The sequence below is a fragment of the Pungitius pungitius genome, chromosome 5 (genome assembly GCF_949316345.1).
Source record: "Pungitius pungitius chromosome 5, fPunPun2.1, whole genome shotgun sequence".
Taxonomy (NCBI): Eukaryota; Metazoa; Chordata; class Actinopteri; order Perciformes; family Gasterosteidae; genus Pungitius; species Pungitius pungitius.
Genome location: NC_084904.1, coordinates 4,845,555 through 4,906,502, shown reverse-complemented (window position 1 = coordinate 4,906,502; position 60,948 = coordinate 4,845,555). Strand labels below are relative to the sequence as shown.

Genomic DNA, 60,948 nt, shown 5'->3' with positions numbered 1-60,948 from the left:
AAGGTACAAGTCATTTAAACTCTGTGTCAGACTAAATACGCAGGGGGAAACAATGAGGACCCGCCTTGCAATCACAGTTGTGTCCGTCTTCTCTCCCGCCACCGTGAAGACGCCTGATGCCTCTGCTGCAGAGCTCAACTGGGCCGGGCCCCCAGGAGCCCCTCCGGTCCCCTTCACGCTGCAGCGTGTTTCCTCTCCCTGCCCTGCCGGCCACTGTCACACCCACTCACCTCCACCTCCACCTCCAGCCAGCCTACTTCCCCCTGCTGAAATTAGCATTAGCATCCTGATTGGACCAAGGAGCAATCAAGCAATTAATACACTTCAGGATAATTGGTGACTCTTTCAAATTACAGGAGCTTTAACTTAGTAAGCATTGTCTGACATAAAAAAAAAACCATTAGTGTGACAGTTCATGACATCATCCCCATCGACACCAGGTCACCATCGTTATGATGAAGAGTAACCACTGGGGATACAACGATTTCCTGATGTCTGCATGTTGTCTAGTATCTATTGTGTGTACTGTGACTGATGTTCTGTAACCATCTTGTGAAGGCCGATTTAAAAGTTTAAAGTACAAATTGCATCAGGGGGATGCTGAGGGGAATACGGTTCTGAAACATTTAATTCATCCCAAGAAAAGCAAAGACGGCAAAAAAAAAAACCCTGTGAAAACAATGTACTCAGCAGAGAGGTGTTGCAGACCAGCGGGTGGACGAGTTCAACTGATTTTTCTTCTCTTACTTTCTCAATTTGTCCCCCTCTAGGCAGTGTGCTATGGATGCAGCTTTCTCAGCACACAGGTGGAGCGCTGACGCTGCTGAAACAGTCCAGCTGAGAGAACAACACGGTTGTTGTAATGCTTGTTTCTGATAAAAAAAAAAAAAAACTTTTGGCAGTAAAAGACTTGAATGTCCAATGAGCCCGTTTTTAAAGGGTTTATAAATTGTACCAATCATTTAAAGAAATGTAGTTACTAAGTCAAAACTAAATCAGGCCTTGATGTTTAGTATTTAACGACTTTCAGCCTAGATTTTGTTAGTGTTCAAACCCTGATAGCGACTTTATCTCCAAAATGTAAGCACTGACACATTTAACAATGTAGTTAGAGCATCGGGGAATAAGCTATAAATACACATATATTATATTGCAATTAACTCCCAAGCAGAGTAATCACAGTTGGCTGCCCTCCTTTTAACGGCATCTTTTTGAACTTGGTGTCAACCAGTGATACTTTCTCTAGATTGAAACCATTCAGCGTGAGAAAGTGGTTTCCCACAGAATCCCATGCTGTTAACAAATCAAAATCAATTATCATATTTTACTGATGTAGCACTGTTGATTTTTTAACATCTATTTTTTAACAGCTTATTTGTGTGAAAGCATTAGCTGCTTAGTACGCAGGTATTGTGTAAACTGATCTCTCTTTGGTGCCTTTCCTCAAACCATCAATTTTTTACCTGCCGAAATATTTGTGAGTTGAGCAGAAAGAGAAGCGTTTGTACGTTCAACTGACGCTCTGTTTACCGACCAATAGATGGTTCGCTGAGTTGAAGGTCCCCAGTTACTAGGAAGGACTGAAGGTCTTCATCAATTCCTTTCAAGGAAAATAAATGTGAATATTGCCATCCGAAAATACCGTTGATCTGAATAATAATCATGTCACATACATAGAAAAGCATGGAACTGTACATATTTCTTCCTGTGCAGGAAGTTGACTAGCAGCAGAGCAGGTGCAGTGACCATTCATAGAAGCAGATCTAATTGAAGGTTACGTAAGCAGCGCATCATACACTCACGTTTATGGTGTTTTTATTACACTCTGCAAAGATAAACAGCACGGGGAAAGTGATATATCGGGCCGAAGAGGAAAGCAATATTCTTCCCTCACTCTGCACTCAAATAACCACAGAGGTTGTTTTTTGTGTTGCTCACCAGCATTCATCAGCATCCCTCACAGTGCAGCACCCACCGAGGGCACTTCTGCAGGCTGGACCTGGCTTCTGAAGCATTTTGACCAGGTCTTCTTCCTGGTCAAATCAGGTCTTCTTCCTACTCCTATTTACAGGCCGGATGTGGCATGATGGTCTAATCCTCCACGCAGACTCGGAGTAGAACACCACCAAAAAACATGATGGATTAAAGTCAGTGAAGCTTTGATATCCTATAATGTTTACAGAAATATCTGGTGTGCTTTTCAAATAGTTACCCCGCTGTTAGCCCCCAGCAATACTCACATCTCTGAACACATTTTGTTCTCACGGAGAAAGACATCGTTTTTTAAGTGGACCAAACAACAAAAGGTATGCATCATAAATCAGAAGATATGTATCTGATAAGCTCAGGCTCTGGTCAGCAATCTAAGCTCAGGCTCTGGTCAGCTATGAAGGAGAGGTTTGCTTTGCTGTGCCGGTGACCCAACGGTGAAACTTATCCCGCGGCCGATGGCAAAGCCTGATGTCAGTCGTCGCAGATGAGCGTCACTGTGAGCCGAAAGCAGCCGTGAACGATGGTGGAGTCAATATCAACCTAGTGTGGGAACACTGGAACTCTATCCACACACACACGTACATCCACACACACACACACAGATCCAATGATGCAAAAGCCTTCTGATTGATGTTAACTGTATGATCTATAGCTGAGGCTCAACCCAATTAACCTTACGACAAAGTCAGAGGTGGAGCCGGAGGAGAGCTGCAGGGAGATGGATGGCTGGCCGTCAGAGAGCGGACAGCAGAAGCTCTGAGGGAGGATAACACACAAGCCAAAGGTCAGCATTCACAGTTCTTCTCCTTTTTTTCTTATGCAGACCAGTTTCAAACTGAAACAAGGAGGAACAGTTCCATGTTTCAATCTGGATCTAATCTTTTTCCCTATGAATAACATAGATATAAAGCGAGGTGCCTCTGTGCGTCTCCCTGTCTTTGTGTTCCTCATTTATCTCGAGCATTGCTCACACTGTCTACTCCACGCTTGGCGGGTGTATTGCTGGGGACTGTTTGGACCCGTGACATATTCAATAACAGTAAACTCTGAACAAACAAGCACAAAATAAAAGTGTACACAGCGCTCATGGCAGCAGCGGGGGCGGAGCTGGAAAACGTTTGGGCCATCGCTCATAGAATCCATGCTACGCTCTGTACCCGCTAACAAGCTATGATACTCCAATTTGTAAATTACTGCAAATCTGTTTTTGTTTACTTTACAATCTTTCCTTAACTCGCTGGAAGAATCAAAGTACAAGTAAGTGTGTAAATACGTAATAAACACGTAAAAGGATACATTTAGGTTTGGCATGTTGTGCATCGAAATGCCTGATTCAAGTTTAAATAGTCATTAGCATGTGTAATAGTAAACACTGCAACACAGGTTTGTATCATTTTACTTTGTATGCTTATGTACATGACATTAATATCTTAACATCTCTGTGCAGGTGCAGCATTAGATTACTCTGGATACATATTGAATAAATACATGTGGTTGTCACATTTCAAACAAACAGCTAAGTATGGTTATTTGCTCTACGCTAAATGAAAGAAGTTTAAATTGCTTTTGAAAGTGCAAACATGTTTCGTTGAAGTGCCAGACTTTCATCACCGAGAAAACAGTGACACTTACTGTTAGATTAAAATGGATGTAGCTAGCATACAAGAATCTGACAACCTACCATAAACTGTATATGAGAAGTGGGCGTAGTAATTGTAATGCCATTTTCTAATGTAATGCCATCGTTAAGCCTCAAGTCGTATAATTTCGCCATCGCCATATTGGATTAAGGCCGTCGCCATTTTTTGTTGCAATGAAGGGAAGCAGCTACCTGTCAATCACAGTGAGCATACTATTTGACTCTAAATGTACATCACAATTAGGTGAAGAAGACTTGAAACTAGAGTTTTAGAAAATAAACTTTTGTTGGAAATGTTAAATGAGGCAATAAATTGAGTGAGAATTCATTTTCATAGACGTGTGTGTGTCATTACTGGGAGATAAATATCATGCTGCGCCTCACTGGCAACAAGAGCAGACCTACATCCTAACATTTATATTCATAAAGGTAAGATAAATTAACTTGACTTGTACAGTTATTTTCAAGTCTTAAGAGAAAATCCAGATGACATGTCTGGGCCACATTGACATGGACAAGCAGAGTCGGGGATTCGTCATGTTAAAAGGACCTGGCAGACACTTATAATTATACATCATTTCAAATGTGTCAAAAGTCTTAATGTCCTGTCGTACTTTTATGGCACAGGCAATTCTTCCATTCACACTGACTACAGTGAACCTTTATTATTCATTTATAGAAGGCTTCTTTTAGAAAAGGCGTTGATAAATAGTCAAGGAACACTGCTCAGGAACTCAGGAAAGAACAAGAACAACTTTTTCTCAGGTTTTCTGTATCACCCGATGAATCATGTCGGCTCCCGTGGTGATGCAATCAGTTTGCCTGGCTATTTTTGTACGATTTTGTTACAAACATGGTTGAACAACTTTGTATTTGTAAGGTTTTTTCCTAGGCTGAGAATCTGTATTTCCCATAGAACATATTGCCGTCTTAACAGGTGCAGTCCATTGTAATAGAAAATGCATTTCCTGCTGAAAATGCGTTGGAATGCTGAAAGCTGAAATTAATTTCAGAAAATTGCTGAAAATACATAAAGGAAAAAAGCTGAAATTAAAATTCAGAAATAAGAAACGCTGAAAGGAATGTTAAGCAATTGCCAATAAATACAGAAATACATTTTAAAACATTGTTGAAAATACAGACATCAGAAAAGCTGAAATGAAATACAAACAATTGTCACGGTTTGGGTTCTTGTTTTGTAGTTTCATGTCTGTTGTGTTCCTGCGTAACTTCACATCCTGTCTTGTCCTGTCTGCCCCTGTGATTGTCTGCCGTGCCTGATTGTTTCCAGCTGTCTCCAATCACCTGCACCTCCCTTGTGTATTTAAGCCTTGTGAGTCTTTTGTCTCTGGTCGCATCACTGTTGTCTACTGTCGTCTACAGGTCTCGTCATTTTCATGCCATGTGAGTTTTTGTCATTGTTGGCACATTCAGTCCACGTCCCCGTCTTTGTTTTTTCCCTCCTTCCCCTTTTTATTGGTTGGAGTGATTTTGAGTTTTGTTTTTCACTATTAAAGTCCTTTAATTTTTTGAACACTTCACGTCAGAGTCCTCCCTCCTTTCCCACGACCCGCTCTTGCTGACAACAAAAAAACTAGAAGTAATACTATTAGTAGTAGTACTAGTGTTATCAGCTGTAGTACTAATACTGTTAGTCATAGTAGTATTTGTAGTAACATCAGTAGTTGTAGTATTAATAGAAGTACAAATACTCATATTGATAATTATAGTAGTTTCATTGGTAGTAACGCTGTTAATATTAGTAATGAAGTATTAAGCAGTATAAAAACTCATAGTACTTTATACAGTAGTAATATATATATATATATATATATATATATATATATATATATATAGTTGCAGTGTCACTACTACTGGTAGTACTTTTACTTTTACTACTAGTAGTATTACTAGTAAGAGTGTTTTTTGTATTAATGTCTGGCAAAAGTGCCATATTATTTTAACCAGATTCTGACGCTGCTGCACATAATATACACTCGGACTGAAAAACGAATAAAACATAATCAGTAGTAAAGTACAATAGATATCAACAAGCTGTTTTTTTGAAAATAAAATCGTTTTGACTTTTGTCATTTTGACATATTAAAGTTTAAATGATGTCTACAGCTGAAAGATTGGCAAAGCAGAAAAAAAAGGTAGAAGAAGATTGAGAGGATTTGAAAATCAACTCCATTTTATTTTATGGTTTTAATTTGTATAAATTCAATTATAAGAGCTAGAAAACTGAAAAGTCATAACACCCTTCTGAACGAGCTGAACATTTTAATATTTTAACAGTTTTAATAGAAACGCGGCACAGACGAAATAGAATAAGATGAATAAAAATCCGAAGAACAAGACTAAATGCTTTAACGCATACAGTTGTGCATTATACAGAAAAAAGTGTGTGTGCAGTGGGCCTGCATATGGAAACGTTTTGGAGAAGGCCGAACACAGAGTCAGGATTTGCTCCAATGTTTCCTGTGCTCTTGATTCCTTTCCTGCTCCCTTCCTCCCCCGTGGGTCGAGAATTAACTTTGATCCTGGTGTGGGCCTCTCTTTAACTACTTATCCCATGCTGGCTCCGCTAAGGTTTCTGTGGTCTACTGTGGTCTTGTATTTTTCTGTGTGTGTGTGTGTGTGTGTTGTAGTAATGTCTACAGCCATGTAGTCAGTGCAGCTTCTAGAATTTTACAGTCATGTGTTTTTGTTCGGTCTGTACCTGTGCCTTTTCAATACAGCAGCAGTGAATTTCAGCGGGACTTTAGAAAACCCTCCTTCAGGACATTTTCCCAACAATGGGTTTATGTTGCTTCTGCACATATGTTACATCCATCTGTTTGGATTATAATTAGATTGGTTTCTCACAGTCGGGGTACAACTTGTAAGCACATTTTCATCTTATCCATACAATTCCAAACTAATCGCTCTGTTGAAGGATCTCAATTTTGCATTAACTAATCAAGTTTAATTTAATGTAATCCGCTGCTTGAATGGTCAGGGTGATGATTAATGAATTGGATATTTTATTGCCTCTCATCCGAAGCACATAACAAACCTTTCTGGTGTGTTCATGACATGTTCATTCAATAACAGATGGAAACATGTTGTGTAGAGCTCATGTTTAATGAGAGAAATGCATTAAAACCAAATCTTTTGACCAATATTGTTCAATACAACAACATTTCTTTGTTAGTAGTTCAGACACAAATAGTTTGGATAAAAGTTCCATCTATAATGTCTATTCTAAGGAAGAACCCAAATGCTCAGAAAAGCTACCCAGATATATTCATAACCCTTTCTAGTATCAAAATCACCAGATACAAAGTTGATTGCTATTATACCTTTCATGGATGATCCAACCTTTTTTTTTACTCGACCGCCTCGTGTTAAGTCCAAGGAAGCTATTACACAATGTAGCACTCAGTTAGATCACAGAGGAGTTAAAGTGAAACAGACGCAACATCAACACATTATTTTTCTCCTCCTCCCGAAATACAATCTGAGCCCGACTGGAGGTGACAGGGCAATCAAAAGCGGCATCCATCCATCATCTTCATCAAAGTCAATCAAGCTCCCAACTAAGCGCTGGCATTTTCCACCGGAACAACCGTGCTTACAAACAATTTGAACTTGGAAGAGGGGGGGGGGGGGGGGGGTGTCTGCTCCTCGCAACATGACACAGAACTTCATTTGGAAAATAACAGGGGAGGGTAAGCGTTCTAAAATCAATCTGTGGTGCAATCATGCTCTCAGGAAATCAAATGGTGTGTTGCTCCGGTGTGACTGTCCTTGTATGACTGTCTGCTCGACTCATTTCATTTGACAAAACAACATTAGGTTACTTCTCCTGCTCTCTCCAAAGCTCACAATGGATGTACACTCAGTATTCTTTCATTTTAACAATGACGAACCCGCAAATTGGTTGCGTTGCCAAAAATACTGCTAATGCTGGTAATGTTCACCTGATGTAGGAGAAATATCAACTGAACCAGTACCAGAGTGGGTCAGAACAAGTCACCAGAGAAGACATTTACATTGTACATTTATGCAAACTACAGATACAGTTTATATTGAATGTTGACATTTACGAAACAAAGTCATTTTTCAAGTTATGCAACAAAACTTACTCAGATCTGATCTAAAAACATAGTGGGGAAACTGGGAATAAGTGAAAACTGACTTAGCAGACTGTTAAGTTTTGGTTAACAGAACAGCAGTCTCCTGAGTGTGTCCTACTTGCAGCATGTAATCTGCAGCGCTCCTGGATGTACGAGGAGATCAGGCGCTCAATCATTTCCTTTAACCCCGCCTCCCAGCCCGGGAACCACCCTGGATTTGTGCATTCTACAATTGTGAGGACCTAATGATTTTCAATCAGGGAACCTTGATGTTACACATGCACGGTCTTGTCACATCAAAGATTGACTTCAAAGCTGGGCTCCCTTTCTAGAGGTGTTCTATTTCAGGTTGGTTAGCTCGCAATTACAGAAGTATTAGAAACTGCCGAAGCCTCGGGTGTACTGCGATTCTTTAATGTCTCCCGTTAATGCAGCCTCAGCGCTTAGCTCCACCAGTGTAAGAGGTGTTTCTATTGTGATCCGAAAATCATTAGAAATCTATTCAGCCTGTGTCCATTTTTAGGGAAATGAGCAGCAGGATTAATTATATTGATTGGAGATGCGGTTACAACAATTGAGCGGGCGTGTGATCAGGGTTTAATAAAACTCACAGCAGAGGAGAAAGCAGAGGAGTCCAAAATGAGTCCAGAGCAGCATCCTACTTTGTTTCTGTCCATCATCCACAGGGCAAATCAATAGGTTTTACAGACCACACGTAGAACAATATCACCTTCTTCTTATACAGAATACATGTCTAAATGATCACACGGTAATATTCACACACAGTATATTGCTACTGAAGAAAGGTTCTGAGAGTAGTTTATGTTTAAACAAGTACACATCAGCATGAATGTACAACAATTACAAGCTGAGATCCTGCTGCACCTTTAAGCAAGGAACAAAACATAAGTTACACCATTTAACACTCATGGACGTTTCATTACTAAGGGGTTGGTATAAAAATACCATGAACGAGCGAGATTACAATAACAGCCATTATGTCCTTGGACGGAATTGCTTAGAAAAAAACGTAACATATACAATAAAATACAGAATTCTAATAATCGCTGTACCATTTTTGTTTGTGTGACTGGCACAAACAAAAATGGTGTTTGCCTGTACTAGTTCACATGATAAAATATATTTATCTTCCCAGCATAATTCCATCATATACTTGCTTCTACATGGTCCTTTAACCTGCAGATGTTGCAAATAAAAAATCTATTTTAACACATTTGAATTATCATCAGAGCAAAGAGCATCAACATACACTTTTTTGCTAAAATGTGATAAATTCTAGTTGGCTGTAAACAAAGGGCTAACTTTCTTTATAGCACAAACCAGGAGGAAGGTGCGATTAAACATGTACTGCTAATAGGGCCTAGAAGAATGTCAAATAAAGTATATTCTCACTATTTGTGTACCACTATTGTCCTAGTTGTTAACAGTAATTACATATAATGATCTCAGTTAATTTGACAGTGATGTAGTGATGCAAGATACTTTGTAACAAGATGAGTCAACTGCACTGCGAAAACACTATCAGAGACCTAAATCATAATTTACAGTGACACACTCATTTGCAGAAGAAAAAACACGTGCTCTTCAAACAATGATAGTAAGATAATTAAAAAACGTAGAGTGCTCCAGTCCAAAAACCTTTTCAGTCATCTTAGATAAAACAGTTTAACATTTCACTTCAAAATGTTCCACAGCAGGGATGATTTCCCGTTGTGTAAAACAGTTGCACTATGAAGTGAAGTTCTTAAGATGGTTACTAGAGCTGCACCGGCAATATTAATAAAGATTTCATTTGCAGGACGCTTCACATCCTCACCGGTAACAAGGAAACGGACAAAATACTTCAACGGTCCCAATTCTGGACCTAAAGCTCTCCTTATACATTATGATAAACAGTGTTTATGAATGCCTCAGTCCTCGAGCACTCCGATGCACTAAACGATTCCTCCAGCTCGACTCGCATGGTTCAGGAAGCAACAACAACAACAACAACAAGACACGGAGCAGTGAAAGCGCTCAGCCATCCGTGGTCGTGACGCACACAGTCACAGTGTGCAGGGGGATAAAGTTAGGAGGCATATGTGCATGAATGATACATATTGTATAACTATGCAAGAAATCTCACATGGACACACACACAAGTGACTTTCACCGTCTATGTACAAAGCTTGAGATGGAGCAATGTAAACGTCACTCATGCTATGTCCTATGATACCAGCAAGTGCACTCTCCAAAATGTGACGCGAGCCCCAAAAATGTTTTCACAGGTAGTTATATATCATTAGTTTGAATAGAAAAATACAAATACCTCCTTTCTAATACTGGCTTTTGTTTAAAAATGGGGGACATTGGTCCCTGTCTAATGGGATGGAGGATCAGCTTGGTGTAGTTTGAAAACGGCACTCTACCAAATTATTTTAGTTCAGATAAAGATCGACATGAAAAAGTGAGAAAAGTCCCCTGATGATGTCCAAGTGTCTGTTGAAGTCATCTAAGTTTTTAAAAGCCTGCACAATAAATATTAGGGTTTAGAATGTGAAAGAAATATTTACCAGGCTGGGAGGGTAACACAAATGTACTATCCAGTTGCATTATGGGATGTGAAGATGACTATCCAAGTGAGAGTGTATCCTTCCATCTTTAAAAAGGCTAAAATGCACAAACTGCACGTCATTTTAACTCTAGCAAAAATATCCTGATACGTTAAAATGGATACTAGAGAAGAACTCTTCACTGAAACACCACGGCACGGGTTTAATTAGTATATCGGTGAGGAAAAGAAAAAATAGGAAAAGTATCACCTATACTAGTCCTTTGCTACTTTGAGTGATTCAAGTCTTCAATAAGAAAATCACCGTGAGGAAATCAAGTGTTGAAACAAACGAGTGTGTTATTGTATCTACTAAAGAGACACCGCCAAGGTATAAAGAGCCTGCGACCTCCACCACGCCGTGGACACGCACACGCAACACAAACACGCCAAAAGAGCATCAGCGTGCCAAAAGGTTCTCAGGAAAGAGCAGCTCCAGCTGTCTCAGGTGTAATGCTGAGAATGGCACAACAACACGCGCAGATGCATCGCTCAGTTCGGCTACAGTTGGCTCAAAAGAATATAGAAAAAAAACGTTTCTCTTCTCACACACACACACACACACACACACCCACACACAGGTTAAAGAAGACACCCCTGACGGTCCGCTGAGGATGACTCTGTGTGGCTAAGAAGGCCTTGGATTCTGCTCTACAGTATGTTGCCATCGGCGAGTATAATTCTTAGTATCAAACAAGGGATTCAACCTGAGTTAATACAACAGTCTGTACAAAACACTAGTACGTGTATTTGTTTGAGAAAAAAAAGTCAGCGTTAAATAGACAACTCTAAATTAGTCTCGATTTTCACACGATAGCATGGAGAGAGATGCTAGATATCTATTCTCTAAGGCTCCAAGTAAGCACTTGTTTATTTACATATAAGCTCTAATCCCCTTGTGAATAATTTCTACGCCTGACAAGATAAAATCATTTCATCCTCGTCTACGCCTCCATCTGAAAAGAGCAGGTGGGTAGGCCAAAAAAGTCTTTTCTGTTCTGAGACATTACATCTTTGTGTAACATCCTCCCTGAACCCTAGTTAGCATCTCCTGACACATTCAGGACAGGACGACAAGTCTCTCGCGTCCCGTCTCCCTCCTCGTGTCCCCGCCGAGCCTCTTTTCTCCAGGAGACAGGCAGAAAGTGAAAATGGAGATTGGAGAACGGGAACACGTTCGTCTGAATCTACTGGGGGGGGGGGGGGGCCCTGTCGCCTCAGAGTGGGGAGGAGGAGGAGGAGGAGGAGGAGGTGGGGGGGCAAAAAGACCCAAACTGCGCTCGCTAACAGCTCCGACTCCTGCCTGCGGAGCCTCGTGTAGGAGACTCCCGGGACAGGCCCCTTCAACCAAATCGCCCCGTCGCCGGACAGCAAGGCTCGGACGTGAGATAACCGCTTCAAAAGCCAAAGGAACGCGCGTCGAGTCACAGGAGGTCGTCGTAGTCCAGCAGCTTGGAGTGCTGCCGGCTCTTCCACAGGCGGAACAGGCGGAAGTCGAAGTACATCTCGATCATCTCTTTGCCTGCGTACGGGGGGGGGGGGGGACAACAACAGAGGAGAGATTCAAGGGTACTACATCTGCTGGGAGACCCTGAGCTCACCATAGTCATAGCATTCTGGGATTATTATTTCCCTGGAAAGCCTACTGTCTATTAGTGGTTTGGTTCTTTAAAGCAGTATATCAGTGTTTTCGCACTGGTCGTTAGAGAAGAGGCTCCTCCTCTGCTGGAGCCTTTCCAAGTACACATGTAGTAGATCTTTGATGATCATTAGGACACTTTAGTCTGACCAAGCTCCAGCGATAACACCCTAAGCTAAACAATACAACCAAAATATTTACTATACAGAAAAATTTTGCTATAGTATACCCCTTATTGTTTGGCAGGGATGCAACAGCATGTTTATGTTGAAAAAGCTTGCTGGACGACTTTATAAATCGAGCCTCTTATTTCTAGGCTACTATAAATGACCAAAAAATAGCGACTACAATGTTTGCCATAACTGGGAGCCCCAAACAAAAACAATTCTGACATTGTTTTCCTTTCCGTTGGGCTGATATTGCCGTTAGCTTGCTACCGGCGTTAGCTTAGCTAGCTACTATCTGCATAGGGCCGGTGTGCATACCAGCTGCTTAACGTTACAGTAAGATATCGTGATATTAGGGTCGTCACCATGGCGTTATTGCTGAAGGCTGAGCTGCTTGATACAATGTCTTAAATATACACTAGTTAGACATCTTTATCAACGACTAAAAAAAAAAGTAAAACAAACTGCACAATAAAATGCTGAGGTATGTGTCCTGCATATCTTCGAGTTGTTGTATGATGTTAAAGTAGGTCTTACTTTCTGTTTAGGTTTCGAAGGTGATGATTGATGTGGTATCAATGCAAAAGGTACTCAGTGACCGTGACTGTATGGATGCAATCTACGTGTCATCAATTCAGCTGCCAATAATGTGATCGTGGCTGCAGCGAGATCTAGCCTGGGGAAGATTTTCTGTCATGGCGTCATCGGTCATTGCAAATAAAGGACATGCTTGGTGATTTTTGGAGGTTATCTATTTGTCTATGAAACTTAATATTGACTTTGTCTTATCAGAAAAGACAACACACCTGGAACAGTGAATGTTTGGAACGATAATGATAATAATCTATGATGGTGTCCATTTTGTATCCAAATGAATATTTATACATTATATTATCTATTTATTTAACACATGCAAATGGCGTGACTATAAGAACTGCCAAATGGTCCAGACTGACTTATTTCCACTTCACGAATGGATAGTCGGACATTCATGGTTCCCAGATGATGAATCTTACTGGATTTATTGAGGTCAAATGTCTACTGATCCAATGACTCATTCTTGCTAATGCTGCTAGTTGTATTGTGTGTAATGTGTTTAATTTCCTGTTTGCAATGCTATGCATGTCTCACTTCTACATGTTGCGAACTGCTGGTTTTATTTAATGTGCTTAGAGGCTTTGTGACATTGATATTGAGCAATAATAAACTTGATAATAACCAGGACAGTGATATTAATGAAAAACATTACGCGCTGATTACTTCTCTAGAGGTTGCATGATGCAGAGGATAAGGAAGACCTGTGGCCCAATAAAGGATGGGAAAACACACGGAGGGTAATAACAACATTTTAATGGGAAAATAATTAGCACCGCATCGACGGATGTCGAGGAATTGAGTGATGAGGGGATGCCGAGTCTACGCCTGTACGTTTGCTCGTGTTGTCTAAGGCGCTTTCTCAGCGGCTCGCGGCCATTGACAAATGGAAGCAATTAACGTTCAGCGAGCGCACAGGTGAGGCTGAATGGGCGTTTTATGTGCTCGTGAATGTGTGTGTTTGCAACCCCTTTGTGAGATTAAGGGCAAAAATCTTAAGACAGCAAGAAATGTGCCACCACTTGTGAGCATTGTGCCCTCACCCTCTGCAGACAGCTCTAGTGGGGACTTGAAGTCGACAGAGGAGGGTCCCAGCAGCCTCTTCAGAGTCTGAATCAGCTGTGGGCGGAGGGAGAGACAGAGAGAAAGGGTTACAAAGAGGGACCATGTTGCTGTGGAGATATACCATGTGAAGATGGGTTACACAGTGTCAGTAAAAGGCTCTCGTGGAAAGGTTCGGTGGGAGGGCTCCGGGTGAGGGCCTCTGTATGGGCCCCTGCAGAGCAGCTTTTCATACAGGCCGGTCGACTCCCCTTTAAAACCTGATACATTTATGGTCTCAATCAATGACATCATCGCTTTCTCCACAAAATATTGGTAGAGGCTCGTTAAAGGTCTTTTTTACAGAATAGCTAAGAAAGCCTTTATGTTTAAAGCTCTCTCTGATTGGAATAGTTTACCTATAAATATGCCATAAATATCATCGTTCCCCCGTTCAACCGTTCTTATTAAATTATAAATTATATTATATTATTATTATAATTATATTATATTTCTATGTCTGTATGTCTTATAACATCATTCCCTAATGCTACCACGGATATTATTGTTTAAATTAACCAATGAAAGAATATCCCATTATCACACTCTGTTTGAGTGTTTGAATGTCTTTGTATTTCATATTGATTATTTGCTCATATTTGGATCAATTAAAAACTTTATAGTGTTGTTTGTATAATTATTGTTTGAGGACCCCCCTTGAAAAATGAAAAATGGACATACATCTGGACATACATCTAAATGGGTCATTACTTAAATAGTTTTTCATGTCATTTATGACTCCAATCTTTAAACGGCAAAAAGTATTTTTAATAAATCCCCCCCCCCCTCCGCTGGTTGCATTCCTCCTCTATGCAGACAAATGGCAGTTGATATCCAGTCAGTCCAAAATGTCATCATGTGGTTATTTCGTCCTGTGATATATGTACTGTATGTCATAATTAGCATATTCCTTATTAAGTGTCCTGCGAGGTCGTCCTTGAGTCCTGGTGGACGAGTGGCAAGGACAAAAAATCCCCTCATGGCTTTTCTTGACTTTTACGACAATAAGACGGACGCCAGGTCGCGCGGACCTCCCCCTTCAACCCTGCAATCGATTCAGTTCCTCCTGGAGTCATTCGTAAAATTGCACGCAACATTCCTTCCTTCTGACGGGGCCGAGTCGGCATAAAGAGACGTGTGATGGAGTTTGTGTCAGTGTGTGTCTGTGTGTGTGCACAGTGAAAACACACAGCTATTAATGCCAGAGCAGCAGTGTGTTCTTCAAACACCTGCACACAACGCATTCTGTATTTAAGCCCAGATCGGTTCCAAATCTATCAGCAGGATTCTTTTTTTGGTGGTAGCTACTCGTTGTGTATTCATTGATCTTCTGAATGTGAAATCAGCAATCAACCCAGCCCAGAATATGATTGTGGGGTCTTTAGAACACTGGATAATAGTGATTGTGCTGGGTAGGTACGGTAGGATTGTGCTGAAGGTTTTTGGGGAAAACTGAAATGATGTAACGCAAAATAGCTCCCAGTAACTTTAGTAGTGTCCATAATAAAAGTCATTGGCGGAAACAAAAAACGAATCTTTCTAATAGATGAAGTAAGTGGATTGTGGTCCTTTTGATGTAAATGTCAAATCTTTCTGAGCAGATGATGAATCGGAAACAAATCAAATGTACAGTATATATTGGGTTTAATCTGTGGTCTCGCTCCTTAGAGGAGAAATCAAAGCTTTGCGATGGCCTTCTATGAGCCGGACCACAGCGATAATTCCCCCGGGCCGGAGCCGTTGCTGGGACGTAGGGGTAAAAATGAAAAAATATGGCGCTCTGCTTTTTCTTCTCACATTCATGTTGATGTTGCTTTGTTGGGGATGTAGAGATTAAAAGTGCCTCGCTGTTTTTATTTCACCAGATGCCAAATCAGCAATCCAAAAGCTTTTGAGATTGTGCAGCAAATCTAGTAGTATAAATATCCAGAGCCGCCTGTTAGATAAACTAGTAAATTAACACAAAAAAAGATGGCGGACGTAATTCCACCGCTCACATGTGTTTTCACTTGTCATTTGTTTTTTGAGACTTCCATTATGTGTTTATTGAGAGGCCTGATGACCCCTCCTCCTCCTCCTCCTCCTCCTCCTCCTCCTCCTCGTCCCTCTTGTCCGACCTTATTGTCCCAGTCCCTCCTCTCGCTCCCTGGGCTCCAGTTCACTGCCAGCTTTACTGCCATCACACATGGAGCCAAAGGGCCAAACGCCATTTGTAGGTTTTTGTCAGCAGAAGGCTTGCATTGTTTTATTTTTCTTCCTCTTGTTTTTTTGTTTTTTATTTCTCAGGGTTTTAGGATCAAAATGTCCACATTTATTCAAAAGAAGGGAAAGGAGCATGGATTTAGATGAAGAGGCATTTGCAACCGAAAAGTAGGAACTTTCATAATTCTTAATCTCACCGCATTAAGGATGAACTCTAAACTCAAAAGGAAACATTGCCTCAAAAGTAAGATCATATATTTTCGTACATAACAGAAACTGGAGGATAAGATATGCCATGTTTTGCATAGATGCATGTATCTTTTGACATTTAGGTTATTCTTTGAGAGGTGCTGTGGGTACATTTTGTGATATATCTAAGACCTACTTTCTTTTAATACTTGGATCCTTTTCAGTTGCAGGGAAATGCACGCTCAAATGGAGTCTCAGTTATTCTTATTGTTGTACAGTACGGTCCTTTTCTTTCACGGGTTGGTTCTCCTTGTGATGACATCACTATGTCACTCTTGTGTCTAAAGTTGGAAGTATCAGGGTCTCTGAATGTATGAAACATGCTGGTCTTGAAATGGGAAGAAGGGAAATATTAGAAATGTATAGAGCCCATTGAAGGTCTGGTCTGGTTGTCCTATCACCCCAGAGCCAGAGCCCACCTGGTGACGTTTGTTAGAAGATAAATATATGTTATTAAGTCAAAGCAGAAAGGAATCCCAAATGTCACCAGATGGGATCTTAATGTTCCTTTGTAGGGCCTCACAGAGTTTAACAACATTGCACAAGGGTTAAGAAGAGCCGATTCGCTGCTATCAGGATGTTTTTACAAGCCACCTGCCTCTTTGCGTTAGCATCTAGGCCGTTGCCCCCCTTTTGAATGAGCTCCAGTTCTGCTCTTCCTCTCATGAGCCTGGTCCACCTTCAGAGCTGTAATATCATCAGCTCACTTACAGTAAGACGGACGATCCACTCTTCGTCTCTAACAAATTATTATTTTTTATGGTTTAAACATATTCCCTCCTCCTTATGTTATGGGATATCCAATCATACATATATGCTGGTTGCCTGGCAACCTCACCGTGATGAAACGAGAAGTCAAGGGACACAACCCCCATGTAGAAGTACCACGGGTGAAATGAACACAACAAATAGGCGCTTGAAGGCAGATCTGTTACCGTTCGTTAGGGGTTAGCTGGCTCTCTTTTTAGTGCTAAGCTAACCTTTATTAGCGTCATTGTGAAGCTCCAGAACAGGACAATGAACAACTCTTTTTGTCAAACGTAGCCAGAAGAAGTGAAGTAATAGCCCAATCTGATCATAATTTTAGCACACTAATTCACTCCAGGAAACAAGTTTAGACGTTTATCATCATTCTATGGAGAGATCTCTCTCTCCATAGAAGATGAAGAGAATATAATATAGTGCAGCACATTACATCACCCTGAAGGAAGTTATTATAAGGCAGTTCAGTTGTATCCATTTTTTAAAATGCTTCTATTATACATTTTAATACCAGTATTGAATGTTAAATAGAGTTGTTATTTAATTTGAGTAGGGAATTTATTATTTAAAATGTTCTCAGCTCAATTTCTACAAATACTGTTCAGATATTATTCATTTCCACTTTATTGATTTAATTAGAATGTTATCTACATATATATTTTGGTTCAACTGCTAAGCTACTTCAATGTATATTGGATTAAATCAAAACGTCAGGTAACCATCATTGTAGGGAACCTTTTTATCCGTAAAACTGAATAAACCGTAACTGAATGTGTGTGTGTGGTTCCAGAGCATTTCCAATAGGAGCAGCCACCAGTCTGCAGACAAGCTGTATAAACGGCAGTCAACAGCAGTGTGACATTTGTGAAGAGAAAACTCAACATACTTTATTTGTTTTGCCCTTTCATACAGAGGCTAAAGGGAACATGGGTACCAGACACTGAAGCCAATTGAGCAAGCAGCGCTTCTTCGGGTAGAAAAGGAAGCCAATAGCAGCTTGATTGACGATTCGGACTACACTCTGCAGAGTTCTTCTGATTTCTTTTAGGAAGAAGACAGAGTCTTACATGGACGTGTATGCAGTTGCAATACGAGCTGGCTGGAAGAGCTGCGAGGACGGATGCAGGGTGGAGCATCGTCTAAAGGTAGCTCAGCCCAACTCTATTAATAGTGACTCTCCAGCTGAGCTTGCAGCAGCCTCCCAGCTCGTCCCCCTTGCACTGAATCGCTGTGGAGAAGATGCCAAATGTCACGCAGCTCTGCTGGGACTTCTTAACAGCACACCAGCAAACCAGGGCTGTTGGAAATGTGCGACCATGTATCGAGGGATACAAGTTTCTTTGCTGTAAAAAAATGCACTTGGTTGTGTGCAGGCAAGTAAAAAAAAAAACTTATCTGACCTTCGCGCAGGACGAACACACAACATGTGTCACCTTTACCAGGCCTTCTGATTCATTTTCTCCCTTTTTTGTTCTCTGGTAGTGTCTTGATGCCCCCCTCGCAGCTTAACAATACATAAAACGCTTTGTCTCCAAGCCTCCAGGTCAAGAGGGACCAAAGCGTAAGTTATGCTTCTCTGAATTTGCACGCTTTTGTAACGTTAACAAAAGAAGCTCAACTCTTTGACCGTGTCGAGTGCAGCGCTACATGCCCTTACAGAAGGTATGAATATTTCAGTATGTGTGGGCAGGTTACCTGTATGTGAGCGTGGCTACATAAAGCGAGAGCGTTTCAGCGTCTGAGCGGGGGAGAGAGGGCGGGTTATGGGTGAGTTTGGGTGGTGGAGGGTGTCGTGGCAGGGCCAAGTGTGTTTTTAAATGTGTGAGTGTGTCACTGCGGCGAGAGCGAGTGGGTTTTAGCTTAATTTGTTCTCCCTGTCATTCCAAAGTACTGTGTGTGTGTGTGTGTGTGTGTGTGTGTGTGTGTGTGTGTGTGTATGTGTGTGTGTGTGTGCCCTCAGAGGGCGCGATGTGAAGGCATAGCTTATACGCCCGTTCCAATGATTAGTGTGAGAAAAACTTTCTTCACATTATTTTATCTTTTGCGTGCACAAACAAGCGCTCCCTCTGTTCTATTTATCTATAATAACTTTGTATTTGTAAAAAGGGCCGTGGGTTTTTACCCTCAGAGCCAACCGATTGTCTAAATGATTTATCTGCATGGTGCTGTACAGAGTATATGCCTCTATGTGTGTGTGTGTGTGTGTGTGTGCATAGTTCAGATATCGTGCTTCATGTAGACATTTCAGGTGAACTCTTGCACCGACTACAGGAGTGTGGGAGTCTCTGTTTGTTCTCTCGGCTCGTCGGGACCACGAAAAGGACGACTACCTTCTCTCCGTTAGCGCTCCCCAGCACATAGCAGCCCATGATGTGAATGAGGTTGGGCTTTGGGTTCAGCTTGCTCATCAGCCTGCCGAGCCGCCGCCAGAACCTGAGCAGAGGGGGGGGGGCAGAACGAGATGTTAAGGGGGGAAAGGATGACAGGCAGGCGGGTTGGTAGAAGGGTTAAGGGTCGGAACGGAACCATTCGACGAGAGTGAGAGCACAGCGGTCACACTTCTTGACACATTTTGGCATATTGTTATTGCAATTATTTAAATGTAAAACCCAAGGTGTGAAAGGGTGAAAATGATGGAGCTGTAAAAAAAAAAAAAACAGTAGATTTCTGGTTACAGCCATCAGAATGAAGTCTTACTGGATCATGTCGTCTTCCTTCTCCACCTTCGCAAATGTGGCCACTTTGTTCTTCAGCAGGTACAGATGTCCGGGTCCTCCCTGGGGAAAGGTGCTTGTGTTATCATGGATTCTGTTAAGGGTAAAAGTCACCTCGCACCTTCATTTTCTGTAGGATTTTTACATTTTCGGTCAAAATTGTTTGGAGTCCCCCGAGCCCTTTAGATAAGACACAAGCATGAAAAATGTCAGTAAATGTGGAAAGGTGCTCTTTAATATTCACTCCAGCTAGGTTTCAGAAAGCTTCAGATGCACACAGTCAGAAAAGAGAAAACGTATACGGATTCCTGTTTTTCTCATAATGTCCGTCTGAATATAGCATAGACTTTATATAAAGATGTGCGACATTACAGCTCGCCAAAAAGTGAAGATGAAACCTCTCCATCGCCCCGTGGTCGCTGGCTGCACTAGAGGTAGTTATATATGTCATAAAGACAGCAGGAGATGTGTTACTTTAAACTGCCAAATATCTTTAGCTCAAAAGGATTTTTTTTATATCTTGAGCAGTTATTTAGTTAGAAATAACTCTTCTGACGTGTTGCAAGCCCTCTCTAAGCGTCTCTCTTGTCACCCACCTGACAGAAAATGAGCATGTTCCAGATCTTACAGCCTTTCCTGTAGGCCGTCAGCTTCTTCTCGATCTCCTCTGGATGCAGAATGAGAGGGAGAGAGAGAGAAAGGGAGAGAGGTGTCACTTTTCCCACTCAGCTGTAATGGTGAGACATAAATTGGCTTTCTCTTGAGACGTATGCACGCACACACACACACACACACACAATGAGTCATCTCTGCCCTCCAGCAAGCTGAAACTTAGTCGGCCCTCAACTTTTCCACTTGGAGAGTAATTTTCACTTCAGAGCTAATAATAAAAAAACACACAGATGTCACACTCACCGAGGATGTCGTCAAACGTGGCATGTTCATGGTCCTTTGAATGGGAGATTAAAGCAGAATTTGTGTTTATTTAGAAGCGCCACCAACCTTCAAATCAATCAAATCATATGAAATGGATCATTTACAGCCAGTGGTCAGATTGGATTCACACATTCATTTAAGATTCACTCATTCACAATTGCAGTACATCAACTTTTTGAATAAGCTGCTTCACAAGGTATGCGAGTTGAAACCAACACCTATACTACCCGTCAGTAGGTCAACAGGACCAACACTCCCTCTACCCACTTCCACTCCATCTGCTCGGTCTCATGGAGGGTTCGCCATATAAAGTGTCATCCCAAACCATGAAAGGAGTGAGAGTGAGTGTGACCTAGATATTGTTTAGCACATTGAATACTTTATATGAAGGCTGCTTAACTTACCTTAAGTATAGCATGTGTTCATTTGAAAAGTATTCATATACAACATATTTGGTATTTGATCACAAACCAAAGTATTGGACGAATTGAAAAGGTTGACCTGCAATTGGAGCAGGTAGAGGATGATCAAAATGATTACAATGCATCCTGAGTGGAACATGAACGTCCCAGCCAAATTCCACGGCGATCAAACCAGTATCTGTGGAAACTTAACCTTCTTTAAAAAAAGGCTTATCCTTGGGATTCATCATCCAAGACATTACATTACCATCTTTAGTTTTGAATAACTGCCAAAGATTGTTATAATTAGATTAGATTATAATAATATAATAATCCTATTATGAATTTGGCAACACTCGTGAGGATTTTTCTTCTCAACTAAAATGTCAAGTTCTGTGTCCTCTTTCGTGAACAGAAAATACCAGCAACCGACTGGCCTTAATTCCATCTGAGCAAAGAACCAGGTGCCACTTAGGAGATGATTAAAGCCGAGTCCGCATATCTCTTTGGAGAAACACCCTCTAACAAGAGAGACCGAACAGTGCCCTTTTTCACTGAGACGAAGATAAACCCTGCCTACTGCACTGAATGACTCCATCACAGGTTGCTTAAGATCTTCAAAGTGGCAAAACCACTTGCAGTGGTTCATGATTGCAGTGGTTTATGGTTGCAGTGGTTTATGATTGCAGTAGTTCATGGTTGCAGTGTTTTATGGTTGCTGTGGTTCATGATTGCAGTGGTTTGTGGTTACAATGGTTAGTGATTGCAGTAGTTCATGGTTGCAGTGGTTTATGGTTGCAGTGGTTTATGATTGCAGTAGTTCATGGTTGCAGTGGTTTATGGTTGCTGTGGTTCATGATTGCAGTGGTTTGTGGTTACAATGGTTAGTGATTGCAGTAGTTCATGGTTGCAGCGGTTCATTGTTGCAGTAGTTTATGATTGCAGTAGTTCATGGTTGCAGTGGTTTATGGTTGCTGAGATTCATGATTGCAGTGGTTCGTGGTTGCAGTGGTTCATGGTTGCAGTGGTTCGTGGTTGCAGTGGTTCATGGTTGCAGTGATCCCTGGTTGCATGGTTTTATGATTGCAGGGGCAAAGCCTGCATGAATTTCAGTCTGTTAGACAGTAGATTTGTGTCCTTGGGATCAAATCTATTTATTTATTTTAGCCAATGTGTTTAACCCTCGTTAATTTAACCCTCTTTAATTGATTGACAGTTTGATTGAGTTGTTGACATCGATGCACCTAGCTGCACCTATTGAGGTGTTCTGGACTCTAACTCTAACTAGATCTCATTAAATTGTAAGTGAATAGCCCTGCTCTACAGGGTGTGTCTATAAATCAACCTGTTCCCTGGCATCACTATGAATCTGGTACCTCATGGTTACTGGTGTAAGAATATCATGTTGTATCTTACTTTGCAACCAATGAAAGACTAAATCAATACAGGAGAAGGGCTGCTACTCACATAAAGAATGGGGATGATGGAGGGGTCGTCCCTACGAATGATGTTTGGGACATATTCAGCCTTTGGAACCTTGGAGGAAACCAGCTGTGGAAAATAAGACACGGACGCAGAAAACCGTGACGGGTGCATTTCGGTCGACTTCCAAATCAAATGAGTAGATTGATTGGCGAGATGCGCACCATGATTTTAGGTGGGATGAAGTCCTCTGCTTCACAAGCGACCCTCTCCATTTCCCTCTCATCATCCCAGTCGGCATCCTCATCAGGCCCTTCATCTAGAGTCCCTGAGGAGCTCTGAAGCTCACCACCTGGCACGCACACACACACACACACACACAGGAACAAAGGGCGAGATGAAAGCATTACACACAAACAAGATTAGAAAGCAGCATGCTCCATTTTAAAAGAGCTGCACCTGTTTTTTAAAAACATTTTTTCAGCACAGAGCGGGAGGAAGAGGGGAGGACGCACTGCTGATGCATCCAGACGACCACAACACACGGCAACAGGCAGATGGACAACCAGGTTGAGAGATCAGGATGGCTGAGTGGATGGATGGCGAAACGATAAGAGTGGAGACAGTCAGATGAAGTGTAGCCACAGAACCACAGAATCAGTGCGGCCGAGGTGGAATCGTCCTGTTTGGAACGATGGGTCCAAACCGACTGAGATGTATTTTACGTGTCAGCCATAATAAGAGCTAGTCAAATGCTGGGAAATGCCAAGGAGAGGCGCTTGGAAAGGTACTTCCTTCCTTATTTTCTTTAAGAGTATCCTCTACCAAAGGAAAGGGGACAACGGCATCCCACAATTCCTTGTGTCAGCAACGTTTAAAGCGAAGCAACAATGGTACAGCATTGTGATTGTCCCTGTACTTCATTTCAACAGGTGAAATGAAGTAAGTGGTTTAAGTTCTATCATGTACGGTATTTTATTGTTGGTGTGTGGGCGAGTGATCGAGAGCGTGCCACTCACTGTCTCTGGAGTCATGCATTGAGTCGGGCTTGACGGGTGTCGGGTCACTCCACGAGCGGCTGAAACTCTTGGCCCGGCGGTCGGCATAGGCTGATGGAGTCGGTAGGAGGGGGTGGGGGTGGGGGGGTTGGGAGGGGGAAATGCGTCACTCTACAGCACACTCACACACTCACACTCTCTAAATGGTCATCAACCCCAGAAATCACAGGTTTCTTCTTGTTGTCCCATTGTGTGTAGCAGCCCATTGCTAACTGGTCTAGTGCTTTATGTTTGTATTGCGGTAATTAAATATTACTATTATTAATAGTACTTTTCATTGTATCAAATGTATTGAGCTAATACGGCAATAATGTCGCTGTTATTTAGAGGTGAACAGCAGGCAGTGCCGGTACATGGTGTCATCACTGATGGGTATGGTTACAGGTGCATCGGAATAAACACCTGACTACCCAATCCTTTGGTGTAAAGATAGCTTATCCTTTACCAACAAACTTATGACTTATGATTACATTTCCTTTTGAAGTTTGAATAGAGATGCAGCCAGAGATTTGGACAGCAAACAAATATGCAGATGGTCGCTTGAACTTTCCTGCGCAAACTCAATGTCATAAAAACAAAACAATTTATTATTTAGTTAATTGTAGCAGACACAAGACATACACACAACAATCAAACACTTCAGTAAAGACTGACCAAATCACCTTTAAGGGGGATTTTAAGGAATGAGGTTTCGTTGACATGCACTGCTGCCCAAAGTCATCGTTCACACTGATGTATGGAAATGCTCTGGCATCAGCACGCTGTAAATACAGTACATGCACACTGACGGACAGGAATACTTACTCTGGACCTTCATCCTGCGGCTGCCCACCATCCTGAGGTGCTTACGGAAATTTCTACCAAATTTAAGAAAAAGAAGAAGAAAACAAAGAAATCAAGAATGAGGAATAGAACTCTTTATGATTTACTGAACTTGAACCAGCTCCTAGTCTCCAGTACCACATGGTAATGTATTAGAAGGCATTATGCTAAAACATACCTCAAAGATCCTCTTGCAGTAAAAAGTATATCTATTTTTTCAACGAACATAAAATACATTGCAGTACCCTAATAATCTCCATAAACAAAACATATTTAATTTGCTGTGAATTAAAGTTGTATTATTTCTTTATATCTTGTATAAACATTTCTATTTGTTGATTCAAACAATTATATATATATTTATTATATATATTTATTTTATATTTTATATAATTTTAATAACAAAGTTGTTACCGTATATTTGTCTATTTAATGTATATTTTTACAGAAAAATAACACATTCATGTTTTGCTTTTACCATACAAAACAAGCAATGACATTTCCAGCTACCTGGGTAAGAAAACAAGATGCAACTTGAGAAACAGATGAAACATTATTTTGAATGATCAGGCAGGTGGAATAAAATGTTTCATCCAGATGGGCTTGAATGTTACACCCAAAGACTAATGACAAGAAACAGTTTTACATGATTTCTTATTTCTAGGGAAGCATATGCAAAGCAGATGATTTGGGACCCAAGACAGAACCTTGAGGCACACCACAGGAAAGAGCAGCAGTTTTAGTCATGTGACACAAAATAACTACAATCACAGGAAGTCTCCCCAGGCCTTTGCCTTTCCGGAAGGCCGCTCTGATCTTACAGTATCAAAGGCTGCACTAAGATCCAACAGCACCAAAACACAGCATTCACCCACAGAAGAAAAGATGATGTCTTTGGAGACTGAGAACGGCAGTTACAACCTAAGTCTTCTAGCGGAAACCCGATTGTAATTGATCTAAAATGTTTTGTGCAGTCGTGACAGGGGGCAGCTGCTTGGCAACAACCGTCTCCCAACGGTTGAGATTAGATGCAGCTTAGATAGGTATATCCCAGTTTAAAATCACGTGGATGTTTTTATTCAGAGACAACAGATACCCAAATTCTACTTGAGGTTTGTGTGAAAATGCCAACATGAGCCGATGATTCCTTGATTCATATCCAAGTCTTTGACCAGCTCAGTTCAGTTCATTTCATCCAGATGGACAGTTAGCCAAGTTCACGAGAATGGACAAGAAGACAGAAGGGCAACTAGAAGAAATGATGCCAGCTTGTTTATGGACAGAGAAAGAAACAATGACCTACAAATGCCAATCAATTTGAGCTGCTTCTCTAACGCTGCAAAAGGCCTTTCTTCTTGTCACAAAGATGCCATCGGACCCAATCAGACAGGAGTTGATGAGTTTGAAGGCTAGATGTACTTAAGATGATGAACTTTAAAAAAATAGGATTGTGAAAAACAGCTGTGAGAAACTGAGGTCCACCCACAAACCTCACAGCTCATTATTTTTAATTGCCCCCACCTGTAGTCAGTGATAACATGCTTTGCCCATAAAGTCAACGTAGATTGTGCCACTTAAAAGGAACACATCACAAAGTCTCGTCGCCAAATAGCTGATACCAAACTGACGCCAGTGGTGGAATCCACGGCAGCAAGGTCCATCAAAGTGTCACAGAAGAAAACGCAACCTCACACACCCTCCCATGTACGTGTTTGTGGCAGCTATTTTGAATCTTTAGTTTGCGAGAATTTTGTTGGGAAACAACTTTGACATGTCAGTGTTTATATTAGGAGTCGGGAGGGCATGGCCCGAAATAGCAGGATGACTCAGCGGAGAGGGGGGGACATATGAATCAGTCGGCGTTTTATTTTCAGACTTACAACAGCTTTTAAAATCATTAACACTCGCACATCTAGACTGCCGAGTCAATTCCAAGCCGGTGAGTGTGTGTGTGTGCAGCTATCTGTGCAGCTATCGACACCCTCTCAATCCGGCTGTGACCTTTTTCCAACGTGCACACACATTCACACACACACACCTACACACAGGCTCCAACATCACATGACTGAGCTTTGGTTGATTTGAGGTTGTTGCCAATTATTGATGGATTTGTTCACTTGGAGTGCTCACGGAGCAGTGGGCTGTACATCGTGGTGTTGACAGATCCCACTTTGACACTTCAGTGTTGAGGTAAGAGCACTGGTCAAGTAGAACAGAGCTCAGAGAGGAGATAAGAAAGGACTTGATGAAATAAAGCTGCCTTTGGCATAACAACGCTTCACTTTTAATCACAATCAAATCAAGCCACGGTTCATTTTTTATTCTGTTGGTTCAGAATTTTTTTTTTATGCTTACTATCAATAGATGTAGCACTAAATGAAGAAAGGAGAATGTTGGGTTGGTTCTAGGTATCAGGTATCAGAATGCAAATACTGTCACTAGTACTAATCTTCAGGAACGAGAAAGTAAATTTTGATTCGAGCAAAAACTAAAAATCTCGCCCTGAAGGTTATCAGTGTCACGTGTCCAGTTCTCCTAATACGATCCTGGTCTATTTCTGTATTTCAATAAACTTTTCTTCCTCCGATTCTAAAGTGAAACCCTCTTACCTCTATTAGACGTGGTAATCGTGATAGGGGCAAAAAAATGTGCCATTTTTCAAGTCTCTGCCGTGAGAATGAGGTCAGGTGACTGGAGGGTAATACAAACACAGGACTTCAATTAAGATTGAAGGTCCATTCCCAACCTTGTCAAAACTAGCTGCATAGGGCAGGTCTCGCCAAAAAAAGGAGTGGGATTTGTAATTCAGGACAGTCTGAAGTGTTAGAATGGTAACGATAACCACAATTAACGCCCATTCAGAGTCAAAATAACATTCAAAGTGGGTGCAATGAATCAGTTAAATCAGTTATATAGTTTTATAGAATTATGTTGTAATGACTTGACAACAAACGACCAACAATTAGAACTAAATGTGGTCCATCTCCTCTCATGGTTTACCATCAGTGTCACGGTTTGGCTTCGCTTCCTGTTTTAGTTTGAAGTTTCATGTCTCTTGTGGTCCTGGGTTAACTTCACTTCCTGCCTTGTCTTGTGATTGCGTGATTGATTCCACCTGTGTCCAATCACCTGCACCTCCCTTGTGTATTTAAGCCCTGTGTGCCAGTTGTCCTTTGTCGCGTCATTGTCCATGTCAGTCCTCGTTGGTGCACGTTCTGCTTGAGTTTTGTTTGAATAAATAGCACTTTGTCGGAAGACCCTGCGTCTGAGTCCTGCCTGCCTGCCTCCGTCAACCTGCACCCAGCACAGATCGTGACAGAATGACGCGACCATGGAAGGACTCAGCAGGGTTCGATTGGGTACACCCAATATTGGGAGCCCGAGTCACCTTTGCGGGTTCCCGCAGGAATCCAAAGGTGGTTCGGCGGGGCGCTTGCCCCCCAGCCACTCACGAGCCCTGGTTCCCGGACCTTGAGACCCGACAGCGGCGGCGCCGTCCAAACCGTCCGTCTCCGCCCGGCCTGGTTCCAAGACCCCCGTTTCAGCCCGAGTGGGCCCCAAGATGCCCGTTTCAGCCCGAGTGTGCCCCGAGACGCCCGTCAGCGCCCGTTCCTGCGCCGAGACGCCCGTCAGCGCCCGTACCGGCCCCCAGAGTCCAGTCTCCGCCCGTTCCGGCCCCCAGAGTCCAGTCTCCGCCCGTTCCGGCCCCCAGAGTCCAGTCTCCGCCCGTTCCGGCCCCCAGAGTCCAGTCTCCGCCCGTTCCGGCCCCCAGAGTCCAGTCTCCGCCCGTTCCGGCCCCCAGAGTCCAGTCTCCGCCCGTTCCGGCCCCCAGAGTCCAGTCTCCGCCCGTTCCGGCCCCCAGAGTCCAGTCTCCGCCCGTTCCGGCCCCCAGAGTCCAGTCTCCGCCCGTTCCGGCCCCCAGAGTCCAGTCTCCGCCCGTTCCGGCCCCCAGAGTCCAGTCTCCGCCCGTTCCGGCCCCCAGAGTCCAGTCTCCGCCCGTTCCGGCCCCCAGAGTCCAGTCTCCGCCCGTTCCGGCCCCCAGAGTCCAGTCTCCGCCCGTTCCGGCCCCCAGAGTCCAGTCTCCGCCCGTTCCGGCCCCCAGAGTCCAGTCTCCGCCCGTTCCGGCCCCCAGAGTCCAGTCTCCGCCCGTTCCGGCCCCCAGAGTCCAGTCTCCTGGCCCGTCCCCACGGCCCCTGATCGTGCCCCCTCCCTCCCATCCCTTGGTCCTCTCCCCCCCACCCCTGGGGGCCGTCTGGGATCCGGCCCTTGAGGGGGGGGTGGGGTCAGGGGTTGGGCCGCCGCACTGCTCGGCGCCCCCCGCCACGACGACGCCGGAGCCGCACTGCTCGGCGCCCCCCGCCACGACGACGCCGGAGCCGCACTGCTCGGCGCCCCCCTCCACGACGCCGCCGCAGCCGCACAGCTCGGCGCCCCCCGCCACGACGACGCCGCAGCCGCACTGCTCGGCGCCCCCCGCCACGACGACGCCGGAGCCGCACAGCTCGGCGCCCCACGCCACGACGACGCCGGAGCCGCACAGCTCGGCGCCCCACGCCACGACGACGCCGGAGCCGCACAGCTCGGCGCCCCACGCCACGACGACGCCGGAGCCGCACAGCTCGGCGCCCCACGCCACGACGACGCCGGAGCCGCACAGCTCGGCGCCCCAAGCCACGACGCACGGCCGCCGACCCGGCAGACCCCCCGAGACCCAGAGGCCCGGCCGCCGGCCCGGCAGACCCCCCGAGACCCAGAGGCCCGGCCGCCGGCCCGGCAGACCCCCCGAGACCCTGAGGCCCGGCCGCCGACCCGGCAGACCCCCCGAGACCCGGAGGCCCGGCCGCCAACCCGGCAGACCCCCCGAGACCCTGAGGCCCGGTCGCCGACCCGGCAGACCCCCTGAGCACCCCACGCCTGGCCGCCGCCCCGGCAGGCCGCCGGACCTTAGCTGTCGGGTCCCCACCCTCCCTCCCCTTGTCTGATTTTTTCCGGTTCTGCTCCCCTTTAGGACCGTCTGGAATTCGGTCCTTGAGGGGGGGGTTCTGTCACGGTTTGGCTTCGCTTCCTGTTTTAGTTTGAAGTTTCATGTCTCTTGTGGTCCTGGGTTAACTTCACTTCCTGCCTTGTCTTGTGATTGCGTGATTGATTCCACCTGTGTCCAATCACCTGCACCTCCCTTGTGTATTTAAGCCCTGTGTGCCAGTTGTCCTTTGTCGCGTCATTGTCCATGTCAGTCCTCGTTGGTGCACGTTCTGCTTGAGTTTTGTTTGAATAAATAGCACTTTGTCGGAAGACCCTGCGTCTGAGTCCTGCCTGCCTGCCTGCCTTCAACCTGCACCAGCCGTTCGTGACAATCAGACTCTCATACATACGATGGCTGGTTTGACCATTAAACAGGTATCACATTTTATCCTGTGTGGTATAAAAAGGGTCTTAAAAACGCCTCCATCAGCGGATAGGCTTTGCTCAGTTGTCATGGTGATGGCTCATGGAGAGGTTGCTGAGATTACTTTGTAAAAGTTAAGAATTACATTTACTGTAGCAAATTGGGTATATTTAACACAACAGGGTGCATTACTACAGCATCAGCATCACAATACTGCCACGAAAACTCAATATTCGCTGCAGGAGTTTCAAATTTAAAGACGTCTCTGCCAGAAGTGTTGACTTACTGACAGAAGTTTCACAAGGACATAAAGAAAGCACAACGCCTGGTTCTGTATGAACAGATCAACCAAACGGGCTGTTGAGATCAAAGATATTTTTAGATCCGATATGAGACTTGGTTATTCCTTTTTACTGCGTCATGTAAAGGGCTTTAGCACCACACAGAACAGAACAGGACAGCCAGGACACGGTACCTCTCCATCATGGTGGCTGCCTCCTGCTCTCTTTTCCGCCTCTTTCTCTCAGCAATGCCTCGGAAAGCCCTGCCAAGACGTCAAAGCGTTAAGCGAATTTTGTTCGGGGATTGAAACAGTTTGTTTCAGCTGCGACCTATTTTTTTTTGTCGGAACCCAAAACTGACCCATGGGTTGAAAACTCTGTTTACAGAATTGATTTGGCGAGAAAACCGTTTATTGTGTAGTACAACACTTTTGGTTCTGAGGTACAGTTTCTTTAAAGAAATGCACAAAGTTGAGAAAGAATGACCAGATTTAAGACCTTTGGGTCCAGTTGGGTTCGGGCATGAATATAAAGTTTCCTTTGAGGGTTGCGGTGGCTGGAGCAACAACAGAGGGGTTCAAAGCTGAGGAGGTTTGAGACCATAAAGGGTTAGTGGGGGGTTTAGAATGGTTAGAACTACAGGGATCCCCCAGAGGCAGATAACATGTGGATATTCTCGAAAAGTACACACACACACACACACACACACACACAGACAGACGAGGACCACAATGCAAGATAGGGATCCACAGGAAAATACACTGAGGAGTAAACAAGAAACCAAGCCTGCCTATCCAAAGTGAGTTAACTAAAGGATAGGGCAACCAGCTCCTATACAACGCCTAAACCCTTCTCCTAAATATGGGCCTGTCTTGGAGTCTCGTTACTTCTCATTGTGTCAGTGTTTTTATGCTGGTCAGCCTTGGTGAGCGATTCCCAGGAATGCCTCTGACACGTTTGTCAGAAATGAAGCCCCAGCTCAGCAGACAGACAGCTGATGAGCTGTTGGAACGAGAAACAATGGGCCCAAGTCACTGGAGTCTGTGCAGTGCTTATTATCCCTAAGCGTATGCACTGCTATCTTATAGTTGCTTTCCCTCCTCCCTCCCTATCCCTGAAGGAGAGGAACATGTTGGTGAGTGAGTCTTCTTTCAACCCGTCGCTACTTTCACCATCTGCTGCTATTAGAAACCAGGGCCGTCAATAAGTGAATAGAAGGAAAAAAATCCAAACATGGTTGCAGTTGGCTGGTTAACCTTTCGTTGATGCCCTTGTTGGTTCGTGGCAATCATTCCTCAGTGGGTGATCTTTTTCTTCTTTAAAGGTACCATTTTTTTTGGTTTACATTGAAAGAAATGTTAGATATTGCATGGTGGTATGAGGATTGAATATAAGACACACAATAGATATATATATATATAATAATAGTAGTATTAACAGCTTAAAACTCAAATTGTCCTGAGCGCAAACAGTATCTACACGCTGCTCTTTCCTGTGGTGTGCCTCGAGGCTCATCAAACCCCTTCATCCATGCACCTATCCACTGAGTTGCATACATATCTAGTAAAAAGCAGCTAGCCTCGGCCCGTCCCAAAAATACATTGAGTTCAGTCTGTCTTCAGTCCAACATGAGAGGACAAAGCAGTAAGGGCCAAGTCCCCCCCGAGTACCATCATGTTGAACCACTAGGGTCTCTTTTGTAGTTAATTCATTAAATTAAATCTAAAGTGGCAGAAATCATAAAACAATTGGCACTCTAGCCGGAGTGAAGGGTACAGCAGATCTCAGGTCAGCAGTCACTTTGAGATGAGATTGCGGGTCCGTTTCTCGTGCCGGCCACTTTAAGTCCAATCCAATAAATAAAACTTAGACTAGAAAACAGATGACCAAACGACAGGCAGACTCCACATTAAAACGCATTGTTGTTGTCGCCAGCTCTGGAGTTTCAGCAGTTTGGTTGAATTTCCCGTTATGTCACCGCTGTGTGAGTAGATCCTACACATCGCACCCACAGCTGTCACCATCCAATACTCTGACTCAGTCACGTATTTGTGCCTATAAGTGTAAACCCTGCCCTGCAGACAGTGAGGTCAGAAGGGATTGGGAGGGGGGCACAGGCAACTTAATAGCACAAAACCAACAGAGTGAGGGAATAAAAAAAGAAAGAGGGTGAGCGACGAGGAAGAACATCGGGGGGGGTCGAAAGGTTACTCACGATATTCTACGGTGGTGGTTTCGGAAAGCCGCCATTTGGAGATGAGAGGAAAAAGACAAGAGGGGACAAAAAGAAAGAGAAGTCAGCAACAGGGCACTCACACACATATCAAAAACCCCGCCTCAGACGAGAAAAAAAGGTCTTTTTCAACACAAAACATCCCAAAGCAAGGCCGGAGTGACTGTCAGTCTAAAAGTGAGGAACAGCACCAGAGAGATGATTATAATGCACCTACCTCTCTGATTCTCATCAGCATGTGGGTGTGCCTACAGACAAGTAGTTTACACTAAATGTGTAATTAATCTAACCGCATCTCACCTATTAGAGGGGAGAGACAGTGAGAGGCCAGTGGTTTTAATCAAAGCCCGGGGTCGGGCCCATGTATCAGTCTGACCCCAGTGGGGATGGACACAGATGGGGAATAAAAGGGAGGAGAGAGCCACTGACATGTGGGGGAGGGAAGAGGAAGCGTGGGAGAGACGAGGGGGAAACATGGCACAGGATGAGCTGTGTCTTGTTGAGGACCATAATTATAAGATCTGGAGGAGAGGTGATAATTAGCTAGTCAAGAAGAGGGTGTGTGTGTGTGTGTATGCTTGTCCGCACAATCTATTTAAATCCGGTCGATTCCAAGATTAGTTGACACATGAACATGTAACATACTTTTGGACACTTTGCATTTATAGACGGAAAAACAAAGTTACGTGTGAAGTTATGCATGTATCCTTTTGCTAGATTCAGCAAGACCATTCTATTGTAACATGGGCTGATTTGCGACTGTTGTGGAAAAGGAAGAGATGAAATTAATCCCTAAGAGTTTCCTTGGAAATGGACCACTTTTCTGAAAATATTTATATTCATGACTTTATCGGGAAAACACCCACTATTAGCTCTGTTAGCATCGTTCAAACCACCTTCACGAGGGGGTGTAATTGGCACCATGTTGAGAGGTAATTGAAATGCTTTAGTTTAGTTTAGTCTAATTTTTAGAAATGGTTTGCATGGAGTATGAGCTTCTACAACCAACTCTTGCACTAAGGGTGTGGAGGAACTTTGCTAAACCATCAACTCCATCAAACTCTCACGCCACCACCCACAAACTCTTGTGGAGACGGCAATGTGAAGCACTGCGGCACCGACGACTCCGCGTCGCGTGGACACCTGCGGCTTATAGACCGCTTTCATTATTCATGAATATATAATTAATTATATATCCAGGTGCGCTCTATAGTCCGGAAATTACGGTAGTTCTGTTGACTCAATGCAAAACCACAATTTTTGGAATTGGCTGTCTGCTGCCTACATTAAAAAAATTTTAACCTTTAGGTTACTGTTTTTCTTGATTTTTAATATTTCAATTAACTGTTTAAAAGAGAATTTCTCCCAAAGTCCTATGTTAAAAAAGCCGTTGCCATGCAATTTTCACTGGAAATATGCTAACATGAGTAACTCATTCAAACTGAAATAATTGCAATGTAATGTGAGAGTTGGCTAAGTTTAAAGTCAGAGATGAACATACAAGTGGACTAACAAGTTGTAGAAGCTTCAAATATTGGTGAAACTTGGTGAGAAATGTTAGTAGTAGAACACTATATCTGAGTCTTGGAAGGAAAAAGGCCGAGCCGTATCCTGCCAACACAGCGGTGGTACATTGAGACACTGTGATATACAAGAGTGGGAGTGAAGGCGGTATTTCACGCCATACTCACGCCTGCATGGTGGTGGTGGCTGTCTGAAAGCTGAACATATTCTCTTTGGGGAACCAGCTATTAGGATTGTCCTCTGCAAACAGAGAACACAAAGGAGGGGCGTGGTATGAGCGAGGAGGGGGGCGTTACAATTAGAGGGGTCGGGTGGTATGGAGTGAAACATCTGAGGTTGAACGGACTCACAAAAAGACCTTGTTTGATTACTTTTTCCTTGCAATATTTGCCGCATTTGGTGTATTGTTTTTCAAACCTTTTACATTACAGATTGTACGCATTCTTTTCCTTTACCCCTGTCCTCAGTCGACGCTCTGTCCTCGCTGTACATCCTCTCCAGTTTCTTGCGGGGCTTCCCCCCGTCCTGCGGTGAGGGGTCCAGGTCCAGGGAGCGCTGGCTTTGACACGGGGCACGAATGCAGGCCACACAGTCGGGCGTGTTGTCCTCCCGCGAACCCCCTCTCCTCATCCCCCAGTTGCGGATGTTGCCGGCGCTCCCAGAGCTCTGCAGCGGCTGCGACGGCGGCAGCAGCAGGCCTCCGTGATGCTGGTGGCCGTGGTGGTGGTGGCCGTGGTGATGGCCGCTACGGTGATGGCCGCCGCGGGCGGCGGACGGCTGGCTGGTGCAGGACGGGTCCTGTTCGTCCGACGCCGGGGTCGGAGGCTGCTCCCTGGAACCCTTCAACACCTCCAGCTCCACACTCTCCTCGCTGCCTCGGCCCCCCAGGGTCATCTCTCCTTCCCTGGTGATTGTGTACACCCGGGCTGGCTTCACCGGGGCACTCTCCCCGGGGCCTCGGGCCCTCGGCGGCTCTTCCGTGGAGAGGCTGCGCCCACCCGAGAGCCGGCGTTTAGAGGGACACAAGGGCGCTTGGGTGTGTTTTTTTTTCCCCTGGGGCTGAGAGTGTGGGTGAGCACTGGTATCGGACAGGCTGGACTGGTTGGGTTTAACTATGGGTAAGCAGTGGATCTGTGATGTCAGATTGTTACTATGCAGGCGGCTGACGGCCGGGGAGTCGCAGTCCGGGTTGGGGAAAGTGTCAGACAGTAATTGATCTGCAGGTAGAAAGAAGAAAAAGTTGGAGAGAGGAGACAAAAGTTCATATCTGAAATTTATACGGTTAAACTTCAATACAAATGAACAGAGAGATTGTTTGTCTGGCATTCAGAGCTTTGGCATGAGAGAGGTGAACAATAGAGAGCCAGTAAAGCTTTTAGGAGGCTGAGAAGGGAAAGCAGGTGAGGAATGATGAAAGACTTTGAGATGGATGAGCCGAGAACTAAAAAGCCCTCCCACCCGTAGGTTTTATTGAGAATAAACGCTCCTTCTCACAGACTGAGCTGCTGCAGTGAGGCTGCAAGCAGGGTTTATTTCATGCCATCTGTGCTATGTGTATACAAGTGACCAAAGCGGGGTGAGCAGAGTTCACTCTTGCATCCCTTTGCAAAATGGGTGTCGTTCGAGGCATCGTAAGATAGTGGCAGCTAGTGGTGCCAGTTGGTGAACTCCTGCAGCAGAAGAGCTGACTTATGCACTCGATCTCACAAACAGCACATGAAATGTGAACTTCTCACTGGCAAAAGGTGCCGGGCCCACGTTGAAACAATCAGAATCACAAATTCCACAGTTTGACAGAAATACATTGTGGTCAGTCCACTAAGGGGGGGGAAGGATGTTGTGGATGGATGGGTCCAACACAGGACTTAGGTGACTGCTGCTCGTGAATTTAAAAGTCACTGTTGACTCTTTTAATTTCTGCCGGCTACATATGTTAAGTTTTGTCACTGATGTCTCTACAGTTTCCCACGGTGACATCACAAAGATACGCATTACGTGCCACCAACGTGTAATGCTTTGGTGTTTGAATGGTTCTAAAGTCCTGATGGGCAGGTGGTTCCTGTCATCAGCCTATGAATGGGTTGAATGGCTGAATAACATGTTGTGTAAAAAGGGGCTTTGAGAGGTTTAGAAAAGGTTGATAAATAAATTCATAAACATACATCCGTTCTATATTTTAATTACTATACATTCATTTTAGATTTTACTTTTTACAATTTTTTTAGTATTCTATACGTGCTCAATTATATTCCTATTTTCTCCATCCTGCACGATTTAATTTGTATTTAATGAGTCTTGTTGGAGGAAGAATGGGATGTAAGCTTTTCTTTCCTATTGGCTCCTTTGGATGAGGATATTTTGCTCATTCAGCATATCTAAAGATTCTTCCTCCAGCTAACCCCGTTTTCTCGGATGGTAACTGCTCAACGAAGAAATTGACTGTTTTCGGGTTTTGAGTGTTGGGTGCTCAGGTCTGAGAGGATCACCTACCTGCTCCGTTGCGGTTCTCTGGATTGGTGTTGGACAGGTATTCTCCAAAAGCTCGGGCTGCTCTGTAAAGACAAAACAAGTGCACCGGTTTAAGCCACACGCAAGCAGCCTGTGCTGGAAGGCTCTTTGTGGGCGGCCGTCATCTACCGGCGGAGAAGATTACACCACCACTCAGTGAGAGTGTTCTGAATCCACGCTCCCTGTCACGCCGTGTTCCCGGAGCACCGGGAGACAGCTGCAGTGCTCCAGCCTGATTGCAGCTGATGGGCCCCATAAGGGACTGTGACTCTGCATGTGCCAGCCAATAAATAAACGGGAAATAAACTCAGGAACAACGGCGAGGACCTAGCATGCAGTTCAAGGAATCTATTTATATAGATATCCATTTTGAAACATAATGAGTCTTCGGTCTAATGGTTCGCAGGTCTGTCTGCACGGGTGCTATCAGGCTTTAGCAAAATTACCCTTTTTTTTAATAGAACACGAGAGGTTTAATGGATCTTTTGTCCAAAGCAAAATTGCAGTGTCTGCTCTGACGGGGTCTGAGGTCAGTTGAGGTGAACAGAAAAAAAAATATCCCCAAAGAACCAACGGCGGTTCAATGTTCTATTTATAAAATGTATTTCAATCCGTTGCGACAACACCTGAAAAAGCAAACGCTTGTTTATTATTAATGATAAATGATATGTGCTGATAAAGTCTTCAGACTCTACATTGAGATTTCTAATCAATGGTCGTCTCTCGTGAGCAGCAAGATAAATCCCCCCCCCCCCCAGAGTCCCTGGTGGTAGCGTTGGCTGAAGAATGATGAGGTGATGAGGCTGATTGGGTGGAGATGGGGAGGTGGATGGAGGTTTATTACCAGCATGAACGTACTGAAGGTTAAGAGTCCCGATCGACAGCTCCGATCTATGGTCGCAGGAATTAATGAGTGTAGAGTGATTGGCAGACGTATGAGAAATAAACTACAGTCTAAGACATGAGAAAGTATGGTCTCCCTGTACGAACTCATGCTAGAGCTTCATTAGCATTTCAAAGCCTCGAGGAACCCTCTCACGACAACTGATTTTTGTTCGATAAGAAGTTTTTCCAGAAATGCCACTGATAACTTAAAAATATGAATATATATATATATATGTTTTTTTTATGATATGTATACAATATTATACAAAAAGCAATGCATTGCAGAGTATTCAGACATTGGAATGTAAAAAAAAAACATGAAATCTATTACATAGATGAAAGAGAAATGAAATCAGACCACACATGGCTCATTTAATTTTAATGACCTCCATGGGCTTACAGACTAAATGTTTCCCATAGCCCCCCATATGGTCATTAAGGCAGACAGTAAAACGTGTCTCAGCTTGGTCTTTACTGGTCAATCTGTGCTGTGTAAAATCTCTCAATAGTAGCCAAAGCCCTGCTTTTTATTCTGCCAATGTTTTAGAAATGTTGGAGACCTTATCAATCAATGTCAAGGTCAGCAGAAATGACGCAGCTCACATCCATGTATGGTACAATAAGATAAAAATGTCTTGATTGTCTTCAAGTTGATACGGTAAAAATGATAGAGGGCATGTCCATCTATTGTATGACAACCAGTTGAGTTCCAACAAATCAAGGTCAGATTTATAAATCTAAATGATCAAGGTCATATGTATATATGGTTCATAACTCAATAACTCAGTTAAATACAATTTAGGTAATTTCTTTTTAGTTTTAAGAGTCACTACAGTAAAAGTGATTAAGTCATGTCATGTGAATATATCTTTTGGTAAAATGAATGATAAGTATTAGGACCGGCCCAAAAGACAAATGATGGGCATAATGGGGCCATTCAACCTTTAAATTGTACTCAGCATGCTGTTTGAACCTTTCCGTATTCGGAGGATTTTAGCTTTCACCATTTGAATGGATGACGTTCATGTCGAAGGGTCCGTCCATATGCAGAGTGACGTTGTAAAGAGTCAGATGTCTTACCTCTCCTTTGAAAAGTAGAAAAATGACTCACAATAGCTGCAGTTAAATTATTCTCCTCTTTATATTTCTTGAACAAATTAAGGAATATACGAGCTTCGCTCCAACAAATCTCAGAGCAGTGTTCACCAAAAATGCAACATGAGGTCCAGTCAGCCATCTTCTTATAGTGTTTTTCATAGTGAGGTGCAGACTGAGTGAGGTACAGAGGTACACCCACACATTTGTAATGTGGGTATTGTCATATAAGATATAGGGGAGGGAGAAAAAGCAAGGCCTGTGATTACCTTCCTCCCACTCCCTCCAACAGGGCGCGTCCGCCATCTGCACACGGACAGGCTTGCGTGAAGTCCTGCATGTGGTGTTTCAGCGGAATGGAATTGCTTTGTTGTTCCTGTAGCCTACTACAAGCCTACAAGTAATTAAATATCAGGTCGGCCATATGATGTTGAGCAGTTGCACATTTCTTCAGGTAAATATTATGAATTGAATGAATGAATTCGTTCAAATAATGTTTCATTCATTTGGAATGTTTTAGGTGCAGGGGGTAGGGTTATTAAGGTTAGGGGTTGCCCTCGGCCAAAATGCAGAAGCTCCTGGAATGTGCAGGGTCTCAGAATGGGAGATCTGATTGCTTCCCAGCGATTCTTGACACGTCAAAGGCCAGCCGGCCGATTAAGATCTGTTAAGCCAAACTGGTCCTGTCCGACAGCAAGCGGGATCTGGGTCAGCGTGCTGGTTGCCGCCAGAGTAAACCCCCCCCCCAGATCCCGATGCTTCAGGGCCGCCTGTTTTTTTAAACGCATTCATTTAGAAGTCTCGGAAAGTTTTACCACATTGAATTATTCATCACGGTTGGACCCCGCTGAGCTCTGCGACGCTCTCGCCTCGGCCCTCAACCCAGCCGTGTTTCATCCCGCCGCATTGTTTTCAGACATGTGAGTTGAGGAAAGGGGGGGTGGGGGGTGGTAGATGGGGGTGGGAGAATAAATACCACGATGACAGGAGTGAGATGTGTACGTCAGACCGAAATAGAAAAATACGGAGGGAGTGGGAAGTGGGACGAGCGAGGGAGGCATGATAAGTACGAAGAAAGACTATTAAATAAGCACTTAAAGAAGACATATGGTCCAGAGACTACATAACATCACGTGTCAGGCATCTTCTCCTTCCTTCCCTTTATGCGTGAGGGAGTGACTGGATTTGCAAGGCCCTTGGGGCTGGTGAAGACGCCCGGGGGCCATACTCCTGTCTCAGCGGGACACATGCGGGAAGGCGTCTTCTGCCAGTTGGACTGAGTGCTTTCGCTTTTGTCAACGTGTCCCTTATGTTCCCTGCGAGTCGGCAGTGGTGTGCACAATACATGCCAAGTACAGCGTGAATAACGTGGTTGCCTTGAGAATGACTGTAAGTAAATACATGGTAACGAAAGTAATTACATGGTTACGCAATAACTACACTGTAAGGACCTCGGTAGTCAAAGTGCCAGTTATAAATGAGACTTGGATTACACGGCAGGAGTTGGGTGAGAGTTTGGAGGGGCTATTTGGTGGTTTTTGCCCAAACCTTTTTGATGAGCAGGTGGTTACACAAAGCAACAGGTTGTCTCTCCCTGACAGCTGTCTGAGCACGTTCCCCTTTTACATAAGGTGAAGAATATTTACACATAAATTGAAGGTAAGAGGCAGTTAGTACATAAACGGAGTACACAAAAAGGTGAAGTATGAGTATCGGGTTGAGGTCTGTCACAAAAGCATTTTCAATTCCTGTGAATGCAGTCGTCCTTGTGAAACATGTTGCAGGAGCAGATAGCAGTTAGCTAGGTAGCGTTGATGCTAACAGCCGAACGGCAGCTGATAGGAGTTGCATTGATTAACTAATAAACTAATAATGATAAATGTGGTGGAAATTAAATTCAAGGACTTATATAATATAACGTTGTCATGATGCGTTTGATTTTGAATTAATGCTGTTATGAGATATTTTCACACAAACACAAAATAGAAATAGAAGGAATCATGAATCTTTAAGTTACTAACAGCTCTAAGCAGCTTAAAAGACAGCTAATTCTGTGATTTACTGAATTTATTTTTTATTTTTCCGTAGTGGTAGCTGGAGTCAGGCAGAAACATCCAGGATAGTGTAAGTTCATGACACTGATGTTCCTTCTCTCCAATAAAAAAAGACAAAATCAGATTTACTGTGAAAGTAATATACGTTAACTAATACAGTATCAATCTTCCTCAAACAGATGCTGTGTCATCATGTATGCTGTGGGTGCACACACACTGTGGTGTGACTCTGTCTCAGAGTTAAGTGCAGCCTGCACAGGCTGCTCCATTTGTTTGGACCCCGCTGTGCCCTCCATGTTCCATCCGCTCACTGGGTGCTGATCGCTCATACAGAGCGTAATTGGTCAGGTCAATGAGGGCACTGCATGGCCATCTTACTGCTCATATCCCTCCTTCGTTTACAGGGCAGCAGGGTAGGGTAGTGTTATCAACGAAAAAAAACAGACTTTTGCCCTCTGGAGGAAAAGGGGAAATCAGTAAAGTGGATTGGGGGAGGAGAAGGAAATAAATGGCTGAACAGAGGGCAAACAAAGTGCTACAAGTATTACAAAAAAATCATATCACCTCCCGCTTATCTTGAAACGATAAATCTTCATGATTGGAAAATAATATTTTTTCCTCTGACCCATCAAGTTTGTAGGATCCAAAAAAAGAAGCATTGGAAAGTGAATCTAATTTTCATTCGTATTATACAACAAAGATAAGGCAAGGGTGGGTGTAGCAGTTTGAGGGATCTATTATTCCAAAGGGATTCTATCATTCATAACTATGTTGTTGTTATTGTATAATCACAACCTGTTGCAGCCAGAACCAACTTTCAACAGGAAATGTGTGTACTCATGAGAAAAAAATATATGAATGCTTTGCATTGTTCGAAACATTAGAATCTTGGCTACAATATGCACTTATAAGTTTGAAAATACTTGAAAAAACTGTCATGAGTTTCAGAAAATCCTCACTCTCACGTGTCATTTTACGCTCTACCCACTTTGACTTCTCAGTAAGGATAAGGAAGCTATCGATCATTTCCGCAGGAGTTTAGTAGGATCCAATAAGCTTATTTTTACACCTCTTTATCCCCCACAACAATTGTCCAGATAGACAAAGTAGTTACAAAGTTAATACACTTTTTATTATGGGTGTGCCATTTTTGGAGCAGAGGCCAAAAAAAACAGCCTCAGACTGCAACAGGAAGTAAGACCTGCTTTTATTAAATGATGATCCCCTTACACCAAAATAAGGGAGGTAGTCCTTTTAAAGGGAATCAGCCATATTGCATGGCCATGTATCTAAGGTCGGCTGAAGGAAAAAAAACACACACTGACTTTGGAGAGAGCCTTAAGTGTTTCTACCAGTTGGCAATATCTGGCATGATGTTCATTTAGTAAATGATGCTCCATTTCGAGGAGTCAAATAGGCCATAATGAAGGGTATCCTTTAGAGAGTCGTTACCTTGTGGCTGCAAGGTCACAACCAGAACTGTTTATGGAAGTTTTACGTCTCTCGTTGACATTACGTCCACTATTAATACACCGTCTTTCGTTTTCACCATTGTTTTCGGGATCTGCAACACCCCCTGACATTCCCATCGCTTACACTGCTTACCTACCTTCACCTTAACTACTTACAGTGCGACTATGGCTTTCAGTGAAATTTAATCAGCATCTATTTCTGCATTAATTTCTCATTATTCAGCTGGAATGTCCCCTGCTTTTAGTCCGCAACTAACAACTCAGCAAATGGAATCTCTCCCTCTTTAACTGACAGTTTTACTGCTTTCAGTGGGTATATGTCAATCTACACTCACCGGCCACTTTATTAGGTACCCCATGCTAGTAACGGGTTGGACCCCCTTTTGCCTTCAGAACTGCCTCAATTCTTCGTGGCATAGATTCAACAAGGTGCTGGAAGCATTCCTCAGGGAGTTTGGTCCATATTGACATGATGGCATCACACAGTTGCCGCAGATTTGTCGGCTGCACATCCATGATGCGAATCTCCCGTTCCACCACATCCCAAAGATGCTCTATTGGATTGAGATCTGGTGATTGTGGAGGCCATTTGAGTACAGCGAACTCATTGTCATGTTCAAGAAACCAGTCTGAGATGATTCCAGCTTTATGACATGGCGCTTTATCCTGCTGAAAGTAGCCATCAGAAGTTGGGTACATTGTGGTCATAAAGGGATGGACATGGTCAGCAACAATACTCAGGTAGGCTGTGGCGTTGCAACGATCCTCAATTGGTACCAAGGGGCCCAAAGAGTGCCAAGAAAGTATTCCCCACACCATGACACCACCACCACCAGCCTGAACCGTTGATACAAGGCAGGATGGATCCATGCTTTCATGTTGTAGACGCCAAATTCTGACCCTACCATCCGAATGTCGCAGCAGAAATCGAGACTCATCAGACCAGGCAACGTTTTTCCAATCTTCAATTGTCCAATTTCGATGAGCTTGTGCAAATTGTAGCCTCAGTTTCCTGTTCTTAACTGAAAGGAGTGGCACCCGGTGTGGTCTTCTGCTGCTGTAGCCCATCTGCCTCAAAGTTGGACGTACTGTGCGTTCAGAGATGCTCTTATGCCCACCTTGGTTGTAACGGGTGGTTATTTGAGTCACTGTTGCCCTTCTATCAGCTCGAACCAGTCTGGCCATTCTCCTCTGACCTCTGGCATCAACAAGGCATTTCCGCCCACAGAACTGCCGCTCACTGGATGTTTTTTCTTTTTCGGACCATTCTCTGTAAACCCTAGAGATGGTTGTGCGTGAAAATCCCAGTAGATTAGCAGTTTCTGAAATACTCAGACCAGCCCTTCTGGCACCAACAATCATGCCACGTTCAAAGTCACTCAAATCACCTTTCTTCCCCATACTGATGCTCGGTTTGAACTGCAGGAGATTGTCTTGACAATGTCTACATGCCTAAATGCACTGAGTTGCCGCCATGTGATTGGCTGCTTAGAAATTAAGTGTTAACGAGCAGTTGGACAGGTGTACCTAATAAAGTGGCCGGTGGGTGTATATTCTGTACCTTGCTGCTGCTCAAAAGGCAGATACCCATCGATTACAAATCTCCCTGTAGAGTCTGAAGACTTCATCATCACATGTCATTTCTGACTGCTCTCTCCTTATTGAAAGTTCCTGACGCTGTTTTAAGACAAATATTCCCACTGTGTATTTTGATTTACCGGCCGGATTCGTCGGCTATATTTTCATTATCTGAATAATAAATCATAAAATCACCGGTCTGGACTTTGTCCGCTGTTATTGGTCTGCGCCTCCGTCCACACCATCGGTGCCGCCGTGAAAGGCTGATGACTTCATTAAGGGAGAAATGCTCCGCTGCACTCTGCCGGCAACAAAGGCGGCGAGTCAGGCAATTACTCATATCGTCCAAGAGGCTACAAGAGGCTTCATTAAAAGGTACCAGGGGGGGAGAGAAACATATGTAAAGCATCTCATCTGAAAGAGACGCGAGGGCAGACCGCCGCTGATGCTTTTATTTCATTTACACCACGGCAGAGCTCGGCTTAGCTTGGATGCCCTTTGGCGATGAATGACCATACGTCTCTGGGTGCTGGGCAGGTGAGGACGTTTCAAGACGATCCCAGAGTCCCTGAACTGAACACACACATCGACGGAACTCCTCTTCTCACTAGACATTTTTCTTTGACCTCTGCTCTACTTAACGAGATTATGCCTCCCTCATGAGAATGTGACCAAAATTGCAATGTAAATAATAGGTCAGGCTCCATTAGCTTGGGAGAACGGTGTGGGCGCCCTTTATCGGTATGGCAATTCCTTCTGGTCATTGCTGAAGGTCAGCAGATGACTTATTGAACCTTCACAAAGCATCTTTAATATCTTGAAGATGTTTCTCCTCAAAGTGCACAGCTTTTATTAACAATAAATAGCAGATATTTGTACAGGAAAGTTATTCCAGTGTTTTAATGATCACTCTGGAAAAAAATTAAATAGAACCTAAATACCTCGTAAAAATGGCTGTTAATCTTGTTCCAGTGGGGGGTCTAAGGGGGTTATAATAGTCCGGGTATTAAGTGAGAGCCGTGTCTAAATGAAAACCTTTCTCTTGTGGAAAATTTAATAACTCCCCTATTGCTAGAATTTTGCTACTGGGGTGATATTTCTCCCTCCCCCTCATTTTCTGTCGACTATTGGAGGCACAAATAGTTGTGCAACTTGAAAATTACACCACACTTAGTGCACTGGAGATGAAAACAAATGAGGCATTGAACCCTCAGAACACTGTGCTTACCTACTGCCAAGAATGGAAGTGGTAGCATTGTGCTCTGAGGCTGTTCTGCTGTGGTGCATTGCAGAAAATGGACAGAGTGGTGAAGAAGGAAGATACCTAAAGAAGCCATCAGCTCAACAGTAAAATATCGAATGGGCCTTGAGGTTCCAAAGGGACGATGAAACTAAACACACTATAAAAGGGGTATTAGGAGGGCAAAATGAAATGAAATGTAGCTTTTGGAACAGTCCAAATCTGAAAATCATTAAGTCATTATAACGACTGTGAAAGTGACTGATGTAGAAAAGGCGGTCAGCGCAGGTCAAATAAAGACTTTCACCCAGACCGCAGTTTGTGTCTTAAGTCAACGTAGATTTATTTTACCTTAAACTAAAGAAACAACAGCAGTTATGTAACAAGCAGGCTTATTTCAACCAAAACCACAATCTTTTCATAACCCTAAATAAGTATATATTTTTTAATAAATTTAAATAAAGTATTACGTTGCTCAAGAAAGAAAAAAAAAGTCCTCTCCTCTCTCTCATCTTTCCGGTTTCTCTTCACTGCGTCAAATTATGAGGACGTGCTGCATTGAAGCCAACGTGCCACGACATCATTAAGGCCCCGAATATCCATCAGCACAGCAGGGTTTAAAAATCTAGCGTCGTTTTGTAAGTCTCAGTTATGGTTCCCCAATTGCGATTGTGACAGGTTTATGTTCCAGAGAGGGGACCCAGATGTTTTATCGCTGAGAGCCACACTGGACCGTGGCTGGAGCTAATCTGTCCCGGGGACGGGGTCGCTGCTGGTCACGCAGTCTTGTGGGAAAGAGACCATGAAATCCCATTTTCACTAGAGTTGAATCTGTTGTGTTGTGCAATTCCTTTCTAAAGTGGCTTGAACGTTCTTGAAATATTAAATGCAATTGTACTACAATATTTGTACTGCACTGGAGAGTAGGTTTGGGCCATCACTAAGTGCTTCGGGCACAGCGCCTACAAGAAAACTCATGTCCCCTTAAAAACAGCACATACAACATGTACAGTAAAAGACTTCAGCAACCTTTTTAACCATCGTACAAAAAACACAACCGGTGCCCAGACTGTCAATGGGGAGGAGGTAGGGGGTGATATCGTCAGAATTAATTCATCATTTCCAAGATTTAGTTTATACATTTTTGAATAAAAAATTTGAAAAGATATAAAAGTCATACATTTAGGCCGGGGGGGGGGGGGGGGGGCGGGGAATGAAATCCTCTAAGATTAAATTCTCAAATGAACAACAAATAGTTTGGTGATTCACTTTACAAGGATCGATCAACCTCATGAAACAACAGCCACCAACCCTTCTGTCCATCAGTTCATCCATCCATCTGTGTAGCAATGCAACCATCCATCCATCTGTCTATCAATGCATACCTCCAACCTTCCATCCGTCCATCCATCCATCCATCCATCTGTCTGTCTGTCTATCAATGCATACCTCCAACCTTCCATCCTTCCATCCATCCATCTGTCTGTCTATCAATGCATACCTCCAACCTTCCATCCTTCCATCCATCCATCTGTCTGTCTATCAATGCATACCTCCAACCTTCCATCCATCCATCCATCCATCTGTCTGTCTATCAATGCATACCTACAACCTTCCATCCTTCCATCCATCCATCTGTCTGTCTATCAATGCATACCTCCAACCTTCCATCCTTCCATCCATCCATCTGTCTGTCGATCAATGCATACCTCCAACCTTCCATCCTTCCATCCATCCATCCATCCATCTGTCTATCAATGCATACCTCCAACCTTCCATCCATCCATCTGTCTGTCTATCAATGCATACCTCCAACCTTCCATCCTTCCATCCATCCATCTATCTGTCTATCAACACAACCATCCATCTGTCTATCAATGCATACCTCCAACCTTCCATCCTTCCATCCATCCATCTGTGTAGCAATGCAACGATCCATCTGTCTATCAATGCATACCTCCATCCTTCCATCCATCCATCCATCTGTCTTTCAATGCATACCTCCAACCTTCCATCCATCCATCCATCCATCGGTTTATCAACGCAACCATTCATCTGTCTATCAACGCATTCAACCATCTGTCTATCAACACTCATGTCCATCTGTCTTTCACTCCATCCCTCCATAATTTCTGGACTTAATTACTCAATGCATCAATCCATCTGTCTATCAATGCATATATCCATCTGTCTATCAACCCTTACATCCATCTGTCTTTCAATCCATCTGTCTATCAATGCATCCATCCATCCCTCCTTCTATCCATTCGTGTATTCGGAATGTGACAGAGGACACAAAGAGGAAGATGAAGGAACAAGTGGATAAATGTTTCAGGACCTCTTCCTAGACAGGATGTCCGTATGTGTTTGTTGTGACTGTCTATTCTATCCCTGCACCACTATTCTCCCTGTATCACAACACCAGTGTATTATATGTATATACCCAAATATATAGTATATATGGTCTTTACAATCTGCACAGCGTAGATTCCCCAAAAAGCCGTTTTGTTTGAGCTTTTATAAAAGAACAGTTGGCCACTGGTTGTCCTCCCCCCACCCCAGCTTCAGCTTCAGCTCCCACCACTGGCTACGATGTCCCCTCAGTCTCGCCTGTTCCCAGTCCCTGGGGGCCCTGACTGGCTCATCGTTTTCTACCTCATTAGTGTCAAAAGTAGCAGCGGGATCCATTTTTCTCGACCTATCCGGCTGCTCCAGCTGTAGTCACCTCGTGTACATGAGAACAATCTTCTGCAGCCTGAATGTCACTGCGTAGAGATATTTATTTTGGAAAAAACTCTTCTAAATCATTTTTCACGCTCAGTAATTCCCTTTGCATTGGCAGATTTAAAAACTCAAATGTGCTTTTCCAGAGCGCTCGTCAGTGTATAAAACCAACCTCCCAAGCATAGGCCGAGACACTTCATGGAACAACACTTCATGGTACAGGTGTTCAGGTGGGCCTCAGGTCAATAAGAGAACATCCTCTTACACACACTTACTCCTTAAATAATCCCTCTGCTGCATTTCTGTTCACACTGAAAACACATTCAGCCACACGTTGGATTGAATTAGTGGGAGAGGCCAGACAAATCCTCGCCCGGAAGGGTCATTCGGTGTGTGCCGCACCTCCCGGCTGAGTGTCCACGGACACGACTGACAGCGGGGGGGGCGTCACTGTCGCCTGTGTCACGGCCTCTGAGGTCAGCGAGTGTGGGGGCGACGCAGAGGGGGGGGCATTAGTCATCTCCCGAGGGACAACGCGCTGATCCTACACCCGGGAAACGGGAGGCCGTTGATGACTCAAGCGGCCAGAGCTTAGGCGCCATTAGAAACCCGGCGAGTCCCGGATGAAAGTCTGCAGAGGGGACGGACGAGGGGGGGTGAAACATCTCTGACTGTACATGCACCGAGTGGACTGAGCTGTTCCTCAAGTCATCATCACGTGCGTCGCAGTGAACCTCTTCAGGCACTGAGATAGACTCGTTCCAATCCAGTGTCCGTAACCTGGGACTGGTGGAGGGGCGGTGAGGTGTGGGGGGGCAGGTCTGACACATAGGATGACAAACAACCACTCAGTCCGGTCCCTCTTAGGCGCTGCATGCATTAAATCTAATCCTGACTAAATGCAATATTCTGCACAATATTATTGGTTGGTGTTTTTGGTCTGTAGTCAGAATGATTCTGTCAAAATGATTACTTAATTATGTTTTACTGAAAAACTTCATACTGCAAACTAAATAAAAATAGATCCCAGAGTCCCAAGTGCCTTACACAAAAAAAAGTCTTGCTTGGATATGTTAATAAAGATTTTCCTCAAAAATATCAAATACACATAAAAAATAAAATGGGTAAGATGAATAGCTAATGAAATGACTTGTGTGTGAAAGCAGCTTCAGCTTAAGCAAGATGCGTTGTTCTTTCATGGTTCTAAGGACCTTTTACCTCAGCCAATCCATCGGGAGAGAAGCAGAGTGACCCTCTGGCACCAGGACTCGGTCCGTGATGGAAGAGTTCTTCTATGAATAAAAGCACTGGCTCTTCTCAAAGTGTGGAGTCTGGGAGTTTGGAGGCAGCAGTGCTCCTCTCCTAACTCCATCCGACCGAGGATTAAATTAAAAAAAACACTCACCTGACTTTTGCGGCCACGGAAGATATGGCATCACTCCTCAGGTTCTTCCTTTTGGACACCGCAGTACCCATGCTGAAGTGGAAACGACCACGGAGAGACAAACGCGGACCATTCCACACACTGATCGGCTAGGGAAGCAAAATAAGAGAAGAACAAACACCACGCGGCGGTGGTTAGGGGGGCGGGGCATACAAATCATCCGTATCCCACGAGAGAGGCGACAGTGATTATTTCATGTTGGTCAGCATCGTTTGTGCGGAGAGGCAGAGCAGTGCGTGATGGATGCGCTCTGCGCTCCGCTCGGCTCTGCGCTCCTCATCCAACTGAGCCCCCCCAGGAAGGAAACGGAGACCATAAAAGGGAAGGTAAGAGAGAGAGAGAGAGGGGGGGGGGGGGTGATTATAACGGGTGGACACACTGGAGGCTGAGGAGGTGTGGACACTTGAGTCCACAAGTAATCTCGCAGTTTATCGTCAGCTTTCTTGCGGAAAACCGTATCATCCACGTGGGTGCTGTGTATTTTTTTCCCTTTAAAGTGTCCTTAAGATGTCCCCATCTAATGCATTGGGAATGGGCGATGTTTTTTTTTCAACGTGAGAATTAGACAACAATCCGAGAGAACATTTGGTTCAGTTCAACAACGGGAGATGGAGATGAAGTTATTTGGATGCAACCTCTGAGGACCACAAATCTTGTAACCAATTAGATGTAGAGATACCACGATGACTGGGTCTGCCCCCTTACTGTTTATAGGGAAAACACGCGAGCAGATTAGCTCGTCAGAAGGACTTTTGGTTTTGTTTGTCATTTTGGCCCAAGTAGAAACTCGTATGAGCCTTGATAGCAACCTGTCATTTAAAAAGGTAGCCACGCACCTAAAGCACTCACTTCTTTGTGTATGTTCCACTTAATTCGAAAAGTGCAATCCATTACTAAACGAACATCATGCTGTAATGAAGAAGAAGACTAAACGAGAGATTGAGAGCATTGACTCATGTCTAAAATGTTTGCTGAGAGAAGAGGTCACGTGAGAAGTAGAGTCATTCTCTCGTAGACTCCACACAGGAGACGCCCCCTGATGGCCAGTAGAGATAATGCAGGTTTGACACACTTCTGGCTTGAACGCACTGTAGGTTGCTGCCTGCTGCTCACGGTCGAGGTGATGCAAACCAGAAACGGCCACGGTGAGGGGAAATATGGTGTGAAATGAATGGGACGCCACTCACCTGCTGCATCTCACATCATCATAACAATGTCAAAATATATGATTTACAATTGAGGAAATGTATTTATTACTTTTTAATCTCTGATTAGAACGCCCTCCAGGTTTTTTGCTCGTTTAATGAGGTCATTGTAAATACTGTAAAAAGGACAAAAAAAATATGCACAATTGTAGATCATTCATGTCACGTCATGGCACCGTGCTTTTTTTGTCCCAAAGTGTTGTCCCGTTTGTATTTACACCATTTAAAAGGCCTTACCGACTCTCACACTTAGGGGCTTAGCGCGTGGGCCCCCCCGCCCCTAATTGGGATGGGGCCTATAATTACACGACACGCACTAATCAGACAACAAGACACAGGTGGGCAGACACGAGGGCAGCCTGAAAGCTGATTGGTGGTAAACAAACGCGAGGGACCATTAGCGAGGCTGACGGGACCGATACAACACAGAAAGAGCGAGCAGAAACCACGAGGACGTCAAGTCAAACAAACACAGGAGGCAGTGGATCTTAAAATGAAATTGGGGAAAAAACTAAATCAATATTGAGATTCTTCAATCCCAGTATGTTGTGCTGTTTTTTTTTTTATAGTTCTGACTTGCTACTTTATGTTGTTCTCGTGCCTCGTGTCTCGTTCCCGGAGAACTGGACCAAATTCATTTCTCTTTGTGTGATTAAAAGGTTTGTCTTCATGTGGAAAATAGGATTTTACTCATTGTAATCAGTCTCACAGAGCGATATGTCCAACCTCTCGTGTTGTAGTAGTACTCTACCTTGTGCCAACACATTAACCCGTTGCGAGTATTCCGTATCGTAGCAACCAGACACAACCAAAGCTCAGCTGCGCCTGCAAAAGCCTCCCCAGCTGGGCTTTTTCAGAGCGAGCCTGCTGTTCTCAGCTGGGAGAAAAAAAACCTTGTTGTGGACTTCAGCCATTGATGTTTGTTGGTTTTGCTTTGTTTTTCTAGGCAGATGCTGGTACAGAAGTGCCAGTAATTTTCAACTGCAGTGAAATGAAAAGTGTTATTTAACCAAACTCTAAAAAACTGTTTTGTCAAATATGGTTTAAATGGCGTTAGGGAACTTTCCTTGCATTTTTACACCTTGTTGATACGCTATGACCTGTCATCGATCAGGCGGCGCTGTGCACCAGACATTGAGTAAGACTGCACAGTGATAACTGACACGAGACGGCGAGAGAGAGGCAGCTGCATCAGGTCCATTTCATCATATTTATTTGAATCAGCAACAGCTACATTCAAATTCAAGTGCCTTGTTGCAAATGTCCACAGTGCTTTTGAGTTAGATTTCTCTACATTAATAAATAGAACGCTCCGGTCTCAATTTGCCTCTCTGCATGTTCTGTGCCTCTTGAAGCGGCGCCGAGAGGAAAGAAATCCTTCACCATCTGTGAACCAACACGAGTTGTATTGACTGAGATTTCTATGAAATGGCAACACAGACACTTCCTCAGACAAACACCAGACATTTGTTGTCTAGTATGCCGGTAAATACACCTACCTAATACTAATTAATCCAGCGGCGCCCTGCCATAACACCATCGGCCCCCTTTAGATTAAGTGTTGATTTGAACAAAGCAATAACAGACTGCCATTAGAATGCATTGTAAGTTAAAAAAAATGCAGAGCAAAGTAAACAAAGAGAGGGTCATGTTTCTTTCATTTCCAAATATTCCATCAAGGTGAAGTTCCCTATACCTCCTGTGTCCAGTTTGGGGTTACTTCCTGTCGTGGTCCTTTTCCCACCAGTTTTCCACCCCACCTGTGTGTCATTAGTGGATTATCATCTTGTGTATTCAGTGTTTCTGATTGTCAGTGCCAGCTGGTCTCCCTCCGTTTGCTGCTGTCCCTTGTCCTGCTTTTCTTTCCTTTCAATTCAACCTGCCTGCATGGAGTCCTGCGTTTGGGTCCTTCTTTGATCTGACACCGGACAACCAGGAAGAGTTGGGGCGGGGCCACAAAATATTAATGAGCAGGGTCCAACTAGCAAAAACCTCCAGTGATTTCAGCAGACTTTATGATCTGTCATTACGAATTAAAATGCAGGGAATCCCGAACAACGTGGTCAAGGATTGCAGCGTGTTTTTTGCCATCGCATTAGTTCCGGGTTTGTAAAGTGAGGATTGAGTGGAAGGCTGGAGAATATAAAGCCTGAGGCTTGATTGGTCAATACCTTACACCTTAGTGGGAGGAGCCGAGCCCAGACCATGACAGATGCTACATGCTGCTTTGGTAGTAACCTCTCAGTCACAGTAGCCCCCCCTTTGAAGGACACCCTCCTGAGGTCTGACTCAAAATGTATGAAATGAACATCATGCTGCATTGAAGAAGAGTGAGTCGAGCCATTTTCTCATTGACTATGTCATGTGCTGTGTCATCCTGTAATGAGATCGCTAATTTATTAATTCATTTAGATCTGGCTAGGTTTGATTTTCCACAGGAATGTCATCATTTTAAAAAGCGACTTTATTCAAATTTAGGAAAATCCTCAAAAGTATTTGGCTAGCTAAAAACGTTGCTATTCCTGCTTTACCGAACCCGCATCATTTTTCCTTTGTTCCTGGGTTATTTGTTCACTGAACGATCAGCCCCTCCCTGCCCGGTTAGTCCGGCATCCCCATCCCACAATGCTTTGAGAGTGGTCCCATTTTCCCAAATGAATAGTGTCCCATGGGTCTTTAACACTTTTTGTGGAGCCAACAACGTAACCAAATCAGGTCAATTCCATCTTCTCTTTTGAGGCATAAAAGTCATAATGAACACAAAGTATTTTGTTTTGTCTTTGGAAAAAAAAAAAATGAAGGGGCAAAAATCTGACCAAGTTTGATTAAAGCTGTACACGTACACTGAAAAAAATCTTTTTTATTTCTTTCAAGAGTAAGGACCACCTTCACAGGCTGCTGCATACAGATGTAACTGCCATGTTTTATTGGAGTAATAAATCCCTTAAGTGCAGGGGCGAAGAGTTGAGCTTTCTTCATCTAATTCACCAACGCTGCACGCTGCCAGAAAGCAAACGAGATATGGTTTTGTACCCTGAAACCACAAAGTCAGAGGGAATACCCATCTGTTGCTGGACTTTGGAGAGATGGGAAGAAGGTATGACTCAAATATCCTTGTTTTCATTGTCAATTAGCACCACAGCAGCAAACCTCAACTCCTCACTAGGTATATGTACCCTCAATCCAGCCCCCCTCCCTCGTCCTCCTCTTCTATCCCAGTCCCTCGCTCCTTTTCCCCCTCCGGCACGCAAGTCCGGTCAAACAGGGAGTGGAGCACGTCAACAAAATCGACTGCACAAATATTTGAGCTGCATTCGGCTCGTGTCTCCAACACCTGTCCACGGTGATCGTTCTCTACCACCCGGGGGAACACATTCACACATAAGGACTTGAATGCGTGCTTCCACACGCATGATCCCTTGTTACTAACAGGTGTGAGCATCGTGCAGGAGAAACTCCGCAGAGACGAACGCATCTCGGCTACGAACCTGGAGTTTGGAAGATGGAGATTATACATGTAGAATTAAAAGCTTTTAGGTCGGTCACTTGATGTCCAACACTTTTGGACAGAGAGGTCCTACTAAAACTATATTTCACACAGTAACGTTTTTTTTCTTTTATAAAATATTCCTATATTATTCTAAATAATATATTCTAATAATACATAATGATTATTTAGAATAAGATATTCTAAATAATCATTATGTATAAATGCTCAGTGTAATTCATTTATACATATGAAAGGTTAAAGTCAATGAGGTTAAATGGTAGAGGTATACTTTATCGACCATGAGAAAAATCATAATGTGTCAGTATTGATTTCCAGGGTTTCAGCTGATTGGGTAGAAGCCTTAGAAACATTTTGGTTACCACGAAATACAGAAATACTTACTTACACATCTCACAAAAGCCTTTACAAATAAATAAATGCCTCTCTAACAATAAAAGGCATGCAGCTCATTTCAGATGGGCCATTAAAATGTTATAAATACAAGGCTAGCAGTGGGGGAAACTATCTCGCAGTGAAACAAATGTCTACTTAACCCCAAACAGTAAATGTACGAAAACTAGCATCAATTAGCCATAAGCTAGCTCCCTCGTGTACGAGTATGCAGGTGATTAGCAGTTAGCACAATTCCTCCCATCTTTTCATTGACTTTGATTCCAGCCAGTGGTTCTAAAATTCGCTTTGCTTACTGTAGGAACACACACACACACACACACACACACACACACACACACGATAAAGGGTCGGAATGACCTTCCACTCATTCCCATTCTGCCTACGTTGTGTATGAACAGATTGCAACAACAGCTTTGGAAAGTCGTTCATCAAAAATTCCAAAGAGTCGACAGCATTATGGGTAAACCTGGTCAAAATATGATATAAACGGGTAAGTGTAGCACAGGGGAGTGAGCAAAGGCCTGACCGTGTGATACACGGCGATAAAAGGTGTGTGTGTGTGTACTTTGGAAAACAGGAAGGAACACAGTGAAATCGAGGAAGCACTCCATCCTGCAAAGATACGGCACCAACGACTGGGATAATTCCTACATTAAATCAGTCTGTTTCTGATGTGGATCGACTAGTGCTTAAATCTCCCTTTCTTTTCTGCTTTCTGTTAGGTATACTGCCAATAGTTTTTTCCATCATTCTTTTAAAAAATGCTGAATAAAACAGCAGCAATTCTAGGGCAAGAGCATGACAAAACGTCACTCTGAGGTACGTTTGCACTCACCACAAACACAGTGGTTAAGTGAAGTATAGAGTAAAGACTTTCCTTGATTTGACTTGTATCTGGTATGCTTGCTGTTTTAAAGGTTACTTGTTTGATACCGAGTGTGTCAAACGTTACACAGCCCTGCATCTTAATAATTTAGAAGCATTCCAATAGACTCGGCCGACTCACCTGTCGTCCTGCAAACGTGAATTCATCAGACACGTCGTTCCGAGTTTGTTAATGTCCCCTCGCCTGGGAGCTTGTTGTATCGAGAGATGAAGGGCCGCTGCGAGCCCCCCAGCGAAGAGACCGCTTTGGAAATGTCACACTGCTATCTGCTGTCTACGACAAAATAAAAAGCTTTTGCCTGGAACGAAAGGCGGCAGCATTGAAAGTGGCAGGTCTAGGACACAAGTGAACATGTGAAAACACTCCACCAGAAATCTGCAGCCGGAGGCAGGAACAACGCTAGTGCGTTTATGCTGTTTAATGTTTTACTGTACCCAAAATACTTTCCTACGATATTAAATATCTTGAAATAATTGATGAAAGAAAAATTAACCTATAAATGTATTTTATTTGATTACTTCTATACGGTGATCTAATGCCCCTATGGTTTTATTATTCTGTTGTATGTTGTATGTGTGTTGTATGCTAAATACAATGACGTACCGACCTTGACTATCAATCACCTGCATCCAGAACGCCACCGACACCAAAGCTTGAACACTAGACAAGGGATTCAATTCTTTGCTGTGCCCATAAGTTCTGCCGGTTCTCGGTTCATGCCCGCTGTGGTGGCCTTATTTTACTGAGGAATAGCCGCTCACAAAGTTCCAGTAATGTGGTGATGAATGGTTCCCAATGAAAGTCCTCTGCCAGCTTGTTATTTACAGTATAAGCTTTTATTAGCAAGCAGCTAAATCAGGAGATATTGGGTTTTCATCGGTAGTAACTTACACTGACTCCTTCAAAGCTGAAAGTCAAACAGTAAAATACAAAGAACAAACAGGGACACGAGGGTAGAAACTAAAATGCTCAAGGTTGAACACACTTGGTGTCCCCCCTGTCGGCTCTACAGCACAGGCCGCCAGTCTCACAACAAAAAAGGAGGCCGTCACAGGTCGGCCAAGGCCGTCAAGACATCACCGGGAGGTCATTCAGGGTTCGAAATGAGGGGGGTCCCGGACCCCCTATAAGTCATTAGGGACCCCCTATAAGAATTTATTTTTAGATTTTAGATTTTATCCACTTTGTCATGTCAGTGATTTATATAAGGTGCTGTAACTTTGTTGCTCCAGAATTAGAGGGTTACCTGTTTGATTATAGCCAATCCACTTCTCCAGACACCACTACACTACTGGGACTAGCCCAAACCATGAAAAACATCCCAATACCATTATCCCACCTTCAAAATATGTCAATATAATTTTGCCTGCAGTATATAGTGTAGCAAGGTAGTCTTCAATATTTTTTATATTTACATTTTAGGGGACCCCCCAAGAGTCCTAAGTCATTTCGAACCCTGAGGTCATTCTATGGGGTATGACACTGAGCCGCCAAAAGTGTCAATGGAGAGGCTCAATAGGTATCAGACTTGTGATTGCCTGGTGAGCTGTACCTCTTAGGAGCCCCCACCCCCCCGTTAAGAATAATCGGTTCCAGATAACGGATTGTAGGGTGATTGTTTTTAAGGATTTTTTAATTCAAGGAGCTCTTAAGTGAACCATCTATGTGCTGCTTTTTTCCATCCAGTGGTTGGACTCAAGGTGGAGACCCTCCGCTCACATATTATCAGTCACTAGTTCACAGGGTTTTCTCAGGCTGCACCATTTATGTGGAGAAACCCCAGGACGAAGGCTCTCCGCATTGTGCAGGAGGATCCACGTTTTCCCGAGGCTCTTTCATCCGCACCTCTGCACATGAAAGCTGCTTTTGTACCCGGGCTCCATTCTATTCTGACCTTGCCTAAGGACGCCGCCGTCCAATCCAATCTCCATAACTTAGCCGCTCGTGAGTAAACGTCATGAGCAGCCGTTTAAATACAACTTCCCTGCCCATCCCCTTCTTGCCCCCCCCCCTGTCTTATCCACCACTGAGCCAACACCACCGTGATGGATGGGGCCCACTCGGACCATCGCGACACCCCGCAGTTTGCTGCCATATAATGGGCACGCCAAGCCATCCGATTGGAGGGCGGGGCGGCGAGATGGGGGAGCGGAGGACGAACGAGGATACCCGGTGGGGGGAGGGGGGGAGATTGTGAGCTCACTGAAGTACAACGCGAGGACACACACTAATGGAGAGAGAGAGATGCAGGATGCTGCCAGTTTTTGCTGGTGGTCTTCAGCATAGTTTGGAGGATTTGGAAAATAAGCAACAAATCGCTCCCTCTCTCCTGCTGCCTCTCTCTCTCTCATGCATAGTTATTTTCCTTTCAGTCCAGTTTTACTATCTGTGCTTTCACAGTCTGCAACAACCCAATAATTTGCGTCTTGTCACGGCGAGACCGTGCCTCCGGCGTGTATGGCGTAGGGACGTGGCTCCAAACTGAGCTCATCCAGACTCCATGATTAGACTTCAACTCCTCAGGAAACCTTCAAACAATCAACAAATCGCCTTGCAGTATATCCACCCCGGTTCTTAATCCACCCGTCGTCAGATCGTTGCTTCATCCAACCCGGTAGTGTCGGCGCTTGGCTGCTGTGTGGAACAGAGAAATAATAAAAATGGCGGCTGTAGTAACACATGTCAAAAGTCCATTTGTGAAAAACAGGTAGTTGACATGCCTCAGTATGGGCTAAACCTGTGTGAGGGTGTGTGTGTGTGTGTGTGTGGTGACGTGTGTGTGGATCTCTGTGAGAGGGTCACTGTCTCACACAGAGAACCTGTCGACGTGGCGCCCCCTGATCCCGGCTCTGGTTACAATGTTTACGAGTGCCTGATCTGCTCATATTAAGTTACATGTGATGAACAAGTGCTCATGTGTCCTCTAAAAGACTATTTTCCAAATGTATGTCTATAGCAGTGTGACATTTAACCACTCAACTTCCTCGGTTATGTATTCATCCACCCACAGAACCCACCCACACACGGACTAATAGAGATTGGGAATAACTTGGGAATGACATGATCTGTTTTTAGACTTTTGGTGATTTAACTTAGATCAGAGATTCATCTGTTTGATGAACGTTTAGAAAGTTTCCCGTTCTCCTTCTGAGTCTTGAAAAATGCTGTTTCTCTCATTTTAGTGCGATAGGGCCAATAACTCAGCAGTGAACTTATCGACTTATTGCGTCTTTTCCCTGCCGTCGACCCCCCCCCTCGATTGACTGATGTTTGCCGAGAGAATTAAGCAGGCCTCCCATTAGCGACTGTCGGGTCTCATCCTGCTCGCCCTCTCAGGAGACACCAACTAGATCATGTTGACCTAAATATCCAGGCACACCGATTAGCCGCCAGCAAACGCACCCAAGAGAACGAAAGGACGTCCCCTCTCGGTTACAACTGGAAACAGCCGTGACGTTTTCCACAGAGGTCAATGAGTAGTGGTTAGGAATAGTTGTTGGTACGTGGGACACTCGGACACTAATGGATTGGTTGAGACTACACATGGAACACCCCCCCCCCCCCCTCCGCCTCCCCATAACTGCTTTCCTACCTTACCACTGCGATTACCTTATATGGAGTTTTAGCAGTCAGTTCCTGTGCACAACACAGGCAATAAACGCTTCATTTTCTCTGTGTAATGCTTTTACGATTCCCTTTCTTCACACAATCCCAGTAAGCCCGCCTTTAAAGAATACTCTACTACTTTATGGTCTATTGGACTGTAACTGGGACCGTGTACCGGACAAACATCACGTTGAGTGATTGAGACTATAAAGTCTTTACAATTATGACTGCTGTAATAAATCAAGTTAGAAGTGGAGTCATTTTCTCATGGAGATCCATGCAGACGTGGTTAAAAACTGACCAGCAGTAGAGCGAATGCAAGTTTTAATTCATTTCCCCTAGTGGCTTCACTCCACAGAACTAGAGATGGCACCCGGTTTCAAACCAACACGGCCTCCAAACGCCCTGATCTGATTGGATGTACTGGTGGTTGTAGTGTTAAGTGAATAAGGATAATTCCTTAATTGCTGATACACCAGAGTGCTTATTTACGGTTACTTGGCGCTCTGCCTTTTTCGATGACGGTATTTTAAGTGATGAAGCGCAAGTCATCCGTCTGCCCTTAATGGATTTAAAAGGAATATTCCGACCTTGGATCGTCTTGTACTAATGCGTGTTTATATCATCGATGTGTTACGTTGAATGCCTCATGGCAATAATGTGGGGATTAAGTGCAGATTATGCTCTAATGGTGTTAGAGGAGGCGCCTTCATTTCCCAGTGACTTTAAATGACCTCCAAACGACTGGAAGTTGTTCACTACAAACATTCGTTGTCTGTGACCAGAATAAAGCTTCACTCATACTTCTCATCCAACGAGTCCAGCTGCAGGACCTGGACCCGAAACCATCACAGACACCTTCTACTTCTTCTGCTCCTCACAGCATTATTACAAACATACAATTAATAAAATGGAAATCACTAGAAATGTCAACACATTCTTATCGCTTCATCTTAAGTGTTTCATATTGAAATGCCTCAGATACACATGATTTTCCTTAATATATATTTATTGATTATTATTGGAGGAGATCCAGGATTTCTACGAGTGCTTCCCTGTAAAAACAGTAACTTGCAGAGCAGGCTGGTTAAAGCAGAGGGTTTTCTTTTTTACAATGTTCATATCGTAGTCTTAGTCCATCATTGGGCATCGCTGAGGCTGAAAATGGCACTAAATGTGAAGTGCCCTGTGGTCAGTAGGATACACTGTGAGCCAATTATTAATATTTACCATTGCAACCATCACATTAACCACCTTGCTCTCATTTCTCCTTTCAAAAAGTTAGTAACCATTCTTTTTTTACGGGATTTTTTGGGTGTTGTTGAAATTACAGTTAACTACAGAAATATGTGTTTTTATTTAGATTCAGGAAGGTTTCTTTATTTGTCGACTCGGATGTGTTTTTATTTAGATACACTGCATGTTTCAGTACACGCCTCGACTGTAACTACTCCGCCCACCTCTGCTTTTTTAATAAATGTAATCTTGAGCAATCGTAGTGACAGACTACTAATCATTCCCAATAAAATAAGCAATAACCGTAGTAATCTTTTACCATCATGGTCCGCATGGAGTCTCTACGTCTCCTTTCTCCATCAACAAAGCAATGTTCTTGTGTTAGAGAAAAGGCATCTTTGTCGCTCAAAACAACTGGGGCAGAGTGACATTGTGGCTCTGCAGCGAATAGTAGTTCCAATTTTCCATTTGTCTGCAACGGGCAGCAAGGGATCACAGTGTGAGTCCTCCATACCTCCTCCACTCCACAATGAGAGAGGCCGACAACCGTAGAGTAATAGTATGTAATGTCTGTATGGTCGTCATATAATCATGACATGAAGAGCCCTCGGAGAATAGGCTCCTCCCATCGAATGCAACACCTGACAAACGGGTTGTCTTCTGGTTGGACGGGAACAGAACTTCCATGTTTAGAAAATGATGTGGATTAAATAAATATTAGTTATGTGAGATGTACAGTATATACGATTCACATGTTGGTATTACTACAAATAGTGTAAGAAAGAGGCCTGTGCGGTGCCCCAATTTTTTTCCTTTGACAAAGTCACTCATTTTGTTGCGTTGTGCCAGAAGATCCAAGATGTTAGAGCTGCATTTGAGGCAATCAAAGTATTTCAGTATTGGTCAGAGTCAAAAACCTCCTCAGGTATAGTTTTCTAAAATAGTCAAAAACTCAGCTTATGTTCTTCATTGGGACCTTGGGGGTGTCGAATTTGACCATTTTATTACCAGTCACCTGGCAGCAGTGAGCAAATACCCCTCAAATAAAATAAAGTTCCTGACACCATCCTTTCCTCCACTCTTGACTTCCATGCTGAAAAAAAGCACAAACTCACAAATCTGTCACTGTATTAATAACCCAAAAGTGTGAGCTCAGCACAGGTGTTCACACAGTCCCAAGGTTACTGAACCAGAAGCTTTTAAAGTTAAAGTTAAAACCACGCACTCCACAATCAACGCTCATCTGTGTCCACCAGC

At 43.8% G+C, this 60,948-nt stretch overlaps 1 protein-coding gene and 1 long non-coding RNA gene across 2 annotated transcripts; both read right to left on the bottom strand.

Annotated features, from left to right (window-relative positions):
* Window positions 1-6,738: 6,738 nt before the first annotated feature.
* nsmfb (NMDA receptor synaptonuclear signaling and neuronal migration factor b) lies at window positions 6,739-49,126 on the bottom strand. The gene is made up of 16 exons (XM_037482933.2): window positions 48,816-49,126; window positions 36,345-36,406; window positions 34,310-35,071; window positions 34,022-34,094; window positions 32,313-32,318; window positions 30,292-30,360; window positions 24,413-24,465; window positions 23,570-23,659; window positions 22,775-22,902; window positions 22,596-22,679; window positions 20,707-20,740; window positions 20,388-20,458; window positions 19,775-19,854; window positions 19,408-19,510; window positions 13,807-13,882; window positions 6,739-11,885 (listed from the first exon to the last, which is right to left on the bottom strand). Exons 1-16 carry the CDS (start codon window positions 48,884-48,886, stop codon window positions 11,788-11,790), a joined length of 1,860 nt encoding a protein of 619 aa, XP_037338830.2. The 5' UTR covers window positions 48,887-49,126; the 3' UTR covers window positions 6,739-11,787.
* Window positions 49,127-51,303: 2,177 nt separating this feature from the next.
* Window positions 51,304-52,123, bottom strand: LOC119225492 (uncharacterized). Its single transcript, XR_005121134.2, has 3 exons — window positions 51,756-52,123; window positions 51,559-51,606; window positions 51,304-51,445 (listed from the first exon to the last, which is right to left on the bottom strand). It is a non-coding gene; the product is annotated as an uncharacterized LOC119225492 (long non-coding RNA).
* Between the last annotated feature and the right edge of the window lie 8,825 nt (window positions 52,124-60,948).

Bases quoted from the DNA above. Each gene is read 5' to 3' on its own strand.
- nsmfb (XM_037482933.2), bottom strand. From the start codon at position 48,886: ATGGGTACTGCGGTGTCCAAAAGGAAGAACCTGAGGAGTGATGCCATA. The intron at 24,466-30,291 runs GTACCGTGTCCT...TAAATTTGGTAG, and splicing joins GCAGCCACCATGATGGAGAG to AAATTTCCGTAAGCACCTCA. The intron at 22,680-22,774 runs GTGCGCATCTCG...TATTTTCCACAG, and splicing joins TCATCCCACCTAAAATCATG to CTGGTTTCCTCCAAGGTTCC.